At 47.4% G+C, this 72,089-nt stretch overlaps 1 protein-coding gene and 1 long non-coding RNA gene across 3 annotated transcripts; one reads left to right on the top strand and one right to left on the bottom strand.

Annotated features, from left to right (window-relative positions):
- Positions 1 to 14,466: 14,466 nt before the first annotated feature.
- Positions 14,467 to 25,786, top strand: LOC134935058 (uncharacterized). The gene is made up of 3 exons (XR_010179869.1): positions 14,467 to 14,629; positions 24,976 to 25,161; positions 25,263 to 25,786. It is a non-coding gene; the product is annotated as an uncharacterized LOC134935058 (long non-coding RNA).
- LOC134935056 (melanin-concentrating hormone receptor 1-like) lies at positions 24,804 to 61,349 on the bottom strand. 2 transcript variants are annotated; one of them, XM_063930361.1, is made up of 4 exons: positions 61,275 to 61,349; positions 42,440 to 43,140; positions 25,957 to 26,508; positions 24,804 to 25,159 (listed from the first exon to the last, which is right to left on the bottom strand). In XM_063930361.1, the coding sequence occupies exons 2-4, from the start codon at positions 42,841 to 42,843 to the stop codon at positions 24,943 to 24,945; spliced, it is 1,173 nt and encodes a 390-aa protein (XP_063786431.1). In that variant the 5' UTR covers positions 42,844 to 43,140; positions 61,275 to 61,349; the 3' UTR covers positions 24,804 to 24,942. The 2 variants fall into 2 exon arrangements, with proteins under 2 accessions (XP_063786431.1, XP_063786430.1); XM_063930360.1 differs by lacking the exon at positions 61,275 to 61,349 and adding an exon at positions 43,732 to 44,033.
- Between the last annotated feature and the right edge of the window lie 10,740 nt (positions 61,350 to 72,089).

Below are 72,089 nucleotides of genomic sequence, written 5' to 3'. Positions count from 1 at the left end.
CAGTTTAGAAAATGTGCCCGGAGGGGCCGGTCACAGCTAGGGGAGCTCTCCAGAGTTTCTCTAGTAAAGTTTATTTTAGAGTTTATTATTTTACAGGGAGGCTGCTGGCAACAGCCTCCCTGCTTCGTGGGAATAAGGAGGGGAGTAGTGTCTGCCCTGCGGGGTCTGAGCCACTATCTCTGCTGACAGGGCACTGAGCTCCTAAGGGGATAGATTGCTCCCCGCCACAGGAAATCGCTCACCTCAGCAGCATGCCGCCACCCCCTTATACCCCTTTCACATCACACAAATAACCCGGTATCGACACGGCATATTGCCGTGTCGAAACGGGTCAGTGTGCGATGTGAAAGCTCCTTTGCTGAATTAGCGGGTCGCCTGAGCCGGTAATTCAACCCGGTAAAAAAGAAGGGTTATTACCGGGTTGAATACCGGGTCAGGTGCAATGTGAATGGGAGCCGTTCCGATGCGACACGGCTCCCATTCACAGCATAGGGAGAGGCGGCGCAGGAGATGAGCTCATTTCCCAGCGCCGCTTCCACCCCACGCCCCTGCTGCTGCTGCGCCCCCCGCTGCTATGGCAACTGATCCGGTATATTGCTGGGTCGGAAAGGCAGCAAAGGAGCGCAAATGCCGGATCCCACCCGGTAAGGACACGTTTCTCTTACCGGGTGGGATCCGGCATTTGCGATCTGAAAGCAGCATTACAGAGCTGAAGATCAGTAGCAAGTGAGTCACCGACCCCCCTAGAAACCGGGGGGCCGGTGTGAAGATGGCGGCATCAGGGTAGGCCGGAGGCTCAGCGGTACACAGTGCGGCACTGTGAGGGGTGCCCTGAGCCATCGCCTACACCCTACACTGGTCACACAGCCTGTCGGGATCTCAGCCAGCATAAATCCTCAGGATTGGCTCCAATCTCTGTGTCTCTCTTGCCATTCTTGGGGGTGAAACTCTGTCTGTCTCCCCCTGCGTGTGTGGAGTGTCTGTGGTCTCCATTAAGCCAGGGACTCTGTGTCATATGCTGCAGAGGATATGTCCTCTCAGGATGATCCCATTCCATGTAATCAGGATTGCACTGGTTTAGCACAGATTCCAGCAAGTGAGCCTGAGTGGTTATCCTCTTTAAAATCTGTGATTTCTCAAATTTCAAATAGGGTTGCACAAATCAGGCTCTACAGAACTCTATGGCAGTCTGGCCCAGTTCTGGTACATCAGGGCCCCCCACTGTATATTCACATAAATGTGCTCTTGCACAGATCATGCAGGATGATACAGATACCGATTCTGATGCTACAGACGGCGACGGGGATGTGTTGCGGGGGGCAGCATCTCTTGCAGAAGGGGTGCAGTTGATGATAGATACTATTAGGGATGTGTTGAATATTGCTGATACAACACCCGAGCAGGTTGAGGAGGCTTACTTCACTGAAAATAAGAAAGCCTCGCTAACCTTCCCTGAGTCAAAGGAATTAAATGCTATCTTTGAAAAGGCTTGGGAATACCCGGATAAAAAATTCCAGATATCTAAAAGGGTTCTGGTAGCGTTTCCTTTCCCGGTAGAGGATAGGAAAAAAATGGGAAAACCCGCCTATTGTTGACGCATCAGTATCCAGTCAGACCAGACTCTCAAAAAAGGTGGTTTTACCTGTTCCAGGATCTACCGCCTTGAAAGAGCCGGATGATCGTAAAATTGCTAATATGCTCAAATCCATGTACACGGCTTCTGGGGAAATACTACGTCCCACTATTGCCAGTGCTTGGATTGCCAAAGCTATAGTAAAGTGGTCAGGCACATTACTTGAGGACTTGGATACTATGGAAAAATGTGATGTTGAATTTTTTTTTATGTAACATTCAGGATTTGGCAGGATTTCTGGTAGAATCCATGAAACACCTGGGTTCCATGGCTGCGGGAATTTCTTCCATGTCTGTATCAGCTCGTCGAGGACTATAGTTGCGCCAGTGGTCTGCCGACACGGAATCCAGGAGAAGTGTGGAGAACCTACCCTACACAGGTCAGGCTCTCTTTGGAGAAGCGTTAAATGCGTGGATTTCCACGTCTGCGGCTGGTAAGTCACCTTTTCTTCCCTCAGCTACACCTGCTCCGAAGAAACCCTTTTCTTCAGCTACACCACAGCCCTTTTCGGTCTACCAAGCCCAGAAAGCCCAAGCCTTCCAACACCTTCTTTCGGGGAGGTCGGCCCAAGTCCAAGAAACCTGCGGCTGCAGGTTCCCAGGAACAGAAACCTGCTTCGGGTACACCAAAGTCATCTGCATGACTATGGACAGCACACCCCGGAGGTGAGGCCGGTGGGAGTGAGACTCAGGCATTTCAGTCATGTCTGGGTGTCATCCGGCCTGGACCCCTAGGTGCAATATATTGTGTCTCAGGGGTACAGGCTGGAATTTCAAAATCTCCCTCCTCACCGATTTTTCAAATCCGGCTTGCCAGCTCTGCTGGCGGACAGGACTGTCCTGCAAGAAGCCGTCCAGAAGTTGGTGGAGGCAGAGGTCATTGTGCCAGTACCACCTCATATGCAAAACAAAGGTTACTATTCAAACCTTTTTGTGGTACCGAAACTGGATGGTTCAGTCAGGCCCATTCTGAACTTAAAATCACTAAACCCCTTTCTTAGGGAGTTCAGGTTCAAAATGGAGTCTCTAAGGGCAATGATATCAGGTCTGGAGGAGGGGGAATTCCTGGTATCCCAGGATATCAAGGATGCGTACCTCCACATTCCGATTTAGCTGCCGCTTCAAGCTTATCTTCGATTCACACTGTTGGACTGTCATTTTCAGTTCCAGTCCCTGCCATTCGGCCTCTCCACAGCACCGAGGGTATTCACCAAGATGATGGTGGAAATTATGATTCTCCTCCGTAGACAGGGGGTGAACATAATTCCATACCTGGACAATCTGCTGATAAAAGCATTGTCCAAGGAGTAGCTGTTACGGTCCATAGCTCTCATGACCCAGCTTCTTAGGGAACATGGCTGGATCCTGAATCTTCCAAAATCACATTTGGAACCAACCAGGAGGTTGTCCTTTCTGGGAATGATCCTCGACACAGGAGTGCAGAGGGTGTTTCTTCCAGAGGAAAAAGCGTTGGTGATACAAACAATGGTCCGGGATGTCCTGAAGCCAACCCGGGTGTCGGTTCAATAGTGCATTCACCTTCTGGGAAAGATGGTGGCCTCTTACGAGGCCCTGCAGTACGGGAGGTTTCATGCTCGGTCCTTCCAACTGGATCTCCTGGACAAGTGGTTGGGATCCCATCTACACATGCACCAGAGAATAAGTCTGTCACTAAAGGCCAGGATTTCACTCCTCTGGTGGCTGCAACTGCCTCACCTTCTGGAGGGCCGTAGGTTCGGAATTCAGGACTGGATCCTTCTAACCATGGATGCAAGTCTCCGGGGCTGGGGTGCAGTCACTCAAGGGGAAACCTTCCAAGGAAGGTGGTCAAATCTGGAAGCTGGCCTGCCGATAAACATTCTAAACATAGCCGTCTACAATGGTCTTCTTCAAGCGGCCCATCTTCTGAGAAATCGGGCCGTTCAGGTGCAGTCGGACAATGTGACAACGGTGGCTTACATATACCGACAGGGCGGAATGAAGAGCAGAGCTGCAATGTCAACGGTAACAATCACCCTCTGGGCAGAAAAACATGCATTGGTGCTGTCAGCAATCTTCATTCCGGGAGTAGACAACTGGGAAGCGGACTTCCTCAGCAGACACGATTTCCATCCAGGGGAGTGGGGTCTCCATCTGGAGGTATTCAAGGAGATAACAGATCTTTGGGGCGTACCCCAGATCAACATGATGGCCTCTCGTCTCAACAAGAAGCTTCGGCGGTATTGTTCCAGGTCGAGGGACCTGCAAGCAGTGGCGGTGGACGCCCAAGTGACTCCATGGGGGTTCCAGTCAGTGTACGTGTTTCCTCCACTTCCACTCATCCCAAGAGTTCTAAAGCTCATAAGGAGAACAAGGGTTCAAGCGATCCTCATTGCTCCAGACTGGCCAAGAAAGGCTTGGTACGCGGATCTTCTGGATCTACTGCTAGAAGAGCCGAGGCCTCTTCCTCTTTGGGAGGACCTGCTGTTTGACGGCATGGAGGTTAAACGCCACATCTTAGCTCGGAGGGGCATTCCGAAAAAGGTTATTCCTACCCTGATACAGGCTAGGAAAAGAGTAACGTCTAAACATTACCATCAAATTTGGAAAAAATATGTATCTTGGTGTGAGTCCAAGAATTTTCTTGCGGTGGAGTTTCAACTGGGACGGTTTCTCCTCTTCCTACAAGCCAGTGTGGATATGGGCCTGAGGTTGGGATCTGTGAAGGTCCAGATTTCGTCACTATCCATTTTCTTCCAGAAACAGTGGGCTGCCCTCCCTGAGGTTCAGACCTTTTTGAAGGGAGTTCTGCATATCCTACCTCCCTTTGTACAACCTACGGCGCGTTGGGACCTTAACGTGGTGTTGCAGTTCCTCCAGTCGGATTGGTTTGGACCTCTACAGGAGGTAGAGCTCAAATTTCTTACATGGAAGGCGGTCACTTTGTTGGCCTTAGCTTCTGCTAGATGTGTGTCCGAGCTGGGGGCTTTATCCTGTAAAAACCCTTACTTGATCTTCCACTAAGATAGAGCTGAGCTCCGGACTCGTCAGCAGTTTCTTCCGAAGGTTGTGTTGGCATTTCATATCAACCAACCTATTGAGGCCCACTCTACTCGTAAGGTGGGGTCTTCCTGGGCGGCGGCCCGGGGTGTCTTGGCAGTGCAACTTGCCGAGCTGCAACTTGGTCTGGGTCAAACACGTTGGCAAAGTTTTACAAGTTCGATACTTTGGCCTCTGATAATCTGAAGTTCAGTCAGTCAGTTCTGCTGGAGCCTCCGCGCTCTCCCTCCCATTCTGGGAGTTTTGGTACATCCCCATGGTACTAATGTGGACCCCAGCATCCTCTAGGACGTAAGAGAAAAAAGGATTTTGGTACCTATCGGTAAATCCTTTTCTCGTAGTCCGTAGAGGATGCTGGGCGCCTGCCCAGCGCTTCGTTTTCCTGCAAATGTTATTTGGATCAGTACAACTTCGTTTTAGTTGAGTACTGCATTGTTACTTGGTAAGTAATGTTTCAGCTGTTGTGGAGTGGTTCAAGCTAGTCGACTTGACGTGCCTTGTATGTGTGAGCTGGTATGAATCTCACCACTATCTGTGTATAATCCTTTTCTCGAAGTATGTTGTCTCCTCGGGCACAGTTTCTAGACTGAGTCTGGTAGGAGGGGCATAGAGGGAGGAGCCAGCCCACACTCTTAAACTCTTAAAGTGCCAATGGCTCCTGGTGGACCTGTCTATACCCCATGGTACTAATGTGGACCCCAGCATCCTCTACGGACTACGAGAAAAGGATTTACCGGTAGGTACCAAAATCCTATTTTTGCTTGATGGGCTCTCACTGACACTGAAACCAGGTATGCACAAATTGAGAGAGAACTGTTGGCACTGGTGATCACCTGTAACCGTTTCCATGACTTAATCTATGGCCGTCCTGTCACGGTGGAAACCGACCAGCAGCCTCTCTTCACCATACTGAAGAAGCCCATCCACTCTGCTTCTTCCTGTATTCAGGGCATGATGCTCAAGCTGCCTTTTACTGTATGAGAGATGAGCTCACCGTGTCTGATGGTGTCATCCTGCGGAGTCATCGCTTCGTGATTCCGGCTGCCCTTTAGAAGTTCTACACCCAACAGATGCACCAGGGCCATGCCGGCCTGGAGGCTACCAAGCATAGGGCCCGTGAAACCACGTTCTGGACCTCCATTTATGGTGAAATTGACCGTGCTGTCTCATTTTGTGCACCCTGCAATGCCTTGTGTCCACACCTGCTACGGGAAACCCATGCTGCTCCATGACATTCCTGATCTTCCGTGGTCCATTCTTGCGGCTGATCTATTCGAATGGAGGGAGAAGGAGTACCTGGTACTGGTTGACTCCTATTCAGGATGGTTTGAGATAAACTACTTGCCCAGCACCACAAGTCAAATGGTCATTGCAAAGCTGAAGCGAAACTTTGCAGCACATGTTACCCACAGCAGCTGATCATTGATAATGCCATGCAATTCAACAGTAGAGAGTTCAAGAACTTTGCGAATACATGGGACTTAAAGCACATCACTAGTAGTCCACATTACCCACAGTCAAATGGATTGGCAGAGCGTGCAGTCCGCTCTGCAAAGCACTTAATGGAGAAGTGTGCACGAGATGGATCAGACATATACTTGGCACTGATAAACTTGAGAAACTCGCCCCAAGATGGACTTCCATCCCCTGCACAATGCCTATTACAGGCTTTTTCAACCAGTGTGCCGTGGCACACTAGTGTGCCGCGACCAGTTGCAAGGTGTGCCGCGGAGCCAGAGCAGCTCCTGCACCTTCAGATTGAACTGTTGACCCGGGCTCTTCTTAGAGGATCAGTCGTGCTCTGGGTATTACCTATGCCTTGGCCCACCCGCCTGCATACACATCTTCCAATTCCCGCATTTATACACGGCTTTCCTTGCCAACCTACATCCACACCTGCCCGACCGTCCACTGCTCAGTATTCGCAGCAATCCACTATGAACAACCCCCGCCACTGAGGAACAAGCAGGAGGACAGCTGACCGGTAGGGGCTAATATTTGTTATTTTATTTCTCCTGTGGGGAACAATAGGATTTATGTTGGGAGAATAAGGATTTATGGATTTATGGGGGGAACAATGTGAATAATTCATGTGGGGAGCAATGTGATTGTTTTTTTTCTGTGTAGGCCAATATATGTGTGGATTTTTTTTTTACTGTGATGGCCAATGTGTGTTTTTTGTTTTTTTTCTGTGGGGAACTGATGGTGTGCCTTGGCAATTTTAAAATATATTTTGGGGTGCCGCGAGTAAAAAAAGGTTGAAAATCACTGGCCTATTAGCACGGCGCACCCGCAAAGGCATCCCAATGGAAAAGTAGCTCCTGCAACCCAGAGTAGAGCCACAGGTATGGGAGAACATCAGCAAGCGCAGAATGGCTGCCAAAACTTCTTATGACAGATCAGCACACCGCCTGCCACCACTGTCTCCAGGACAGCCTGTCCGCATGCAAACCGAGTAAGGATTAGACAGAATGGCAGTGGTTCAGCATCCTGCAGGTCTTCCAAATAGCTACGTGGTACAGTCTGATAATACCCTCTATGAACGCAACCGCCGCCATCTGTTAAGTGTACCCGAAGGAATCTCCACACAGCCTGACTCATCAGTTTCTACCACAGCTGCAATCAATGTCAGTGATGATTCGCATTGCATGGACAGTCCTTCCTCAGAGACCACTTCTGAAGTAATAGAGCCCTCTTGTGTCACAGTGGTCATGCCCATGGGTTCCCAGTGTACCATTACCAGATCGGGCCGTGTGTCCAAACCCAACCCAAAGTTCCAAGACTTTATTGTATAATGTCTTTTCTTTTGTTCACGCCTAACATTGTTACATTGTTGCATATGTTTCATCTATGTTCTGCATCTTTCCAGTTTGAAAGAGGGGATGTAAATGCATGCTGTGCATCATGGGAGATGATGTCATGCTGAGGTGACTCACTTCCTGGTTGTCTCCTGTTACTTCCACTGTGTGCTGGCTCATGCTGAGTAAAGATCTGTATTACATTCATGCTGCAAGTGTCGTCCTGATTTTGTTGTTACACATCTACAGTACAGGCAGCACCCATGGCTGGACTTGGAGGGAAACTCTGACAAGACCCAAACACCAAGAAGTGAGCACAATGAGAAATAAACACTGAAAGAATGGAAGACAGCGCTGTTAAGTATTATATACAGAAGCAGAAGCCGCTGATGTTGGATCAGCGCTAGCGGACCTGGGAGCGATGTGTGGACACAGCATGCACGGACCTCTGCGCCAACCAGGAAAGACATCGCATAAATAAGAAAGTACTTTTACAAGTCCGGAGTGTGACAGTCAGGTTTAGATTATGGCACTCTTATGTTTTATGGACAGCAGGTGGCGCTGTGGTTAATCTGGATCTGTGGCAGATTGAACATGTGGCTTAGGCTGTTAAAGAGGCACTGAGGCCGAAATAGGATAACTGCATACTTACCAACTTTCTTCTGTAGTAAAGAGCGACATGCGCGGCGCGCTCCCGAGAAGGAGGCCTGACCTATGAAAAGGAGTGTGGCTTTGCGGGAGGACCTGCGATCGCGAGCCACGCCCCCATTTTCATCACTGGGGGCATGCCCAGCGCTCCATGAGCTGCTGGCATGCCCTCTCTCCTCCTGTCTACCCTGAATAGACGCTGTGCACATGCGCACAGCGTCTATAAGCAGAGCAGCGAGTGCAGGGACCTCCCAACTGCCCCCTTCACCGCGAGACACTGCGGCCCGCGGGTAGGACAGCGGGACAGTCCGCAAAAAAATGGTCTGTCCCGCGAAAATCGGGACAGTTGGGAGGTATGTAACTGGGCATGTATGGAATGTTATTTTGTGGGAGGCAAGCAAAGGCTGACAACCTGGTAAGGCATGCCAGATCTTTTAAAGTGCTATCCAGGCCAGGATTAAAACTAATTAGCTGTTGGGGAAGCGTGTGACCTGTAGCATATTGGTGAGCCATGTGCAATAGGAAGGGGATATGCGTGCCTTTTTGATGCCGATGGGGTGCATCTAGGTGAGTTAGGGTTCTTTATCTGGGCATCTGGAATGGTGCTTAGGAGAGTGCTTCATTTTTAGTCTTATGTTAGAGTTCTACTTGAATTAGGATGATAGGAGTATCACAATTCAGTATTCACATTCTGAAAAACAGTATGCAGTTACAATATCAACATTGAGAGTGTCGAAAGTCTGTCAACAGTACATTTTAGTGCTTTAGGTTTAGGCGACAATAGTGAAACAATGCTGTCAACATTCTAATTGATAACATGCACAATGTTGACATAATGAACATGTTGACATCAAGAGACCATATCGACATTTCAGTATGTTGACCTGTTGCATATTGACATGGGGGAGATGTACTAAAAAGAAATACATTTCACGGTGATAAAGTACCACCCAATCAGCTCCTAACTGCCATGTTACAGGCTGTGTTTAAAAATTTATGGGAGCTGTTTGGTTGATACTTTATCACCGTGAAATTGATCACTTTTCAAGGCTTAGTACATCTGGCCCATAATGTCCAATCGACATTTTTTCTGTCAACATTCTGGTGTCGACATAACATGCCACACCCATGAAAAACAGTTGATCCAAGGGCAAGTTACCAGGAGGGTGACAGTTGTGGTACTGTATGACTGATCTCACCATCATAAAACCTGAGCAGATGATGAGCAGATCATGATGGTGATTATGTGGAGTTCTCTGAAGCCTTCATACTCTTGCAGCAGGGAGACACAGAAAGCTTATAGAATGGAACCTAGATGTTTATGTATATTAATAACTTATCATTAAGGACAGAATGATGCAGGGGTGTTTAGAGATTGAGATGCTCAAGTATAACAATAATAGTATTCTATTTGCTCTTTTATTCATTTGTGTAATCGATAGAAGCTATGGCTAATTTGCATTTACGCCTCTAAGTGTCGGCGTAATTTCTTATTGAATTGCAGGTATGTCATCAGGTGAATGGTCAAGGTTGCTGCACAGTAGCTTAGTACTCCGTCTATTTTAATACATTTTGAATTTTACATTTAATTATGTGTGCATTCATTTTTAACTGTACAAATGAATGATTATGGATTGGGGCATGTAAATTACTTTAAACCACAAGCAACAATACCAAATAGCAGCACTTGGCAGTAAATGGAATGAATATAAAAATTTAAATAAACAAATATAGGTGGAATCTTAAATGCACGTGGAGATGAATAGACTGAAGGTAAAAAGAACAAAATTGTTTAATAAAACAAGTAACAATACAAGCATTGTACTGTAAATAAATGCAGAATTAAAAACAACAACCAGAATCGCCTTGGGGCTGCTACAGTAATAATGTCCGTTCCTTATTTTTATGGACTGCAGATAGGTGAGTAGAAAAAAGTTAATAAAGGGCTGATGGCACAGTCCTATTATACCGTTACCACAATGGTTGCCGCTGGAGATAGGAATCCCCTGAATGAAGTCCCTTTAAGTGGATGGAATTGCTGGGGTCCTATGTCTTCACCAGGCTGCGGTGTCCTCAATGCTGAGTGGATGGATGTACAATGCCGCCAGCTAGCACATTTTTTCACCAATTTAATCTGCACAATCATGTGAAAATCCAATAAAGGTCCGGATACAGCGTGAGCAGCTTTACAAAAGATGATGGGCGATCTGGAATGGCACCTGGCGCGTTTCGCTGCAGTATCTGGAGCTTTTTCAAAGGTGAATTACTTTGCCGGAGATGTACAGAGAGTACAGTAGTGGCGGCCATTTTGTGCTCTGATATTTTATGACCACCACATCAGAGCCGTGAAGTGGCTGGTGGCTTAATCATATATTTGCAAATATATGTAACTGAGGAATACATATGTTATACCAGCTGTCGAGATGCCATATGTCAGTATCCTGGTAGCGCCAGCCGGCATACTGTCAGCAAGTGCTGCGAGTTCCCTTGTGGGCTCGCTACGCATGGAGCCCAATCACAGGTTATATTACCACTTGGGTGGTGGCGTGGACCCCCCACCCGAGCAGAAAAACGGGGCTGCGGTCGGAATTCCGACCGCTGGCATTGAGCCGCTTGGCGGGATTCCTGCCAAACATGTGGTATATTAACCGCATACTGTAACTGAGATCTCTCCATTTCTACTATCATACAGGATGTAAATCTCATTACTGGTTCATTATAGGGTTGCATTGTGGTTTTTTTTTTATGTCTAGATTAGCCCCTCCCTTGCAAGCATCTGTAATGGACTGACAAATTAATTTGAGCAACTTGCCATATTTGTGTATCACTGTTCTGAGAGGCATGTATGGGATCAGTAGTTGGAGGGCATGCTGGTCCTTATAGTGCCATTTGGAAGATCTTGGGGTGCCTCCAGGTCAGCTTTCAGTTTAGAAATATAGAAATGTATGTGCTATTATCATGTAGCTATACACAAATGTATGACCCAAAGTGGGTACTATTATCATGTAGTTTTAGGACCATAATATCAGCGACGCCGTGAAGTGGCTGGTGGCTTAATCATATATTTGCCAATATACTGTATGTAACAGTATATTCCTACTAAAATATAGGATTAAGGGCCTAATTCAGAGCAGATCACTGCAATGGCAGCGATCGCAGCCTGAAGCCCTTTCGGTTGTGCACACACGCAGTGGTTGCACTGTGCGTGCGCACACAGTGAGATATAAAATCATCTCACTGCTGCGATCGTCTCTGCCTGATTGTCGCCATTGGGGGGCGTGGTCTGGACAACGCAGGCGTGTCTGCACCGTTGCTGGGGCAGGCCGCGGCTGCTGCATGATGTTACACGCAGCCGCAGCGTCCAAGAACAGTGCAGCTAAGCTGCTGCCGCAGGGAGCTACTTGCCGTGCGCGAAAGCATCGTTGCCGTGCGATGCTTTCGCACCTCTGCAGTGGGGTAGGGCCTGACATGCGGGGCGGACTAGCCCTGTGCTGGGCGTCCCACTGAATGTCAGAGAATTTGATCGTAGATGTGCTAAATTTAGCACATCTACGATCATCTAGGATCAGGTTGAATCATTTACTGGTCCATTATAATGTGCTGGAAGAATTCTTTGTTTTTTTCTTGGCAATATTAAATAAGAATGCAGCCTTTCAGTTGAGTAGAATACAGTGACAACAATGGGGCAGCCATTTTCTGTTCTGATGCTAATAAATTCCATATGATAAAGCCGTGACATTACTGAAACACCTCCACATAGTAGCTCATTTTCTCTTTCCTGTAAGTTTAATAATACATTTCAGAATATGTAATAATAACTAACCACCTGGTTCTGTTGAGTGTTCAAACATTGTTTCCCTTTATCTCAACTATTTAAATTCATGGAAAGCTGTACAGGGGGGGGGGGGGGGGGGGGGTACACACAGAGGGGTGGTCTTCAGTATGCCGGCTGTCGGGATACCGACAACTATTCTCCCTCGTGGGGGTGCACGACCCCCCTGGAGGGAGAATAAAATAGCGTGGCGCAAGGGGCTCCTTTGTGCTCGCCACACTGTCGGTATGCCGGCGGTCGGGCTCCCGGCGCCTGTATGCTGATCGCCGGGAGCCCGGCCGCCGGCATACCATACTACACCCCACACAGAGAGATCAATGCTTAATTTCTAAGCATAGATCGCTACTTGATTGCTTAGAATTTAAGCACGGATCTCTGTGTATGCCCTATAACGACAGTGATGCGCGGCCCTGTGCGGTGCTATCGCCGGTTCTAGATTGGCACAATCTAATTACATTGCTCACTTCACCGCTGGGTGAAATGAGCGCCCCCCCCCCCCCTCACTCAGCACACATCGTGCTGTGTGCTGAGCGGTGGGAGAGATGTGTGCTGACCGTTCTGTGATAGATCGCTCAGCACACATGTGTACCCCCCTTACAACAACTGTATACAGTATGCTCCTCTTTAGTTACACATATCTCACTCATATTACCATAAACCTGTATTATAGACCCAGATTTATCAAGCCTTGGAGAGTGATGAATTGCACGGTGATAATGTACCAACCAATCAGCTCCCAACTGTCATGTTTCAAACACATCCTGTAACATGCTAGTTAGGAGTTGATTGGTTGGTACTTTATCACTGTGCTATTTATCACTCTCCAAGGCTTGATAAATCTGGGCCATAGTCCATTGAGAGATAATGCATTGTTTTAAAATAATTGTTCAATGTTAGTTTCCTTTTTCTCCCCCAAAGAGAACTTTATTTTGAATGGGGCCAATATGGCAGCTCCCACAAAGACTTAAGGGGGATACACATGGAGAGTTCCGTGCTTAATTAAGCACGGACCTCTTGTGTGTAGGGTGTCGCTATCGCCGGCTCTAGATTGGCATGCATGCATGCATGCCAAATCTAGTGAGATTGCTCATTCCACTGCTGGGTGAAATGAGCGGCCCCCAGCTCAGCACACATCACGCTGTGTGCTGAGCGGGGGAAGAGGGAGAGATGAGCGGTCTGTGCTAGATTGCTCAGCACACATCTCTGGGAGAAATCTCCCTTGTGTACGGGGCTTTAGGCTGGGTACACACTTTAGGATGTTGGGCTGATGCACCATCACAAACGATATATCGTAAGTGCATGCACACTGCTCGCATGCACACTGTTCGCATCCACCCACATCCAAGGGCAAGTAGGGTTGTCACATATCTTCTGCTCTCAAGTGCAGAACAAAAGATATGTGACGTTGTATACGACCCGCGGGAGTGCGCGTCATATACAATATCACCCGTACACACTGTCCGATGTGACTGATATATCGTATGAGCCAGCAGCTCGTACAATATATCAGGTGCACATCGCATACCTCCCAACTGTCCCGATTTTCGCGAGACAGTAACGTTTTTTCGAAACTGTCCTGCTGTCTCACCCGCGGGCCACAGTGTCCCGCGGTGGGGTGGGGGGGGGGGCAGTTGGGAGGCTCTGTCTCTCGCTGCCCTGCTTAGCAGAGCAGCGGTGAATAGACGCTGTGCGCATGCGCACAGAGTCTATTCACTGGAGTCAGAGGGAGAGGGGGCATGCCAGCGGCTCACAGAGGGGGCGTGGCTCGCGATTGCGGGTTCTCCTGTGAAGCCACACCCCTTTCCATAGACCACACCCCTTTTTCAGGAGCGCACGTGGTTTCGCCGCGCATGTGTCCCTCCTCCACACAGCACAAAGTTGGGAGGTATGCACATCGGACAGTGTGTACCCAGTCTTACAGTAAACAAATAAGCACAGAAGTCATGCTCACTATACACCCAGGAAGACGTTCACCTTATTTACGGGTTAAGGGTAAATGCAGCATAATAGTACAAGGGTACTCCTGGATAAAAATGTACTGCCACAGTACTCTTCTCGTTATCAATTTTTCAGAGCTACTACAGCAGAACATAATTATGGAAAAAGTGCTTTATATGTTTAAATAAAACATTATTTCCATAACAAATAGCATTCTTCTTTCTTTCTTTCTTTCTTTCTTTCTTTCTTTCTTTCTTTCTTTCTCATCATTATTACTATATTGAAATTTTTTGTTTATCTTTTTTTATTATTTTTTTTTCTCATATAAACTGGAATTGGGAGCCCACATTCAGGCTTCAACTGAGCATGGTTTATGCATGTACAGAGACTTCTAGGTCTGGCTAGCTGCTAGCACCCCTCCTCCTCCTAACTAACAGCAAATTGCAGCAATAACTAATTTAATTGCGCCAGTGAAACCATGTTTGTTATCACCTTATATTAGTAATGAATCCCTTTGTACATGCACCAGTCATTTTAGGCGTTGTGTGATCTCATTGGATAACACCATCCCTCTCTTATTAAAAGGTCAAGCAGGCTCCAAGATTTGATTTGACACCTGTATTCTATATTATTTTTTCCCCAGTCCTGCTGTATACACAATAACCTGCAGCCCTATGTCTCCCTGCAGAGTACAAGCTTGTGTCGCAGAGACCATCATCTGAATCACAGCGACAAAGAATGGGTGAGGCCAACTTGGATTAAAAGTTTATTGTTATTTTAATATGGTGAAGTATAGACATGATAGATTTTCAAGCAAATTATCATCTTCATTTCCATTTATAAGTGTGATAGCTGCTTTATGAGTACTGGGCATCCTATGCTGCCCCACCTCAGCACCGCACCCTCCTCCCACTTCTTATATCCTATATAATTGGCCAGATCTGTCACTCTGTGACTGTGTGTATAACGCTGGGAGTGGCCAGGTGCTCTCATTGGGTTAGCAGCAGGTCTATCACACCCAGTCCACAGCTAATTGGTCGAGAAATGCCCTCACACACAGGTTACATCCAATGGGAGGCTCTGCCCTTTGACTGCTGTGTGTTCCCAGAGCAGGATTAACAATGCAGCTCCAGATCCACACCCCAAAATAGTCCCACGAGTACAGTGGCGTGGCCACACCCCTTTTCCTATACTTTCAATGGAAGTTTGGAGAGTCAAAATCAGTACAGACCATAAAAAAAGGTCCTGTACCTGCCAAAAAGGTCCAGCTGGAGGGTATGCCACTGGATCTGCAGCAAGTCTCTGTGCTGTAGATAGGGGGAAGAAAAACCCTTTTACTGCAGCGTCCTAACGGGATCATTCTGACCTGCAGTTCATCGCAGCGATCAGGTCAGAACTGCACCGCAGTGCGCCGGCGCATGGCTGTCATGCCTAGCAATCGCCTCTGCCTGAGGCAGAGGTGGTCGCTGGGCGGGAGGGGGCGGCACGGTGGTGTTTGGCCGCCATTTTGTGAGCACGTTGCGGCCAAAGTAGGCGTGGCCGGACCATGAGGGGTTGGCCCGCAGCGGCTGCGTGACGTCACACGCAGCTGCTGCGACCAGGGCAGCGACGAGTAACTCCCGGCCAGCCGCAGGAGCTGCACTGCCTGGGAGTTACTCTTCAAGTACAAAAGCATTGCCGCTGTGTGATGCTTATGTACCCGGGGGGCAGCCCGACATGCGGGGACGGGCTAGCCCCCGGCATGTCAGTGTAAGTGATCGTAGCTGTGCTAAATTTAGCACAGCTACGATCAGTTCGGAATGACCCCCTATGTCCTGCTACCAGACCGCCTGCCCCCTCCGGCATCAACAATCCCCACTCCCTAGCCACGGCGCAGGTGGAACAAAAGCTGCTGTGGCCTCTGACATAGATGTGTATGAAAGCGGCGCAGTGGAAGGTTTTCATAGTCCTCCCTGCGCCGCATACTCTCTGAGCCCCAGAGCCTCCTCCATCTCACAGAAGTGTCTCCCCGCCACAGCCGCGCCCAGATCCCCAGACGCGCCCCGAGATGTCTAATGTAATGGATAGAGTGGGTGATATCGTGGAGGGTAATGTCTGGACGCTGAATCGCTGTAAAAGGTGACAGTGCTGTGCAGTGCAGTGGGTGTGCAGTGTCACTGACACTGCACAGCACTCTCACCTTTTACATTGATTTAGCGAGTCGGTCAGTTCTGCCAGCCAGTCACTATTGTTAGGGCCGGTGTCCCAACGTGCCGCATCACAGGGAAGCAGACGCACTAAATAAACTACAGCTCCCAGCAGCCCTTAGCGCCGATGCATTCCGTTGCTAAGGCCTGCTGGGAGCTGTCGTTTATTGAGTGCATCTTCTTCCCTGTAATGCGGCGCGTTGGGACACCAGCGCTAACAATAGTGATTGGCTGCTGTGCGAGTCTCTGGGTGAGCCACTGCCAAAGGGAGGACAGCAGCCTAGCTGCTTCCAGGAGGAGAAGCAGGAGAAGCATTACCTGCCCCTCCCCCACTCGCAGTACCTCCGGGCCCCATCCGCAGCACCCGCACACCCCCATGGTGGCTTCGGACCCCCTCCCCCACCCGCAGCACCCTCCCCCACCCACCGCACCTCCCCCTTCCCCACCCGCTGCACCGCCACACCCGCGATGGCTCCGGACCCCCAACTGCGGCATCCGCCCCTCCCCCACCACCACACCAGACTCTCCCCCACCCCCGCAACCAACCCTCCCCCACCTGTACCACCCCCGGACCCCCTCCCCCATCCACATCTCCCCCGCACCGCCACTCCCCCAACCACAGCACCTACTAACTAGGTGATTCATCAGGCCGTGCATGCGCTATTCACGATGTTGCAAGGGACTATGACCCCTTAACCATCGCACGCCCTTTGTCCGTGCAATATTTAACCACTCACACAATTATGATTGGATGTAATACTCCATATAATACAAATATTGCACGCCACAAGGGTATGCAAGGGTTAAGGGGGCATAGCCCCTTACGACGGTGTGAAGAGCACCCGTAGGGCGCGATGAATCACCTAGTCTACTGTAAAGAGAAGGCAGGAAGGCATCTTCTCTTCTTGGGAGTGTGGTGCCAGGCAGTGACATCATAGACCAGATAAGCTGTCAGCGGCTGGGGCACGGTGGAGGGATGCCACATTAACTATAAAGGCACAATGTTTGTCACTATGTCACTCATCCAGTGTTTTAGACTCTCCCACCACCCTGGTGCAATGTGCAGCCGCCAAGGTCATCCCAGTGGTAGCAGTGGCCCAGTGAGGGGATGGTATGGCAGCAGTGGCATTTCTAGAGAGGGGACCTGTGTGCAGACTCCGTGTGTGGGCCTCCTCCTCTCCTGTAGCCGTCACCGCCGCTGCTAGCGCTCTCAGCGCTGAGACTCATGCGCAGGACTCAGAAAAATGGCCGTCGCTAGCAGCGGCGGTTACGGCTACAAGAGAGGAGGGTGCCCACACAGAGTCGCCGATGGATGCCGGAAAGGTAAGTATAGAAGAAATGGGTGTAGTGTGTGCGGTGTGGGCCCCCTCTGCACCCAGGGGCCCGTGTGCACCGCACACAGTGCACCCATTATAGATACGCCAGTGTACGGCAGGTATTTGTTACATGAATCAATAAGTACGTTTCCTGGCTGTTGCACATGCATTCAGACTTTCTTTACTAACATAAGTTTTTCAGGTTTTTTATTTCACAGAAGGGATGTCACCCCATTGGCTCTATTTTGCTAGATACAATCTATTGCAGAGTATATTTAGCGCCTTGTTGTACTTGCAGTCAAGGAAGTGCGGTGAGGTAAATGGTTGAGGAGGCACTGGCTAGTACCAGAGCCAGATTTACACACAATATATGAGCCCAATGGTTCACGTGGGCATTATACACAGGTGCAGCAGTATATACTGCTGGTAATTTGTTGAGTTTTGATCAGAGATGTGCGGACAAGATAGGAGGGGAGGCACTGCCTCACCTGTCATAGGGGTCTATTCATGAAGCTGTGATAAGTGTGGAGAAGTGAGCCAGTGGAGAAGTTGCTCGTGGCAAGCAATCAGCATTAAAGTAACATTTATCATTTGCATACTATACAACTGTACGCAGCAGCTGATTGGTTGCCATGGGCAACTTCTCCACAGGCTCACTTCTCCACTCTTTTCACTGCTTCATGAATAGACTCCAGAGACTTTTTACTCCAGAGATTTGACTATAAAAATTATTAGAATAATACAAAGAACATATTTTTAATATATTGTATTTTTCATATACTTTATATATAGTCAATACTCATCTTCAGTATTTCAGTGAGTCGATTGCAGTGTAAAGTGTATACACGTGTACACATTCATACAATCCTCAGGTTAACACTCCTGGTCAGCCTGCAGTGTGCTTGATGAGCAATGACCCCCTGTGACCTCCTGTGAGGCTGAGGCAGCAGCAAAAAGAGAGGGGGGGGGGGGGGGATTGCGGCTCCTCTATGGGGATCAGGAGGTTTCATGTGCAGCACATGAGACACAACCTTACAGTTCTGACCGTTGCAGAGCGTTACAAGCCATTTATCGGCTAATGCTCCTGCATAAGCACAGCGTACACACATTTACAATGGATGGGCCGAGGATTGTATAGATGTGTACCCACATTAAGAGGTAGATTTACTAAAGCTTCTAAAACAGAGAAGAGGAGGTATAGCAACCAATCAGATTCTTTCTATCATTTTCTAGAATGTAATAGAGAAATGACAAACAGAACCTGATTGGTTGCTATGGGCAAGTCCAACGCTTGCCTGTTTTAGGAGCCTTAGCAAATCTAACAGTAAGGGAAACATGTTTCAAACATTCTAAAGAGAGAAGCTGCCCATAGCAACCAACGAGCTTCTAGCTGCCATTTTATAGAATTTACTTGAGTCTGAGTTGCTATGAGTAACTGGTACGGGTATGTTAATGTATGTGTAATCTCTCTCAAATAATATCTCTATGATGAGTGTTGATTTCATCTGTCATCAGTTATATTCGGCAAGTTGGTATGTCTTCCCTGCTGCGTTGTTACAGTGTAATGTGTGTCTGACAGCAGATGCCGTTGTAATGTGGTCGCAGTTTCCTGCTACAGGTGTCTGAAATGTGCTAGATTTGCATTTGTTTGACCTTGCCAGTTGTACAGGTATTTTATTTAAATGAGATCAAGACAGGCTGATGCTTCACTGATACCAGCACCTAGTCCATACCTCCCAACATGACCCATTCCAGGAGGGACAAAATGCTCTCTACCTGGACTTCCCTCTTCATTTATGATTGCAATCACCTGTGTTGAAACACCTTTTTTTTATTATTATTATTATTATTATTATCCTTTATTTATATGGCGCCACAAGGGTTCCGCAGCGCCCAATTACAGAATACATAAACAAAAAATCAAACAGGAAAACAGTAACTTACAGTTGATGACAGTATAGGACAAGTACAGGGTAAATAAACTTAGTTACATCAGCAGATGACACTGGAATAAGTATCAGGTGGCAGAAGACTGCTGGATGTGGTGCAGTTGAAGGTTATTAAATTAAGAAAGAATAAGCACATGAGGGAAGAGGGCCCTGCTCGTGAGAGCTTACATTCTAAAGGGGAGGGGTAGACAGACAGGGGTGACACAGATTGGGTACATAGAGTGTAGAACAGAGGGTTAGGATGAGATTTGGCTGGGTTTGGTGAAGAAGTGGGTCTTGAGAGATCGTTTGAAGTTTTGTAGAGAGGTGGAGAGTCTTAGGGGGAGAGGTTGGGAATTCCAAAGAAGTGGTGCAGCACGTGAAAAATCTTGGAGGTAGGAGTGGGAGGAAGTAATCCGTAGGCAGGAGAGTCGGCGTGCATTAGCAGAGCGAAGAGGACGGGTGGGAGTGTAAAGCGAGATAAGATCAGTGATGTAGATGGGAGAGGAGTGGGTGAGGGCTTTGTAAGCGAGTGTGAGAAGTTTGAAATGGATTCTGAAAGGGAAGGGAAGCCAGTGAAGGTCTAGTAAGAGAGGAGAGGTGGACGTAGTGCGTTTGGTGAGGAAGATGAGCCGGGCAGCAGCATTGAGGATAGATTGGAGTGGAGAGAGGTATTTGTCAGGAATGCCAGTCAGGAGCAGATTACAGTAGTCCAGTCTTGAGATGACCAGTGAGTGGATAAGAGTCTTAGTAGCATCCTGGGTCAGAAAGGGTCTGATCCTGGAAATATTTTTTAGATGAAAACGGCAGGTTTGTGAGAGGTGCTGAATGTGTGGTTTGAAGGAGAGGGAGGAGTCAAGGATTACTCCAAGACAGCGCACTTGTGGGCTAGAGGAGATAGTAGTGCCATCAATAGATAATGAGATTGTAGGAGGTGAGGTAATGCGGGAGGGAGGAAAGATGATCAGCTCTGTCTTAGACATGTTAAGTCTAAGAAAACGCTGGGACATCCAGGAAGAGGTAGCAGAGAGACAGCTGGAGATGCGAGTGAGGAGAGCAGGGGAGAGGTCTGGAGAGGAAATATAGATTTGGGTGTCATCAGCATAGAGATGATATTGAAAACCAAAAGAACTAATGAGCTTACCTAGTGAGGACGTATAGAGAGAGAAGAGAAGAGGACCAAGGACAGAACCTTGGGGTACCCCTACAGTTAGTGGAAGTGAGGGGGAGGTGGAGTCATGAGAAGAGACAGAGAATGAACAGTCAGAGAGGTAGGAAGACAGCCAAGAGAGGGCAGTGTCACGCAGACCAATGGAGTGAAGAATTTGCAGTAGGAGAGGATGGTCCACAGTGTCAAAAGCAGCAGAGAGATCAAGTAGAATAAGTATAGAGTAGTGTCCCTTAGATTTAGCAGCATGGAGGTCATTGCATACTTTTGTAAGGGCAGTTTCAGTGGAGTGTAGAGGACGGAAGCCAGACTGGAATGGGTCAAGCAGTGAGTGTGAGGAAAGAAAGGAAGTAAGGCGGTTGTAGACAATACGCTCAAGGACTTTGGAGGCAAAAGGGAGGAGAGAGATGGGTCGGTAGTTGGAGAGAGTGTTTGGATCAAGTGTAGGTTTTTTAAGAATAGGAGAGATGAGTGCATGCTTGAAGGCAGAGGGGACAGTGCCTGATGAGAGGGACAGATTGAGAAGGTGGGAAAGATGGGAACAAGCAGAAGGAGAGAGGTAGCGGAGGAGGCGGGAGGGGATAGGGTCAAGTGGGGATGTGGTGAGGGGACAGGAACGAATGAGGGCCATGACTTCCTCTCCAGATGCATGGGAGAAAGATGTCAGAGTAGGTGCGAGGGATGGGGAGGGATGGTGAGGGATGGGAGAAAGCTGGTTACTGGTGGTCTGGTGTGATGTGATGTCCTGACGTATGGAGTCAATTTTGGATGTGAAGTAAGTGGCAAAGTCAAGAGCAGAGAGTGAGGAAGGGAGACGAGGTGGAGGTGGGCAGAGGAGTGAGTTGAGAGTGGCAAAGAGGCGCCGGGGGTTGGAAGACTGGGAGGAGATGAGGTTCATGAAGTAAGACTGTTTTGCAAGAGAAAGGGCAGCACTGAAGGATGAGAGCATAAGTTTGAAATGGAGGAAATCTGCCTTAGAGCGTGATTTCCTCCAGTGTCGCTCAGCAGTACGTGAGCATTTTTGCAGATATCTGGTGCATTTGGTGTGCCAGGGTTGAGGTGTTAATTTGCGAGGGTGAATAGTGGTTGGTGGAGCAACAGAGTCAAGAGCAGAAGTAAGGGATGCATTGTATGTGGAAGTGGCTTGTTCAGGGCATGAGAGAGAGAGAATAGGAGAGAGAAGTGAGTCAAACAGGGAGGAAAGGAATGTGGTGTCAATAGCTTCAATGTTACGCTTAGTGATGATAGCCTTGGGAGGTAGAGATGGGGAAGTCGAGAGTGATAGGTTAAAGGAGAGCAGGTGGTGGTCAGAGAGGGGAAATGGGGAGTTGGAAAAATCAGAAATATCACAGCGGTGAGTGAAGACCAGATCCAGTGAGCTCCCATTCACATGGGAGGGTGAGGAGGTCCACTGGGAGAGACCAAGTGAAGAGGTGAGGTTAAGGAGTTTAGAGGCAGGGGATTGTGTGGGGATGTCAATAGGGATGTTGAAATCGCCTAGGATAATGGAGGGAATGTCAGAAGAGAGGAAGTGAGGAAGCCAGGAAGCAAAGTTGTCGATGAATTTTGAAGCAGTACCAGGAGGCCGGTAAATGACAGCTACTCTAAGATGGACTGGTTGGAAGAGGCGTATGGCATGGACCTCAAATGTAGAGAATGTAAGGGATGGTTCTGGTGGTATGAGTTGGTAGGAGTAACTAGAAGGTAAAAGGACCCCAACACCACCCCCATGGCGACCCCCAGGTCGGGGTGTGTGTGTGAATGTGAGGCCCCCAGCGGAAAGAGCAGCAGGAGAAGTAGTGTCAGAGGGCGTAATCCAAGTTTCAGTAATGGCTAGTAGGTGTAGGGAGTTGGAAATGAAAAGGACATGAGTGGGGACCAGTTTGTTACAAACAGATCTGGCATTCCAGAGGCATTTATCAATTAAATCGTTCAACACAGGTGACACCAATCATATATTAAGAGCGAAGTCCAGGTAGAGAGCATTTTCCCTCCTGGAATGGGTCATGTTGGGAGGCATGACCTAGTCACAGAGACAGATGTTGTCCGACTGCTCCCAGGAAAGTGAAAACTGAGCACAAAGGTCTCTAGGTAAACGTGGGTCTGTGGCTTTGATGCAGTTGTGTCTGCATAGTAGATATGTTGCATCTAAGCTGGTGTCACATTTGTATTTTAGAAATAGCACATTTTAACTACAGCTCACATTAGCAATTTCTAGTACTCTCTTATGTGATTATTCTCTACCTGATAGAGGAAAGGGATTCCTTGGTGCTTCAATGGCTTTTTGCCACTTATGTGTGACAAGGAAAACATTTTACATTCATTTCTGTTGACCTGTATTTCAGCATTTTCTCCCATCTGCTAGGTGAAAATGATACATGCAGGATTTGTGAGCGTTACTAAACATCTGGTGTGCCAGTAAAGAGAAGATCCCTTAAGTTGGGTACACACTGGGCAATATATTGTCCGTTCAATTGAATGGATGATATATCGCAAACGGGTCAGCGGGTGTGTACACCCGATATGCGTCTAAACTGACATATTGTGTCATTCCTGTAGCACAGCTGATACCAACATATCGATCAAAGGGACGATATATAGTGAGCGAATCGGTGGGTGTGTATACCTGATATGTCTCGGCTATGCTGCATGGACAATGTGATATGCCTGTGAATGACGTAGTTCACAGGCATATCGGGTGTTCACACCTGCCAACCCGCTCGCGATTGTTAGGGTCTCCTGCCCTGTGCTGCCACGTCGTCATGGCAACCGGGAGACAAGTGCTAGCGGAGTAACCTGAGCGCAGCTGATACTCCGGTTCGGGTCTTTTGCTGTGCAGTGGTTACAGGTTCTGTGCACGGCAGGGGATCCGGTGCTGGTTTTTGTGCTCACAGTCTGTGAGGTCTGAGTGGGGCGTGGACAGCACCTGCAATATAAACACTCTTCTCAGGTTAAGCAGATGCTGCTGAATATTTGTTGGTTAGTTAGTTCCTGAAAGTTAGCCAGTACTGTGTAGCTTTGTATTTTTTGTTGCTTACTACAAATAGGCCTGGGGATTTGGTACTACACTCTGCCAATCCAGACCTAGCAGTAAGACTGGAGTCAGTCGTTTAACTTGCTGGGGTTCTTTTGCTACTCTGTGAACTTAGCAAGTTTGCGGCTGTATTCTCAGACTTGCCTGCCTAAATCCTTTCTCACTGTGCAAGGTTTTCAGGTGTCAGTTTAGTGGCAGTAAACTGAACCTGTGCACTGCAAGTGAGAATTAGGATTGTGGAGACTTTCCTTGTGTCTATCATTCCATCTCTGACCAAGGAGTTTACTGCCACACCTGTTGGTAACCCTTTAGGGTTTTGCTGTTGCCCTTAGCAACAGCATTTCGGGTTCTCTACGTATTAAAACACAACATCTTGCTTTTTCCATCTGAGCATTCCTAATACTAGGGAGACACCCAGTTTCTTAGCCTCTGGGCTTCTCTGTTCACTTTGTGTTTATTTTGTTACCCTATCACCTTCTGTGTACGTAATGTCATATTCCCCAGTCTGTCTGTGAGTTCATTTGTTTTGCATCCCTATCTGTTCAGACACCAGTACATTCCTGCAGGCACTGGTGTGCATAACAGTTCAGACACCAGTACATTCCTGCAGGGACTGGTGTGTATAACAGCGATATATCGTCCGTTCGATCGATTTATCGTCCAGTGTGCGAACAGTTTAAGGGATCTTCTCTTTGCCGGCACATCGGCTGTTTCCACAGTTGGTAATCCCAGCAAGGCTGTGTGTACAGGCCGCTGACCGCCCTTAGACCGCCAGCAGGGACTGATGTCACAACTGTGCAGCCAAATTCAACTGCTTGCCCATCTGTGATGTCAGGACTAACCTATAAGGAGCCAAACGGTAAGAGGGTAAGAGTATATACGTACTTACCTGAATCAGCTGCTTGGTCAGCCCGACAGCGGTTTGGCAGATAGATCTGCCAGGTGTGTAGACAGCATTAGACTTGTGGTATGAATTAACAGCAAATATCTGCACTGCTTTAAAAGGCTGGTGTGATAGCAGCCTAAGCAAAGAAAGTGAACAATTCTGCCTGTACAGAATTTCTGTAGGCGACTGAATACTGAATTGGAAGATTCTGTAATGGGGCTAAAGTAAACTCTATCTGTATATGTTACATTGTATATATATATATATATATATATATATACAGTATATATAATATATGTGTGCGTGTGTGTATATATAAATATATATACATATATTTATATATATATATATTTTTTAAATAAATGTAAACATTGTAGGTAACATTTATGAAACGGATGCACAAGTAAATTTCTTTATTCTATAGCAACTAATCAGATAAATTGTTATCATTTTCTAAACTGGAATAGGAAAAAATGACCGTATCTGATTGGTTGATATGGTTTACAATAACTTCAGCAACACCTATTTTTGCGGATATCACAAAACGCTGCTCTCATCTCTCACTCCAAGGCAGATCCTGGTGTTTTCAGTGATAGAACACGGAGAGGTCTCCAAATGAATAGTCCTTCTTCGGTGCTGAGGAGCACAAATCCCATCAATTGGAGGGCTGTTAATGGCAGAGCTTGGGCCATGGTGGGGTAAGGCTGAAATTGGCCAAAATCCAGCCCAGCGACGGAAGAAAAAACGGCAACAACTGTAAATATAAAAGAGATCGTTAACTTGGCTTAGAAGTGGACTAAGAAATCTGACTCTTGATTTTAGAACTAATGCCTGTCTATTGTTTTTCTCTATCTCAGTGGTGGGAGGAATTGGTTGGACTGTTTTCCGCCTGCAGCATACACCCTTGCCCTCACTGCACAAGACAGAGATTGGACAGTAAGCATTGAAACGCTGAAAAGGTATAAAACTAGTATTTGCTGATTATTCCCGAGTGCCGCTGCCTAGAGTTTATATAAATAAATATATATATATATATATATATATATATATATACATCAAACAACGTCCCGGCACTCAGGTGGACCATGTAGTTACTTGCTGGGGTGCCCTCCTGGTGACTGCATGTCACTCTATATACAGCAGCTGTTTGGCCCTGAGGACAGGGTTCATCCCCGAAACATGTCGGCTTGAATGGTTAACACTGCATTAAGTATCCTGTCCAAGTCTGATGGCTGATGAGTGCCGCCGCCATCCACCGTATATAAATATATATATATATTATATCTGTTTGCAGCCTTGACGGCCCCAACTGTTTACTTGCCCTTTTTACGTCAATAAAATACAGATTGTACTATAAATAAATAAATAAATATATATATATATGCACACAATAAAACACAAGCTGACTTGGTTGTCAGCCCTTTGCTGTGCCTATAGATATTTTTTGTCTTTTTGTCTCTGTGTGTTTGGCCAGCCCTGATCTGGGAGTTCCATATAAGCGACTTATAAACAGTATGAAAGTGCAGAAATAGCAGGCTCAGATGTGCTCACCGTGCATGCGGCAGCCGCTCCCGGAAGCCCTCGGTACAGCAGATGACCAGCAGGGGGCTGACACAGCTGTGAGCATATCCCATGCAGATAGCAGCTTGATTGAGGTAGAAAGTAGAGCTTGAAGGAGGCCCAGTGGAGAACAGATTTACAAGCTGCACTGCATGGAAAGGAGCCCAGCAGAACAGAAAAGCAGCGACGATAGCCAGAGCCATTCGGGTGACCCTGCGGCTACGCTGAGATGGAGCCCTTTGGACTCTCCTCATAACCCGAGAAAGGTGGTGGAGGGTGAGGGAGTACAGCACTACAATAACTGACAGAGGCAGGAGGAATGTCAGGAGACTGTGCATCAGCGTGTACCAATAGAGGGATGGGGGCGCTCCAGGAAGATCCAGTACACACAGAGCCACACCTTCTCCCCATCGTACTCCGGAGTACAGAAGTGCAGGGGTACTGAGGAGGAGCGAGCATAGCCACACACACCCTGTCACTATCCATGTACATCGCACACTCCGTCGTTGGCCCATGGTGGAGGAGTGCACGACTGCCACATATCTGCCAAGAGACAAAGGAAAGCATACAGTATCATTAGATGCCTGTCCCAGTCACAGAACCAGGTCATGCAGTCAGTTGTTTAAACAACTTAATATTAAAATGTTAATTATCGCATTCTTGCAGAGTTTTTACAACCTGGCAATGTCTGTCAGAGCAGAGGTGCTGTGAATTGTGTTATTGCCCACCCTACTGTATAACGCCCTCCCTACTGTATAATGCCCTCCCTACTGTATAATGCCCTCCCTACTGTATAGCACCATCCCTACTGTATAATGCCCTCTCTCCTGTATAACACCATCCCTACTGTATAATGCCCTCTCTCCTGTATAACACTCTCTCTCCTGTATAACACCATACCTACTGTATAATGCCCTCTCTCCTGTATAACACCCACTCTCCTGTATAACACCCTACATACTTTATAATGCCCTACCTACTGTATAACGCCCTCCCTCCTGTATAACACCCTCCCTACTTTATAATGCCTTCCCTGCCGTATAGTGCCCTCCCTACTGTATAACGCCCTACCTATTTTATAATGCCCTCTCTACTTTATAATGCTCTCCCTACTTTATAATGCCCTTCTTACCGTATAATGCCCTCCCTACTGTATAATGCCCTCCCTACTTTCTAACTCCCTTCCTACCATATAATGCCCTTCCTTTTGTATAATGCCCTCCCTACTGTATAATTCCATGCAGTGCTGTAACTAGGTATTTTAGAGCTGTGTGCAAGAAACGGCATTGGCGCACCCCACCTCCTCTATGCAAGACAGGTGCAGTGTGCGCCTCAGGTGCTTGAAAAATATATAGGGGTGTGGCTTCACGGGAAGGGGCGTGGCCACAAAATAATACCAATTCATACTACGGTGCACAGTAGTCTCCATTATTCAAATTACGCTGCAGAGTAGCGTCACTACACCAGGTAGAGCCCCTTTTACACATTATGGCAGACAGTGTCCCCCTTTTTACACATTGCGGCAGACAGCGTCCCCCTTTTTACACATTACGGCAGACAGCGTCCCCCTTTTTACACAGTACGGCAGGCAGCGTCCCCCTTTTTACACAGTACGGCAGACAGCGTCCCCCTTTTTACACATTATGGCAGATAGTCACCCTTTTTACACATTACGGCAGACTGTGTCCCCATTTTTACACATTACGGCAGACTGCGTCCCCTTTTTACACATTATGGCAGACAGTCCCCCTTTTTACACATTGCGGCAGACAGCGTCCCCCTTTTTACACATTGCTGCTGACAGCGTCCCCCTTTTTACACATTATGGCAGACTGCGTCCACCTTTTTACACATTGCGGCAGACAGCATCTCCCTTTTTACACATTACAGCAGACAGCGTCCCCCTTTTTACACATTGCGGCAGACAGCGTCCCCCTTTTTACACATTACGGCAGACTGCGTCTCCCTTTTTACACAGAATAGAAAGAGAGAGAGAGGACTTACCATCTCTCCGCGCTGGCAGTCAGGCTCCTCGGTGCTGGCAGATGATCAGATCCCGGGCAGCCACAGGGGAGAAGGAGGAGGAGGGAGTGGGACTGGAGCCGCAGCAGCGCTATGTAATTGCCGGTGGTGCCGCTGCAGCCGTCCCCTCTAATTCCACATTGGCTTCCCGACGCCGCTGTGAATGCTGGGAAGCGCATCCCAGCATTCACAGCAGCGCTGGGCAGCCAATGTGGAAGGAGAGAGGACTGCTGCAGCGGCGCCACCACCAAATACATAGCGCTGCTGTGGCTCCAGTCCCCCTCCCTCCTCCTCCTTCTCATCTGCCTCCGGCGCTGCTGCTCTCCTCCCCTGCCTCCGGACCGGCTACTCCAGCGTGGCGCACACAGCAGAGGCAGCTTGTAATGAGTCAATTTGACTCATTACAAGCCGCTGGCCGTTGCGCCCTCAGGGCAACTGCGCTGTGTGCCAGGCACACCTGGCACACACGTAGTTACGGCGCTGATTCCACGACTTGTCACAAATCTCATCATTGTGCCACTGGACCACTCACTTCTCCAGGAAGTGGGCAGAGACGAGAGGCTGGTCTACTTTCTTGGAGGTCCAGGAAAATACCACAAAATTAGGGCATCTTCCAGACATTCTGGGAGAGCAGACAGCTCGCAAGAGCAGGGCCTTCTCCCGTCACATGCCTTTCCTTCTCTTACTTACACTGTCTTATACTCAATACTCCCTTTGATGACACCTAACCCCTGGTTTCCTGTATATACCTTGTACTTGTCCTATATTGTCTCAAACTGTGCTGTTTTTTTCTCCTTCATCATGTGGGAGACGCTGCGCACTTACTAAGGGGTTAGAGTGTGTGGTATGGATCTTGGCAGAGATTCTATTAAAAGAGAGTCCTCCCCCCTCCAACCCCTCCCATCTACAGTCTCTCCACAGATCCAGCCCCAGTTTTAGTTTTGTGCCTTGGAGGACAGGCACAGTTTTCCTTTGCTGCTAGTTTTTAGACAGGTTTTAGTTTCATATTGGTTTTCAAGTATGCTTAGTCCTTGTACACAGGCGACAAGCATGTTGTGAGTGAGTATAGATAGATAGATAGACAGATAGATAAGTGGCTGTGCGCCTTGTTTCTCAATAACCCTGCCTCCAGAAAGTCACCATGCCAGCGGCCTCTGGGGCTTTCTGTCACCAGACACAGCACTGAGGAGGTGACTATTACAGGTAGGACAGACAACCTGCTCTTGCAGCGTTTGGTCATGTCCCTTCACTAATTTTCTCCCTCAGAGTCTCTGGACCAATCAGGAGTCTTCGCTTCAGATCAATATTCTGGAATTGAGAGCGATAAGATATGCACTACTCCAGGTGCAGCTTCTGGCCCAAGGTCATCCCGTACGCATTCCAATAGACAACGCCACCACAGTGGCATACATCAACAAGCAGGGTGGAACTTGGAGTTGGAGAGCCATGAGAGAGGTATCATATATCCTCATCTGGGCAGTGTCCTAGATTCCAGCCATTTCTGCAGTCCACATTCCGGAAGTGGAAATTTGGGAAGCGGATTTACTCAGCCGCCACACGATTCATCCAGGCGAATGGGAACTTCATCAGGACGTGTTCCTCTCGCTAGTGTCTCGGTGGGGAAATCCCGACATCGCCCTCATGGCATTCTGTCTCAACAAGAAACTGCATCAGTCCGGGTCTCGATCGCAAGATCCTCAGGCTTCGTTGGTCGATGCCATGACAGCTCCTTGGAGGTTTCGGCTGGGTTATGTGTTTCCCCCAATCCCCCGATCTCGCGGCTACTTCAACGAATTAAATCAGAGGGTCTTCCAGTCATTCTCATCCTGCCAGATTGGCCTCAGCGCCAATGGTACACTCTTCTACGCAGCATGGTGACTGAGGAGCCTTATCATCTACCACTGCATCCGGATCTTCTTCTTCAAGGACCTTGTCACCACCACGATTTACCTCAACTGGCTTTGATGGCATGGTTCTTGAATCCCGCATCTTAAGATCAAAGGGTTTCTCTCGTGATGCAGCGAAGACGATGCTCCAGGCTAGGAAGCCAGTCACGTTGCAAATTTATCACAGTGTGTATCTACATAGCTTGGTGTGAACAACGGAAAGTTGCTCCTGGAATTCTTCGTGTGTCGCGTCTTTTGTCTTTCCTTCAGGACAACGTGACGAAGGGACTTCGCCTTTCATCACTTAAGGGTCAGGTTTCGGCCTTGTCCGTTCTATTTCAGAAGAGATTGGCTACTTTCCCAGAAGTCCAGACATTTCTCTATGGTGTTTTGAGGATTCAACCTCCTTATGTTCCCCAGTTCCTCCACGGAACTTAAATTTGGTTTTTACTGCTCTCCAGAAGCCTCCCTTTGAACATCTGGACTCGGTTGAGTTATGTTTTCTCACTCTAAAAAGGTAGTTTTCCTTTTGGCTATTGCTTCAGCTTGGCAAGTTTCCGAGTTGGCAGCACTTTCTTGCAGGCCACCCTAGTTAGTGTTACATGAGGATCGGGTGGTTTTGCATACTAAGCTCTCGTTTCTGCCAAAGGTGGTTTCTAACGACATTGTTCTTCCTGCCTTTGGTTCCAATTTAGCTGCTGAAGATCGACACAGCGTTATTGGATGTAGTTCGGGCTTTATGCATTTATCTTTCCCAGATGGAAGCTATTAGTTCTGGTTGATGCTCCTAAGCGGGGTTGGCCGGCCTCCAAGAATATGGTGGCTCGTTGGGTCACGTCCACTATTTGTCAGGCTTATGTTTAATCTACTGTTCCAGTTTCTGTTCCACTATGGGCTCACATCGACTTGAGCTGTTGGTGCTTCCTGAGCAGTTAGCGGGGGTGCTTCTGTTGGGCAACTCTGCAGAGTGGCAACCTGGTCGTCCGTGCATACCTTCACAAAGTTCTACCGTTTCCATTCGTTTGGTATGGAGACTGCCTCTGTTGGGCAAACTATTTTGTAGGCAGCTTTGCCGACCATTTCTCCCTCCTCTTGTTAGCTTGCTTTGGAATATCCCCTTAGTAAGTGCGCAGCGTCCCCCAGATTGATGAAGGAGAAAATAGGATTTTAATTAACTAACGGTAAATCCTTTTCTCGTAGTCAGTAGAGGATACTGGGGTGCACATTAGTACCATTAGGAGCCATGGGCACTTTAAGAAATCAACAGTGTGCACTGGCTCCTCCCTCTATGCCCCTCCTACCAGACTCAGTCTAGAAACTGTGCCCGAGGAGATGGACATATCTTGAGAAAAGGATTCAGAAAGGATAGTGGTGAGATTCGAACCAGCACACACAAACAAGATGAAAATCATGTTAACCCAACATGAACAGGAACAGCAACAGCTGAACCAACAACAATACTTAACCAAGTAACCATGCAGGAAACACGAAGCACTGGGCGGGCGCCCAGTTTCCTCTACGGACTACAAGAAAGGATTTACCGGTAGGTAATTCAAATCCTATTTTCTCTTACGTCCTAGAGGATACTGGGGTCCACATTAGTACCATGGGGATGTACCAAAGCTCCCAAACCGGGTGGGAGAGTGCTGAGGTTCCAGCAAAACTGATTGACCAAACTGAAGGTCCTCAGAGGCCAAAGTATCGAACTTGTAGAACTTAGTAAACGTGTTCGAACCAGACCAAGTTGGCGCTCGGCAGAGCTGTAAGGCTGAGACACCCCGGGCAGCTACCCAGAAAGAACCCACCGACCGAGTAGAGTGGGCATGAACAGATTTAGGCACCAGCAAACCTGCTGTAGAGTAAGCATGCTGGATAGTTAGCGTGCTCCAGCAAGCAATAGACTACTTCGAAGTAGGACACCCAATTTTCTTGGGCTCATAAAGCACAAACAGCGAGTCGGATTTTCTGTGACAAGCTGTCCGTTTGACATAGATCTTTAAAGCCCGCACAACATCAAGGGACTTTGAAGTAGTAGAGGTGTCAGTAAGCATCGGTACCACAATAGGCTGGTTGATATGAAACTCAGACACCACTATTGGAAGAAACTGCTGACGAGTTCTGAGTTCAGCTCTATTTTCTTCAAAAATCAAATAGGGGCTCTTGTGAGACAACGCCCCCAATTCTGACACACGTCTTGCTGAAGCCAAGGCCAACAGTGTGATGGTCTTCCACGTAAGAAACTTTACATCAACCTCTTGTAAAGGCTCAAACCATTCAGATTGTAGAAACTGCAACACCACGTTGTGATCCCAAGGTACCGTGGGAGGTACAAAATGCGGCCGGATATGCAGAACACCTTTCAAGAATGTCTGAACCTCCGAAAGGGAAGCCAACTGTTTCTGGAAGAAAATGGATAAGGCCGAAATCTGGACTTTTACGGATCCTAGGCGTAGGCCCACGTCCACATCCAACTGCAGAAAAAGCAGAAAATGACCCATCTGAAATTCCACCGCAGGAAATTTCCTGATTTCACACCAAGAGACGTATTTTCTCCAAATCCGGTGGTAATGATTAGATGTTACTCCTTTTCTTGCTTCGATCAAGGTAGGAATTACCCTGTCCGGAATCCCTTTCCGGGCTAGAATTAGACGCTCAACTTCCATGCTGTCAAACATAGCTGCGGCAAGTCTTGATAGATGAATGGCCCCTGTTGCAGAAGATCCTCCCGAAGAGGTAGAGGCCACGGATCCTCCAGAAGCATTTCCAGTAGATCCGCATACCAAGCCCTTCTTGGCCAATCTGGAGCAATGAGAATTGCTTGAACCCTTTCCTTTTTTATCCTTTTGAGAATTCTTGGGATCAGTGGAAGTGGGGGAAAGACATACATCATCTGATAGACCCACGGAGTCACTAGAGCGTCCACCACCACTGCCTGTGGGTCTCTTGACCTGGAGCAATACCGCTGGAGCTTCTTGTGGATACGAGAGGCCATCATGTCGATCTGAGGAGTCCCCCACTGACGAGTTAAGCACCTGAACACCTCCGGGTGAAGGCCCCACTCTCCTGAGTGGAGGTCGTGTCTGCTTAGGAAGCCTGCTTTCAAGTTGTCCATGCCCGGAATGAAGACGCGGACAGCACCACCGCGTGTCTCTCTGCCCAGAGGAGGATCCTTGTCACCTCTGACATTGCTGCTCTGCTCTTCGTTCCGCCCTGTCGGTTTATGTACGTCAGCGCCGTCACATCATCCAACTGAATCTGGATGGCTCGATTGTGAAGAAGAGGTGATGCCTGCAGAAGGCCGTTGTATATGGCCCTTAGTTCCAGAGCGTTGATTGGAAGAATGGCTTCCTGACTTGACCATTTTCCTTGGAAGTGTTTCCCCTTGGTGACTGCTCCCCAACCTCTGAGGCTTGCGTCTGTGGTTAGCAGAATCCAATTTTGAATCCCGAACCTTCGGCCCTCCATCAGGTGAGAAGTCTGTAGCCACCACAGAAGAGAAATCCTGGCTTTTGGTGACAGATGTATCCTCTGGTGCATGTGTAGATGCGAGCCGGACCATTTGTCCAGCAGAAACAGCTGGAAGGACCTTGCGTGAAACATTCCGTACTGCAGTGCCTCATAAGAAGCTACCATCTTTCCCAGGAGGCGAATGCACAGATGTACCGATATCCGGGGCGGCTTTCTGGATGTCCCTTACCATTGATTGAATGACCAATGCCTTTTCTAGAGGAAGGAATACCTTCTGTACCTCCGCATCCAGTATCATCCCCAGGAACGGAAGCCTCCATGTTGGTTCCAGGTGAGATTTTGGCAGATTTAGAATCCACACGTGATCCTGGATTATTCGTGTGGAGAGGGAAATGCTATGTAACAACCTCTCCCTGGACGGCGCTTTTATCAGTCGTTCGTCCATGTACGGTATTATGTTCACTCTCTGCTTGCGAAGGAGAAACATAATTTCCAACATTACCTTGGTAAACTCCCTCGGAGCCGTGGATAGCCCAAAGGGCAGGGCCTGGAACTGGTAGTGACAGTCCCGTAACGCAAACCTTAGATAAGCCTGATGAGGTGGACAAATCGGAATATGAAGGTATGCATCCTTGATAATCAGAGACACCAGGAATTCTCCCTCTTCCAGACCTAAGATCACCACCCTCAGCGACTACATTTTACATTTGAACACCTGAAAATACGGGTTCTGTGACTTGAGGTTTAAAATGGGCCTCACCAAACCATCTGGTTTCGGTGGCACAAACAGGTTAGAATAGAAACCCTTGTTTTGTAGATGAAGAGGAACTGGAACAATGACCTGAGTCTGTACCAGTTTTTGAATTGCACTTTGTAAGGTCATACTTGCTTCTGGTGAAACTGGTAAGCCGGATCTAAAGAATCTGTGAGGTGGAATTTCCTGAAACTCCAGTCTGTAGCCCTGGATGATAAGATCTTTTACCCATGGATCCAGGCATGATGTGGTCCATACGTGACTGAAATATCGTAACCGGGCTCCCACCTGCCTGTTGACCAGGCAGTGCTGTGCACCGTCATGCTGAAGGCTTTGCGGAAGCAGAACTGAAGGTCTGATCCTGTGAGACTGTATTTGCAGGCTTTCTGGGCTTACCTCTATTTATTTTGAATGCAATAGAAGCACCTTTGGCCTTACCTTTAAATTTTGCTGTCCAAAAGGACTGCAAAGTAGGTGCAGAGTAGGATTTTCTAGCCGGGGGTGCTACGGAAGGAAGGTATGTAGACTTACCCGCCGTAGCCTTGGATAGCCACGTATCCAGTTCATCTCCAAAAAGGGCTTCACCTGTGAAAGGAAGGATTTCCACGCCTTTCCAGGAATCTGCATCCGCAGTCCAATGGCGTAGCTACAAGCCCCTGCATGCTGACACTGCCATGCTAGTTGAGCAATCCAATCTCATTTATTGCCTCCCCCATAAAGTTAGCAGAATCCTGTATATGCTGTAGGAGTAAAATAATCCCCCCCCCCCCCCTGGACAAGGTATCTAATCCATCAATTAGATTACCAGACCATTTTGCAATGGCCCTAGTGATGCGTGCACAAGCTATAATGGGTCTTTGGGCCACCCTCGCCACTGTGTACAGAGACTTGAGAGTGGTCTCAATCTTGCGGTCTGCAGCATCCTTCAACGAAGCTGCCCCAGGTAAAACTATTTTACGTGACAGCTTGGAAACCGAAGCATCCACTATCGGTGGGTTTTCCCATTTTTTTTTTCTGCCATCCTGAGGGAACGGAAAAGATGTAATTAACCTTTTTGGAATCTGAAAGTTCCTGTCAGGATTAACCCAAGTTGCTTCAAATAAGGGAATTTAATTCCTTAGAAGCAGGAAAAGTAGCAGAGGATTTCTTTTTCACATTAAAAAAGGATTCCTCCTCATCCTCTGACACCTTGTCAGGAATGTGTAAGACCTCTCTAATAGCTTCAATCAGGGCCTGTATTTCCTGGGCTAAAGCTGCATCTCCCCCCTCCCGAGTCCACCTCACCCTCCTCTGGGTCTGATACATCATCATCGGTGTCAGCTTGCATGATTTAGGCAGAGTACGCTTCTGTGGACAAATAGCAGGGGTCTGAGACGCCGGGATAACCACTGAATCTCTATTCATCAGGTCATCTACAGATTGCCTTAAATATTGCGTCTCCTTTTCATTTGGGGACAATTTGTTTGAAATATTTGAAATCATACCCTTTAATGAATCTATCCATACAGGTTCAGATCCACTAGCTTGAGAATATGTGCTACCCTGAGTACATGGCAGTGATCCCCCCGGTTGAGAAAAGCACTCCTTGAGTGCATGATACACACTCCTTTGACATAATAATATAAAAGAACACACACACACACACACACACACACACACACACACAGTGAGGAATAGGTTAAAAGCACAGTTAACCCACACAGAGCCCTTCTAGGGAGACACAGAATATTGGAGCCAGCCACACTGCGCCCCTATAGCTAAAGTATGTACTTAGCCAGGTCACAAACTGAGTAATCGGGGTAAAGGAAAAGGGTGGATATCTTCTGCACAAGTCAAAATGTATTAGCTTTCCTTTGGATGTAGTAAATACCCCATTAATACATGTATTATGGTTTGATTCACAACCTTATGTTGGGGGTGCTGCCATAGACAATATGATTGAAGGCAAAGTTAAGATAGTGAAGATTGTCTCTTTGTTGGCACACTGTATAAGGGCCCTCATTCCGAGTTGTTCGCTCGCAAGGCGAATGTAGCAGAGTTACACACGCTAAGCCTACGCCTACTGGGAGTGTATCTTAGCTTCTTAAAAGTGCGACCGATGTATTCGCAATATTGCGATCACAAACCTCGTAGCAGTTTTAGAGTAGCTTCAGACTTACTCTGCCTGTGCGATCAGTTCAGTGCTTGTCGTTCCTGGTTGACGTCACAAACACACCCAGCGTTCGCCCAGGCACTCCCACCGTTTCTCCGGCCACTCCTGCGTTTTTTCCGGAAACGGTAGCGTTTTCAGCCACACGCCCCTAAAACGCCGTGCTTCCGCCCAGTAACACCCATTTCCTGTCAATCACATTACGATCGCCGGAGCGATGAAAAAGCCGTGAGTAAAATTACTTTCTTCATAGCAAAGTTACTTGGCGCAGTCGCAGTGCGAACATTGCGCATGCGCAATAAGCGGATTTTCACTGCGATGCGATGAAAAATACCGAGCGAACAACTCGGAATGAGGGCCAAGATACAGAAGATTGTCTCTTTGTTGGTACACTGTATAAGATAGAGAAGATTGTCTCTTTGTTGGCACACTGTATAAGATAGAGGAGATTGTTTCTTTGTTGGTACACTGTATAAGATAGAGAAGATTGTCTCTTTGTTGGTACACTGTATAAGATAGAGAAGATTGTCTCTTTGTTGGCGCACAACAAAGAGACAATTTTCTCTATCTTATCATTGCTCACAAACTGAGTACCCTTAATAGGGCTCAGTACACCAGTTTTTTGCTCCCCCCCTTTTGCTATGACCCCCTGGTACCGCTGAGGTGCTCTGGAGTCCATGTGGAGGAGCTGCACTTTCCTGTCAGGCTGCCTGTTGTAAGCTGTAGAAGGGAAAATGGCGCTGGTGAGCTGCTGGATCCACTCATAGTGAAGGCTCCGCCCTCTTAAAGGCGCGCAGCCTTCCCGCTTTTTATACTGGCTGAGGTGACAGAATAGGGTTTACAGTGGGTTAAAACCCCTGTAATATGTGCCAGTAGTGGGTAATAACATTGGCTCCAGCCGCCCCTCACTGCGGTCACACAGTGCCCCTGAAGCCTGGAGCGCAGCGTGTTTATGTACTGAGCACTGCAGATCTCTTGTGGTGCCATATAAATAAAAGATAATAACAACAAAAATAATAATAATAATAATAATAATAAGTCTGAAATACAGTAATTTAATATTTTTGCCATTCATTAGTTAAAAAAAGTGTTTTTTAACTGTTGTTACATTACAGTGATCCCAGCACTATCTGATATATAGGATTCTCAGTGTTCACACTGTGTTGGCATTATGGAGGTCATTCCGAGTTGATCGCTCGCAAGGCGAATTTAGCAGAGTTGCTCACGCTAAGCCGCCGCCTACTGGGAGTGAATCTTAGCATCTTAAAATTGCGAGCGATGTATTCGCAATATTGCGATTACAAACTACTTAGCAGTTTCTGAGTAGCTTCACACTTACTCGGCATCTGCGATCAGTTCAGTGCTTGTCGTTCCTGGTTTGACGTCATAAACACACCCAGCGTTCGCCCAGACACTCCCCCGTTTCTCCGGCCACTCCTGCGTTTTTTCCGGAAACGGTAGCGTTTTTCCCACACGCCCATAAAACGCCGTGTTTCCGCCCAGTAACACCCGTTTCCTGTCAATCACACTACGATCGCCGGAGCGAAGAAAAAGCCGTGAGTAAAAATACTATCTTCATAGCAAAATTACTTGGCGCAGTCGGAGTGCGAATATTGCGCATGCGTACTAAGCGGAATTTCACTGCGATGCGATGAAAATTACCGAGCGAACAACTCGGAATGAGGGCCTATGTTAATGTTATTATCCCCCTGCAGAATATCCGCTCGCCTTATGCAGATGGCCCGCCTGATGTTCTGTCATCATCATTATTAGTATTGGCACTTAAATCCAATCTGTACTGGATGCATCAGAAACAGGCGTCCCACCTCCATCCGCACTCTCATCCTACATGCCCACAATGCTTTCATGACACTATCGCGGGACACATCTGTTCTGTGCACTCACATGGTTGCTGCCCAGAAGTGTGCACAACACAGAGTGATCCGTCAATGCATAGATTGGCCCACCTGCTCTTTCAGTCTGTGTCTACATAGTGCAGCGCATGCGCAGTCTACAGTTGTTTTCTACGCCGCAGGCACAGTTTGTAGATAGTATACCCGCCGAATCCATCTGCATTTGGACATGCGCAAGACTCAGTGCTTTGCTGCTGTAATAAACTTCCCAGTATTCATTCCCCCCAGTGATATGACGGTCCCCTTTTTCATGGTTTAACTCTGAGCCATACAGAATGCTGACTGTCCCAGGACATGGGGCCTAATTCATGTTTGTCGCAATGGGAGTTTAACACGCAATGGAGCGATTATCGGCAGACTGCGCATGTGCCGCGATCGCAGTGTGCATGCACGAAAGTGCTGCTTCACTCTCGCTTGCAGTGATTATTTTATGAAAAAATGATTGACAGGAAGTGACCGTTTGGAGACATTAATGGAGAGTTTACGAGGAGTGGTTGGGAAAATGCAGACGTGTCTTGGCGGTTTTCAGGGCGTGTATCTGCTGATGGCTGTGTGATTGTACATGCTAAGACATGGCGTCTGAGTCGCTACTAGTGTGTCCAGTCTGCGTAGCCATGGAACAACCCTTAGCCCTGATGTTCCCTATTGTTGCATGTAGACTGAGAATGTGTACGCAGCTGTGATTGAGTTTGCAATGGCTCCGGTGTGCATCTCTTTTCATTGCTGGGCAGAAGCAGCACTTGCTAACGTTAGCAGTTCTGTAGCCTAGAATTGCATTTGTGTACAAACATGAATTAGGCCCCATTGTGTTGCACTTTTATCAATAGCTGCTACACACAGCAGATCTGCACTTCCACATACTTTCTACATGTTTGGCAAACTGTAAGGGGGGTATCCAATTACCCGCAATAGTGCCGCGGACGCAAAAAATAGGTGTTTTTTGCATTTTTTTTTAAATTACCCTACCCAATTAGGTCCTCCATTAAAACACCCATTTTTTGTGCGAAAATACATAGGTCCCACGAAAAGCCATTGACCTGTGTATTTTCAGGACACTTATCGCAGGTCTAGGGGGCACTTATTGCGGATCATGATATGCATGCCTGAGGCACGCAAAGCATAATCCCCGGTAAGTGTCGGCATCACGGGGAGGAGCGCACCGCATAGGGGCTAATCAGATAGCCAATTACCCGCAGCAAATGACCACTTTTAAAAGGGATAAATGAATATTATACTAAAATATTAGTTTTTAAAAATAAATAAATGATGCGTACAGTGTGTAGCACAGCCTTAGCTGAAATTCAAATGTTATTGCGTGTCAGGTGATTCTCATTATTTTATCAGTCCTCAAGATGATTTTGTAAGAACCCCAGAATAATCTAGCTATTCTTGGGTGTTGTTTCATAAACATACTGTATGTCATTAGCTTTTTCATTTGTAAAAGAACAAATATACTGTAGGCAACATTGCAGAGTATACATTTTGTAGTGGGTGTGAACTTGGTAGGCTGGGGGTCGTGACTGCATCATAATAATCGTGACCACACCACTGATCAGTATTCTTACTAGAAAACAGCTATTTATTGTGCCACACACACAGAGGAGGCACCTGCCTCATCTGTGTATGATGCTGCATTACCTCCCAAACACCTGATCACAGGCTGAAATCAGGAACGTCCAGTAGTAATTGGGACTATCCTGTCAATATTGGGACTGTTTTGCTGAAATCTGGATAGTTGGGACTCGAGTATGATAGCTGTACTTTATGATTAGAGCCCATTTGTAGTGAGTGCAGGATTAAGCCTTATGGCTTACCTCCATCCTAAAAGGAGTAAATGTACAGCTTGATAAGCCATGTTGTCATGTGAGGGGACTGCATGCTGATAGAATACTGTCTGCTTTTGCATGTAGCGGATTTGCACACAGCTGTGTCTGTATGCAGCGGATGTGCAGGAATACTGTGTACTAATGCCAAAGTAATCACATTGTATACATAGACACCTCCTGGCGGCTTCTGTGATCTGCGTCCGAAGATCCAGCATCGGATCACTTTGTGTGAACATCAGTCATCTGAGTAACCTCAGGCTACTCAAGATGGCCGGTGTTTTCACACAGACGGGGCCAGAGAAGGTGCAGCAAAAGATGCAGCCATTGGCTTGGCACCCAGAAGACAGGTGGCGACACAACCGCCGTACCTTCCCTGCAGCGTAACAGGTGCAGCATGTCAGTCATGCTGAGGCTTAGGGGACGCTGCAGACAGAGTCTCAAAACATGGCAGATGTATGCAAACCATCAGGCTTTATGTTTACACTGCGATTTATGGTTGATCTAAGACAACACCCACTCCCAACTCTAATCTGTCTATAAATTTACATTGCAGTGCCGCATGGCTTTACCAAGGTACAAAATGGCATCTTCTAGCTCGCTTAACAACTAAATTAGCACTTTATCTTTAACCCTAGTTATCCCATGTCAGGTATGAAGCGCCAACTGATCGGTGCTTCTATCCTTTTTACAATAACTGTGATAATTACATTCACAGAGAAACTGCCAGGCATTAGGCATTTGCAATCCACTCAAGTCCTGTTCCGCCTATCAAATAGAAAGCTTTTCTTTTTCAAGTGTTTGTTCTGTTTCATTTGAACACACTGTTCATCTACCACCTTTGTATTTCATGAGAAAAGGCTTGGTTATATGAGCCGCTCTAAAATAAAGGTGTCTCTGTTTTTAATAATGAACACGTACAATATATGGCAGCCATACTTACACCAGTTGCATCTGTACGGTTATAAAAAAGAGTGCAAATAAGCAAATCTACGCTTTCCCTTTAAAATTTGGACCTGAGAATTCATGACCGTCACCAATAAAATGCTATTGATGCTGTTTCCCCCCCCTCATTGTTTGATGCAGTTATGTAAATCACCCCGTTATTAAATACTCCCCCTCCTTTGTTCCTCCAGTTTCTCAGAGCAACTCAGAGTCTCACTGTCTCTCCTAAATACCTTATATTAAAGAAGGTTGTCTCCTTCTCTCCACATAAAGGGCATCATCTCCTCCTTCTTTTCCAAGTAATGTGTAAAGCCACTAGGTCCCCAATTTCAAGTACGTCATGACTCAGTCGGAACTACAGCCTTCAGATGGTCTATTGCTCACAAGAGGTCTATTTCTGGAGTTAATTCTATGCAACAAGAACATATGTGCAGGCACTAAAGATACCTACAGCTCACGTCTCTTAGAGAATAGTCTGACACTGTATAGTCTTTGGAAAATAGCACCCTACTGTACCTTCCAAGTATCAAGATTACATTTATATACAGTATGCAAGAACAGATTTATACAGTATATGCTATGCTTTGTCCTCCACCCAGCATCAATAAATGAAGATACTCTGGGTCCATTCCCTTCAGTCTTAAGATGGGTAACGTACCTATACAGTCGTCGGCCCAATCACCAGATATTGGAAGATCAGCCAAACAATTGTATAGGTGTGGATGCAGGAGTGTCAGCCGATAAACAGCCTAAAATGCGCCTGCAACTGTTGGATCGGGAGGTCACACCTTAAGTGCTGGTTAATATTTTACAAGCCAACCTCTCAATCCTATAGAATGCTGTACATATTAAGCCACTGTATTTCTAGCTCGGTGTATATGAGGTCACAGGGGGTCAAGCTGGGTACACACTACTCTGCTGATAGGGAGCATCTAACCCTATCATCCGAGTGATTGTAAAGATGTGCACCCAGAATCTCAAATATGCAAAAAGCATAATCCACCCTCCCCGCCCCCCCCCCTTTTCAAACTTTTGGACAGAAAGAACAAGACACTCTAAGGGGTATATTTAATAAAGTGCGGTTTTATATAAGTGGATATGTAGTCCATAGCAACCAATCAGATTCTACTTGTCATTTTATCTAGCACCTTCTAGAAGCTAGAATCGGATTGGTTATATACACCCGTAACATTCCTGGTTTGAAGTATATCCATGCTTGAGCACAGAGGGTCATTCAAAAAAGACTGTGGTACCAATTAAGTCACTTTTGCTCAAGCATGCATATCCTGAACGCCTGGACTCTTAGTGAGTCTTGATGACCGAGTCTGAGAAGCACTGCCTCCCAGCAGATCTAAATGAATCTTGTTTCTCAGAAATTGTCAGCTTCTGCCAGTGTAGGATGCCTCAGCACTGACATGAGTGGACAGTTTGCAGCAGACACCCTGCACTACAAGTGGTTGCTGACTCTCAGCCTTCATATCTGGTCAATCACCCGTGAACTCCCGGACTGTTACCTGTCAACGCAGAGAGCAGTGATAATGCCTACACCAGTGATCTGGTTGTTGAGGTCCAGGGCAGTCACAGCACGGCACAGTATATCACCAAAGACCCAACCTCTATCATGGAGCAGCTGATGGATAAGGAGGGGCATCCCAAGTAAGGAAAGGAGGTCAGCCAAGGCCAGGTTCACCACGTACAGGTCAGACACCAAGGTTTGTCGGCAGCTCAGTAGCACCACTAGGACCAGTCCATTGCACAAGACACCACAACCACAGATCATCCCATATAATATTCCCCACCCGGGACCACGTAGCGACACCACACCTGAGGCAGGGGGCAGAGATGTAGGCATCCAAGGTAGGGAAGGTGTCATGCTGCCAAAAAGGGGTATTTGTGAAAAATGGGAAGCTAAGAGCATGTAGGAGATGATGTAAGTTTTTGTTTCCTTCACATATTTTAGATTGTCAGCTTCTCTTCTCTTGATAATTTACAGTCTATCCCATGTGAGCGTTCCCTGTGTTTGGTTTTTCTTTTAGCTTCAAATTGAAAGCCCCCTTTAGCCGTGGTGCTATAAAGATACATACATACAGAGAGACCCCCTCATTCTCACAATCCTTCTCTGTCTGCTGTCCACTGTGTCCTGTTATATGTGGGGATAGATTTAGCCTCCCCTCTCTTTTCTTCAGCTTCTCATTGTCCCTTCAGTGTACCAGACCTAAAGCAGAAATATAAGGGTCAGATAGACAGTAATCACCTCCCTCCCACGCAGAGACATGACACCTGTATGAGTCCCCTTCTGTTCCCACAGAAATGTCAGCCATACGCGAGCTTCCGAATAACGTTACACATACTGTATACAGCACATCCATCCTGCTTTCATTACCAGTACACCCCTACCTGATTATGTACACAAATACACTCTGCTGTGACAATGTACAGTATAACACTACACAACATGACCTATACAATACAGCAGCTCCAGACACTGTAGTGGCACTGCATTAACCCAGCATGTGATTCACTCACTACCGAACATTTCATTCTGCATAATATACGCACTGACACACACACTTGTATACGGTGTGTGTGTGTGTGTGTGTGTGTGTGTGTGTGTGTGTGTGTGTGTGTGTGTCTCACACTCTATTGACACGTAGCTCAGTGGGTACAAAAGGCATGTATACCACAGTAATACATTTATACATTGGTCCTTATTGCAAGTGCAACACAATCCATACATAACTTGTGATGTATGCGCCATACACACCAAATTTACAAATCCAAATACATTTCTGTGCCTGTGACTTACCTCCCACAGCTGTGCCTGTGAGCGTATGAGTGTCTGCGTGTAAGTATGTAACACAGACACTGGATCCCTGCTCCAATCACCTGTGGCTTGATTGGAAGTATCGGGTAAATAGGAAGGAAAGGAGGGAATAGGTAAGGAATGTACATCGTAATCTACTTATAGCTACCCCTCTGTGCTTCCCTCCCCCTCTACTAATAAACCCATCTTTCCTTCCTGCTTTTTCTTGCATTCAGTTTGTGTATTGTCTCTCCTCCCCCTGCTTTCTACTTGACTATTCTCTCCCTCCGCTCGCCCATTTGCCCTCTCTTTAGCTCCCTGTTTCTGCCCTCTCCTTTCATCCCACCTCTTTCATTCCGCAGTATCTATTATTCCTCTCTGTCACCTTTTCTGACTCTCCATTTCATGTCACTTGCATTGCCTATCCTCTTTTATAACGCTTCTGGTTCTCGGTGCTTACAGTTGTCTCTATCCTGTTTTCCATTCTCTCTCCTAGCACTTGCATTCTCTCATACCTCTTATCTCTCATTTTCGTCTATTGCCCATCTCATGCTTTCTTCTTCACTCTATTGTCTGTCTTTAATATGCCTGCCTTTCTAGCTCAATATAGTTGTTTATGCCGTATTTTTGTTCCGTTACATCTTATTCATTTGACTTTCTCATGTTATTCCTTCTGTACCATTAACTATAACTCCTTTTATTCCCTCCATTCATTATTTGTTTACTTACACTTTTATTTTATTTTCCTTCCATATTTTACTCCCATTCATCCTTTTTCATTCTGTTAATCCCCTCTGTGCTCCTCTCTGTCTTTCTCTACCTCTGTCCTAGCTCCATATATTTTCTTTATTTTCTCCCTGTCTCTCTTTCTCTCTCTCCTCATACCTCTTTCCATTCCATCCCAATATCATTTATGCCACCTTATCTGACTATCATTCATTTCCTGTCCATTTCCAATCACTATCCTCTCCAGTTATCTTTCTTAGTACACCTTCCACCTTCCCTCTATTTCAACCCCCTTAATTGTATCTCTTTATTGTCACTCTTCAGTTTCCCTACTTTTTTCTTCCCTCTTTCTTTTCCTTTCCATTATTCCTTGTCTTCCATTCTCTCCCTTTCTCTCACTATGTTCCGTTCTCTCCATTTATCTTTCTTTAATCCCTTTCTATTGGGATGTAGTCAGGTGACCGTTGGTCGGGATCCCGTCGGTCAGCATACCGACGCCGGGGGCCCAGGGCTATTTCCACTCCTGGGTGTCCACAACACCCATAGAGTGGGAATAGAACCCGTGGCGAGCGCAGTGAGCCACCGAGCCTGTGGCGGCGAGCGCAGCAAGCGCGAAGGGGCTTCATTGCGCCCCCCTCCCTTCCCTGCCGGCCAGGATCCTGGCGTCGGTATGCTGACCGCCGGGATTCCAACCCTAACCTGTTCTATCCCTCTTTCTCTCAATCGGGTAAATGTAAGAACAGTCGCTATAGGGGGGAAGCGGTACAGCGCACTGAGCCCTTGTCCATATCAGCGCTGCTATCTGTAAGATAGCAGGCCAATATGCGTGGGCAATGTATGCTAACCATCCCGACACCTGGAGCTGCTGATTTCGACAGCTACATGGTGTCGATGGCTATAGACCACAGCAGGGTCAGAGCTGTCCCTGGCTGTGGCGGGTGCCGGCTCTGGATCGCGCTGGGGATCTCACGTGAGTAACAAGATCCCGCACATGCACAGAGGAGCCGGCCGGGCAGGGAGACACAGCGCATGAGCGCTGAGCTGATGCGCTGTGCGCTCAGGGGGACATAGCCAGAGGGGGGAGCGAAATTCAGCAGACAAGTTAGTACATTTTGTCGATGAGGCGAAGCAGGAAGTGTTATAGCGGCACGATGCCTGCCGCTATAATACATTTACCCCTCTATTCCTTATTTTCCGTTATCTCCCTATTTTTCTCTTTATACAAATTCTTTTATGAATGTAAATTATTAAGTCTTATGCTTCAAGCAAAACAATCATGGAAAAAATGGTTGCCCTTTTAACTGATCAAAAATGTGTGATCACGAGTAACTGATCACTCTTTTTTACAGTGATTTGTTTCAGACCTCTACAATGGATTCATGGATGTAAGTCACAAAAGAGACCGGGCTTCCAGGGGTGATATGGATGGCCTTATCAATTTCTGCTTTAAATTCTCTGCAATATATGCTTCCATAGCATTCATGAGTGTACAGAGACTATAAAGTAGTCAGGATTTTTATTACCAGGAACAAGATCTATGGCACAGATATAAAGTAGAAGTCCTCAGAAACATCCATGTAATCCTTGTACTGCTGTGCAACTGATTGGATGCAGTATTTACCACAATAGTTAGCTTTAATGGATCAGATAATCATGTACCTAAACTCTAGGCTTGGATATCCAAAAATCAAAGAATATATGGGTGAATCAGTTAACAGGAAAAACATGGATTCGAAACAAAGTGATTTAATATTAAGAGCAGGGTTGGACTGGCCCAGAAGGGAAACCCCCGGTGGGCCCCACTGCCTGGGATCTCACCTACTCTACTAGGGATCAGGTTCAAGACCGTGCACTTATTATACATTATACATATGTTACCTTATACTGCACAGGACTATGGTGTATTTTCTACAGTGCATTGCTGTTATTAATCTGATATATTATTATGTATGCGCTAGCAGTATTTACTATACATATATATATATATATATATTTATTTATTTATTAAGGGGCCAGACCATGCACTCTTTTATGGATAGCCAAACCTCTGTGAGAGAGTCCACAGCACTAAACATGGGTCCTCACCACTGCATTCCCCCCGTGGGCCCTTTATGCCCCAGCCCGACACTGATTAAGAGTATCAGTAATGGTGCTTTGCACAGGCTTGTCCAACGTGTAGAAAGAAAAACCCCATCTCTTGAGCTACGGATATATCCAAGTAGCTCTTTGCTGCTTCACTGTCCATAAAAGTAAGAATATCGGTAATACAATAAACTATCAAGTAGCTGGATGGCACATTTACTCTTGAGGAGATATAAAGACACAATTGTTGAGCAAGTCTTCCCGTCTTTTTTTGAGAAGTGAGACAGGGAAATTCCAGTCTGAATGGACTTATTTCTGTCTTCATTTTTGAAAAAGAATGAAGAGTGAATCTTTCTCATACATAAAGACTTTAATAAGGTAAGTACTGGATACCGGACCAAAGCATCCTTAATTTGTTCCAATCGGCCCAGTCTCAATCGACTGCAAGGAGGTGATTTGTTACATTTGCAAGCAGAAGCCCGGTGATCAAATTCAGTACAATGGGGCTAAATCAGACCTGGTCGCTGCAACGGCAGCGATCGTATGCTGAAGCCCTATGCCTTGTGCGCACGTGCAGCAGCCGCACTGTACGCGCGCACACAGTGAGATGCGAAAGCCTAAAATCCCAACAGGGGCTATCAACTAAACTAACCCTAAATCTCTTCAGCATCCTGACACCAAGCTGCCGGCCGCAGGATGCCGGCTAAGGGAGGGGCGAGTGCAATGAAGCCCCTTGTGGGATTGCTGCATTTGCCATGCTGCGGGCTTGGTGGCTCGCTGCGCTCACCACAGGTTCTATTCAGACTCTATGGCTGTCATGGACACCCACGAGTGGAAATAGTCCCTGTTGGTCGGCATGCTGACCATCGGGATAGTGAGAGGGCGGGATGTAGGTAGAGGTATTTTGACCTGCGGTCTTCTGACATAACTACATCCCAAAGTAATATACCTGCAGTAGCGGCTCTTGCCACGGGCAAGCAGGTTTTTTACCTGGGGCGCCGCTACTCCGAGGGCGCCGCCGCGGCAAGAGACGCTACTCCTGACCCCCTCTCCCCGACTGCAGCAGGCGCCGTGGGCTGTGTGGGCGCCCGCTGCAGCCGGTGTCACTGACTGACGCTAGAGGTCATAATTGACCCCTAGTGTTAGTATGGCGCTGCTATGGGAGAGATGTCATGACGTCTCTCCCATAGAAAGGAGCAGCGGTCCAGAAGCAGGAGCGGGGCTGGTAAGTATTGTTATTTTGTTTTGTTTCTCTTGTTTGCAAGCGGCGCTGCTACAGGGGGCACAACTACAGGGGGCACATACTGGGGGCACTACTACAGAGGGCACTGCTACGGGGGAAAAGCTACTGGGGGCACTACAACAGGGGCACAGCTACTGGGGGCAAATCTACAGGGGGCACAACTACTGGGGCACTACTACAGGGGGCACTGCTACAGGGGGAACAGCTACTGGGGGCAAATCAACTGGGGGCACTACTACAGGGGGCACAGCTACTGGGGGAAAATCTACTGGGGGCACAGCTACTGGGGGCAAATCTACTGGGGCCACAGCTGCTGGGGGCACATCTACTGGGGGCACATCTGCTGGGGGCACAACTACTGGGAGAACAGCTACAGGGGGGCACAAGGGGGCAACTGTGGCCATGCCCCTTCCCTATGATGAAGCCATGCCCCTATTTTTGACCACGCACCTTCGGCGCGCACCAGCTCTATTTTACCGGGGGGGGGGGGGGGAGCGCCACAGGAAACTTTCACCCTGGGCGCCACAAGGTCTAGAACCGGCCCTGTATATCTGCATTGTCTTGCTTGCATATGGTACATTCATTGGCGTACCTTATTTATTATTATTTATTTATTTACAGTTTCTTATATAGCGCAGCATATTCCATTGCGCTTTACAATTGGAAACAACAGTGTTAAGCCAAACTGGGTAAAACAGACAGACAAAGAAGTAGGATGGCCCTGCTCGCAAGCTTACAATCTATAGGAAAATAGGGAGTATACACATAGGGCCTAATTCAGACCTGATCGCTAGGGTGCATTTTTTGCATCCCTGCGATCAGGTAGTCACCGCCTATAGGGGGAGGGGGAAATCGCTGTGCAGGGGTGCGATCGCATGTGCAGGAGAGCTGCACAAACAGAAGTTTGTGCAGTCTCTGCACAGCCCAGGACTTCCTCTTCCAGTGCGATGATTGGGGCCGGAGCTGACGTCATAAACCCTCCCTTCAAACGCTTGGTCCCTCCTGCGTTTCTCTGGACACTACTTAAAAATGGTCAGTTCCCACCCACAAACGGCCTCTGTTAGTCACCTTGCGATCACCCGTTCGATCGCTTTTCTCGCACCATCCCGTCGCTGCGGACTGACGCGCCTGCGCATGGCGGTGCATACGCATGCGCAGTTCAGACCTGATTGCAGGCGGTACGAAAACGCAGCTAAGTGATCAGGTCTGAATTAGGCCCATAGATAGGCTCTATCTATAGCATAGCAGTCCTTCCACATTGCAAAGACAGTCCTGATGGGATGTAATTAGATATGAATGCTTCTGAAGGTCATGTGGGCGCTTCAGGAATTTAATAGGCTTGCCTGAAGAGGTGAGTTTTCAGGGGACGCTTGAAAGTTTGAAGGCTAGAGGAGAGTCTTATCGTGCATGGGAGGACATTCCAGAGGGTGGGTGCTGCCCAAGGAAAGTCCTGCAATTGTTAATAGGAGCGAGTGATCCGTGCAGATGAGAGACGCAGATCTTGTGCAGAGCGGAATGGTTGAGTTGGGAGATATTTTGAGATAAGTGAAGAGATGTATGATGGTGCAGTTTGGTTAATAGCTTTATATGTGAGTTTCAGTATTTTAAATTGAATACGGTAGAATACCGGTAACTAATGGAGGGACTGACAGAGTGGATCCACAGACGACGAACGTCTTGCTAGGAAGATTAGCCTCGCAGCTGCATTCAAAATGGATTGTAATTGGTGAGAGTCTTTTTTTGGGAAGACCAGTAAGAAGACTATTGCAATAATCAATGCGGGAGATAATGAGAGCATGTATCAGAGTTTTTGCAGTGTCTTATATAAGATATGGTCGTATTTTGGATATATTTTTAGATGCATGTAACATGATTTACAGACAGATTGAATGTGTGGCACAAATGACAGTTCAGAGTCAAGGATGACACCTAGGCAGCGAGCTTGTGGGGTAGGGTAGATTGTCAGGTTGTCAATAGTTATGGAGATATCAGGTTGGTAACTACTCTTGGCTGGTGGGAATATAATTAATTCTGTTTTGGAAATGTTGAGTTTGAGGTGGCGAGATGACATCCAAGATGAAATGAAAGGCATTCAGTGACACAAGCCAATACAGATGGTTACAAATCTGGGGAGGATAGGTAGATCTGAGTATCATCAATGTACAAATGATACTGAAATCCGAAGGAGCTGATTAGTTTACCCAGGGATGAGGTATATTGAGAAAAGCTGAGAACCTAAGACTGAGCCTTGCGGTACTCCAACTGATAGAGGTAGCGAAGAGGAGGTGGAATCAGAGAAGCGAACACTGAAAGAGCGATTAGAAAGGTAGGATGAGAACCAAGAAAGGGTGGAGTCCTGAAGACCTAGGGATTGTAGTGTTTGTATGAGAAGAGAATGGTCAACAGTGTCAAAGGCAGCAGAGAGATCTAGAAGAATAAGAAGTGAGTAATGGCCTTTAGAATTGGCATTGACTAGATCATTCACTACTTTAGTCAGTGCCGTCTCTGTGGAGTGTTGAGCACGAAAGCCTGACTGAAGTGGGTCCAATAAGTTGTGGGAGTTAAGAAAGTGTGTGAGGCGAGTGTAGGCGAGTCTCTGTAGTAGCTTGGAGGGGCATTTGAGCTGAGAGATGGGACGGTAGTTAGAGAGAGAGTTTGAGTCAGAATTGTGGGCTTTTATTTTTCAGAATGGGAGTAATCACTGCATGCTTGCACAGAGAAGGAAAGATACCAGTAGAGAGAGAGAGAGATTAGATTTGTTTCATTTAAACAAAAAAATCTGTTGCATTGTGTATGTCAGTGTTTACAAGTAATCATAATTAATTATTTATATATATATAATATATGTGTGTATAAATAATTTTTATTTTTAAAGTCGTCCCTAAAGAGATAGAGAGGACATTGAGAGGGTGAAACCGATTCATTGGGGTAAGAGATGGCCCCCACTATGGCTGGGGTAATGTAAAGTATTGGCTGTAGGTTGGCAGAGACCATGTGATATTCTTTTTACAGAAGTGGACACACTGGGGGTCATTCCGAATTGTTCGCTTGCTAGCAGATTTTAGCAGCATTGCACACGCTAGGCCGCCGCCCTCTGGGAGTGTATCTTAGCATAGCAGAATTGCGAACGAAAGATTAGCAGAATTGCGAATAAATAATTCTTAGCAGTTTCTGAGTAGCTCGAGACTTACTCCTACACTGCGATCAGCTCAGCCCGTTTCGTTCCTGGTTTGACGTCACAAACACGCCCTGCGTTCGGCCAGCCACTACCCCGTTTCTCCAGACACTCCCGCGTTTTTCCCTGACACTCCTGCGTTTTTTAGCCAACGCCGGGAAAACGCTGAGTTGCCGCCCAGAAATGCCCCTTTCCTGTCAATCATTTACCGAACACCAGTGCGACTGAAAGGCGCCGCAGAAGCCACAGCAAAACAGCTAAGTTTTTAGTAAAATAACTAAGCGCATACGCTCTGCGTACCATGCGCATGCGCAGTAAGCGACTAATCGCAGTATAGCGAAAATCGGCAACGAGCCAACAACTCGGAATGACCCCCACTGTACGTTAACCCTGCTAACAGCCCTACTAAATGCCCTACTTTGCCTTGGTCACGTCTCCAGCTTTTTTGGTCTTATACATAAGAGGCCACATTTACAATTTTTATCCAGGACTACTTTAAATTCCATTTCAGATTATGATAACAGCATATTTCAAAAACAAAAAACATGCAGGAAGAATTTGTATTGTCAGGAGTAAATAAGTCACATATACAAGATTTAAAAACTAGAATAGAACGCACAGCAATACCCACCCCACAATGATCATTTTGCTCATGTGTATTGCTACAGTATATACTAAACAATATCGCTAAACATTTAAATTAATGAATGATTAGCGCAATTTTGTTTGTCCTCGCTCATTCATTCAAGGTAGCACATAGGGGGGCTTATTTATCAATTATTATTTGCGGCATATCCCCCGCCATGTCTGACAGCAGTCGCTTCTCTATGCAGGATACAAAGTTGTCAGATTTACCAAGGTACGGAGATGAACCCTGACAGCCGACGCCATATAAAGATGGCGTTATCTGCCGTAGCCTATGGGCTAGACTTTGCATAACTTGCCAGGAGAGGGTTCCTTCAGGACCCTCCCCACCAATGGCCACTGCACATGGGTGGTCAGTGTTCTTTAATACATTTGGGCAGTAAATAATTCCTTATTGGCGTGAATAGCAGAAAATAAGAATTTACTTACCGATAATTCTATTTCTCGTAGTCCGTAGTGGATGCTGGGACTCCGTCAGGACCATGGGGAATAGCGGCTCCGCAGGAGACAGGGCACAAAAGTAAAAGCTTTAGGATCAGGTGGTGTGCACTGGCTCCTCCCCCTATGACCCTCCTCCAAGCCTCAGTTAGGATACTGTGCCCGGACGAGCGTACACAATAAGGAAGGATTTTGAATCCCGGGTAAGACTCATACCAGCCACACCAATCACACTGTACAACCTGTGATCTGAACCCAGTTAACAGCATGATAACAGCGGAGCCTCTGAAAAGATGGCTCACAACAATAATAACCCGATTTTTGTAACAATAACTATGTACAAGTACTGCAGACAATCCGCACTTGGGATGGGCGCCCAGCATCCACTACGGACTACGAGAAATAGAATTATCGGTAAGTAAATTCTTATTTTCTCTGACGTCCTAGTGGATGCTGGGACCTTGTCAGGACCATGGGGATTATACCAAAGCTCCCAAACGGGCGGGAGAGTGCGGATGACTCTGCAGCACCGAATGAGAGAACTCCAGGTCCTCCTCAGCCAGGGTATCAAATTTGTAGAATTTTGCAAACGTGTTTGCTCCTGACCAAGTAGCACTAGCAGCTCGGCAAAGTTGTAAAGCCGAGACCCCTCGGGCAGCCGCCCAAGATGAGCCCACCTTCCTTGTGAAATGGGCATTTACATATTTTGGCTGTGGCAGGCCTGCCACAGAATGTGCAAGCTGAATTGTACTACACATCCAACTAGCAATCGTCTGCTTAGAAGCAAGAGCACCCAGTTTGTTGGGTGCATACAGGATAACAGCAAGTCAGTTTTCCTGACTCCAGCCGTCCTGGAAACCTATATTTTCAGGGCCCTGACAACATCTAGCAACTTGGAGTCCTCCAAGTCCCTAATAGCCGCAGGTACCACAATAAACTGGTTCAGGTGAAACGCTGACACCACCTTAGGGAGAAACTGGGGACGAGTCCGCAGCTCTGCCCTGTCCGAATGGACAATCAGATATGGGCTTTTGTGAGACAAAGCCACCAATTCTGAACTCGCCTGGCCGAGGCCAGGGCCAACCGCATGGTCACTTTTCATGTGAGATATTTCAAATCCACAGATTTGAGCGGTTTAAAATGTGATTTGAGGAATCCCAGAACTACGTTGAGATCCCACAGTGCCACTGGAGGCACAAAAGGGGGTTGTATATGCAGTACTCCCTTGACAAACTTCTGGACTTCAGGAAGTGAAGCCAATTCTTTCTGGAAGAAAATTGACAGGGCCGAAATTTGAACCTTAATGGACCCCAATTTGAGGCCCATAGACACTCCTGTTTGCAGGAAATGCAGGAATCGACCGAGTTGAAATTTCTTCGTGGGGCCTTCCTGGCCTCACACCACGCAACATATTTTCGCCACATGTGGTGATAATGTTGTGCGGTCACCTCCTTCCTGGCTTTGACCAGGGTAGGAATGACCTCTTCCGGAATGCCTTTTTCCTTTAGGATCCGGCGTTCCACCGCCATGCCGTCAAACGCAGCCGCGGTAAGTCTTGGAACAGACATGGTACTTGCTGAAGCAAGTCCCTTCTTAGCGGCAGAGGCCATGAGTCCTCTGTGAGCATTTCTTGAAGTTCCGGGTACCAAGTCCTTCTTGGGCAATCCGGAGCCACGAGTATAGTTCTTAATCCTCTACGTCTTATAATTCTCAGTACCTTGGGTATGAGAAGCAGAGGAGGGAACACATACACCGACTGGTACACCCACTGTGTTACCAGAACGTCCACAGCTATTGCCTGAGGGTCTCTTGACCTGGCGCAATACCTGTCCAGTTTTTTGTTCAGGCGGGACGCCATCATGTCCACCTTTGGTCTTTCCCAACGGTTCACAATCATGTGGAAGACTTCCCGATGAAGTCCCCACTCTCCCGGGTGGAGGTCGTGCCTGCTGAGGAAGTCTGCTTCCCAGTTGTCCACTCCCGGAATGAACACTGCTGACAGTGCTATCCCATGATTTTCCGCCCAGCGAAGAATCTTTGCAGTTTCTGCCATTTCCCTCCTGCTTCTTGTGCCGCCCAGTCTGTTTACGTGGGCGACTGCCGTGATGTTGTCCCACTGGATCAATACCGGCTGACCTTGAAGCAGAGGTCTTGCTAAGCTTAGAGCATTGTTTTATGTGGAGAGAAGTCTCCAGACTTGATCACACTCCCTGGAAATTTTTTTTTTTTTTTTTCCTGTGTGACTGCTTCCCAGCCTCTCCGGCTGGCATCCGTGGTCACCAGGACCCAGTCCTGAATGCCGAATCTGCGGCCCTTTAGTAGATGAGCACTCTGCAGCCACCGCAGAAGAAACACCCTTGTCCTTGGAGACAGGGTTATCCGCTGATGCATCTGAAGATGTGATCCGGACCATTTTTCCAGCAGATCCCACTGAAAAGTTCTTGCGTGAAATCTGCCGAATGGAATCGCTTCGTAAGAAGCCACCATTTTTCCCAGGACCCTTGTGCAATGATGCACTGACACTTTTCCTGGTTTTAGGAGGTTCCTGACTAGCTCGGATAACTCCCTTGCTTTCTTCTCCGGGAGAAACACCTTTTTCTGGACTGTGTTCAGAATCATCCCTAGGAACAGCAAATTGTCGTCGGAAACAGCTGCGGTTTTGGAATATTTAGAATCCACCCATGCTGTCGTAGAACTACTTGAGATAGTGCTACTCCGACCTCCAACTGTTCTCTGGACCTTGCCCTTATCAGGATATCGTCCATTTTCTTTGAAGAAGAATCATCATTTCGGCCATTACCTTGGTAAAGACCCGGGGTGCCGTGGACAATCCAACCAGCATCGTCTGAAACTGATAGTGACAGTTCTGTACCACGAACCTGAGGTACCCTTGGTGAGAAGGGCAAATTGGGACATGGAGGAAGCATCCCTGATGTCCCGGGACACCATATAGTCCCCTTCTTCCTGGTTCGCTATCACTGCTCTGAGTGACTCCATCTTGATTTGAACCTTTGTATGTAAGTGTTCAAATATTTCAGATTTAGAATAGGTCTCACCGAGCCGTCTGGCTTCAGTACCACAATATAGTGTGGAATAATACCCCTTTCCTTGTTGTAGGAGGAGTACTTTGATTATCACCTGCTGGGAATACAGCTTGTGAATTGTTTCCAATACTGCCTCCCTGTCGGAGGGAGACGTTGGTAAAGCAGACTTCAGGAACCTGCGAGGGGGAGACGTCTCGAATTTCCAATCAGTACCCTTGGGATACTACTTGTAGGATCCAGGGGTCCTGTACGGCCCCAGCGTCATGCTGAGGACTTGGCAGAAGCGGTGGAGGGCTTCTGTTCTTGGGAATGGGCTGCCTGCTGCAGTCTTCTTCCCTTTCCTCTATCCCTGGGCAGATATGACTGGCCTTTTGCCCGCTTGCCCTTATGGGGACGAAAAGACTGAGGCTGAAAAGACGGTGTCTTTTTCTGCTTAGATGTGACTTGGGGTAAAAAAGGTGGATTTTCCAGCTGTTGCCGTGGCCACCAGGTCCGATGGACCGACCCCAAATAACTCCTCCCCTTTATACGGCAATACTTCCATGTGCCGTTTGGAATCTGCATCACCTGACCACTGTCGTGTCCATAAACATCTTCTGGCAGATATGGACATCGCACTTATTCTTGATGCCAGAGTGCAAATATGTGCTCTATAGTCAATAAAATACTGTCCCTGTCAAGGGTATCAATATTTTCAGTCAGGGAATCCGACCAAGCCACCCCAGCGCTGCACATCCAGGCTGAGGCGATAGCTGGTCGCAGTATAACACCAGTATGTGTGTATATACTTTTTAGGATATTTTCCAGCCTCCTATCAGCTGGCTCCTTGAGGGCGGCCGTATCTGGAGACGGTAACGCCACTTGTTTTGATAAGCGTGTGAGCGCCTTATCCACCCTAAGGGGTGTTTCCCAACGCGCCCTAACTTCTGGCGGGAAAGGGTATACCGCCAATAATTTTCTATCGGGGGAAACCCACGCATCATCACACACTTCATTTAATTTATCTGATTCAGGAAAAACTACATGTAGTTTTTTCACACCCACATAATACCCTTTTTTGTGGTACTTGTAGTATCAGAAATATGTAACACCTCCTTCATTGCCCTTAACATGTAACGTGTGGCCCTAAAGGAAAATACGTTTGTTTCTTCACCGTCGACACTGGAGTCAGTGTCCGTGTCTGTGTCTATGTCGACCGACTGAGGTAAATGGGCGTTTTAAAGCCCCTGACGGTGTTTGAGACGCCTGGACAGGTACTAATTTGTTTGCCGGCCGTCTCATGTCGTCAACCGACCTTGAAGCGTGTTGACATTATCACGTAATTCCTTAAATAAGCCATCCATTCCGGTGTCGACTCCCTAGAGAGTGACATCACCATTACAGGCAATTGCTCCGCCTCCTCACCAACATCGTCCTCATACATGTCGACACACACGTACCGACACACAGCACACACACAGGGAATGCTCTGATAGAGGACAGGACCCCACTAGCCCTTTGGGGAGACAGAGGGAGAGTTTGCCAGCACACACCAAAACGCTATAATTATACAGGGACAACCTTTATATAAGTGTTTTCCCTTATAGCATCTTAATATATAATCATATCGCCAAATAAGTGCCCCCCCTCTCTGTTTTAACCCTGTTTCTGTAGTGCAGTGCAGGGGAGAGCCTGGGAGCCTTCCCACCAGCAGTTCTGTGAGGGAAAATGGCGCTGTGTGCTGAGGAGATAGGCCCCGCCCCCTATTCCGGCGGGCTCTTCTCCCGGTTTTTCTGAGACCTGGCAGGGGTGAAATACATCCATATAGCCTCAGGGACTATATGTGATGTATTCTTTTTAGCCAGAAAAGGTATTAACATTGCTGCCCAGGGCGCCCCCCCCAGCGCCCTGTACCCTCAGTGACCGTTGGTGTGAAGTGTGCTGAGAGCAATGGCGCACAGCTGCAGTGCTGTGCGCTACCTCATGAAGACTGAAAAGCCTTCAGCCGCCGGTTTCTGGACCTCTTCTTACTTCGGCATCTGCAAGGGGGTCGGCGGCGCGGCTCCGGTGACCCATCCAGGCTGTACCTGTGATCGTCCCTCTGGAGCTAGTGTCCAGTAGCCTAAGAAGCAAATCCATCCTGCACGCAGGTGAGTTCACTTCTTCTCCCCTAAGTCTTCTCGGCCGGGCACAAAAACCTAACTGAGGCTTGGAGGAGGGTCATAGGGGGAGGAGCCAGTGCACACCACCTGATCCTAAAGCTTTTACTTTTGTGCCCTGTCTCCTGCGGAGCCGCTATTCCCCATGGTCCTGACGGAGTCCCAGCATCCACTAGGACGTCAGAGAAATAGGAAATTACAATTATTGGGTCTAAAACCCAATAATTGATTAATATGCCCCACAGAGTGCCAGAAACATTGTGCAGGGTGCAGGGGGTAGGGAACAGGTGGAAGTGGACTATGCCCATCTGAATGACTAAAAGTCCAGGTGAAATGGTCACACCAGTGGTGAAAGATGACGGCTTTGAGGAACAATGGAGGAGATGTATTATAGCGACACGTATTGTGCTGCTTTAGCATTTATTGCTTTGCCTCATTACCTAGGTGAAGCATGAATGTACACTGGTGAGATGTATTGGGGGAGTGAAAACTCCCCCCTCCGGAATATCCTGCTAGAGCGCACAGTGCATCAGCTTAGTGCTGCTGCACTGTGTCTTTCCTCCCAGCCGCTTCACTGGGCAATGCGCGAGATCTCGCTATTATCGCAAAATCTCCTATGCAGCCCGCAGCCGCCGAGGCCAGGGACAGAGCTTTCCCTGCTGTGGTGAATGGCCCCACGACACCTGCAACTGTCGATATCGATTGCTGCAGGTGTCAGAACGGTCAGTGCCACTGACTGATCATACATTGCCCGACATATCGGCGTGCTATCTTGTCATGTAGCGCATACTGCCATACATGAGTCATACATGGGAGAGAAGCTGTATCAGTGCCATAACATGTTTTACTTATCTATCTATTAAACCATCTGCTTACTTTGCAGTTGTTGGGTTGGCTGGTCGACAGATAGTGCAGCCGTTTCTTCAATTAACAATAAATCATCAAAAGGACAAACCATAGAAACAGAGTACCAAAACAAACATGAGGTATATACAAAAAAAATAAAGTGAGCTAGAAAACCGCATATAGCACTGACGATCTACCGAAAGGTCAGAGGAAAGTCTGAGAACGTACCAGCCAGTAATAGTGGACATCAAGGAACGTATAACCAAGTTAATTGCCTTGCATGGAGAAGGAAGGGCCATTTACACATTTTATTGGCCCTGGCTACTATAATATGTACAGAGCTTAGCAACCATTGAGTTCTAAACATTGTAACATTGATTGTGGACAATGTATGACGTTATGGGATTGATTCAAGTGTCTCACCCCCACAAGTTTATGCAAGTAGGAGTGACTATGTATATGGGCCCTCATTCCGAGTTGATCGCTCGCAAGGCGAATTTAGCAGAGTTGCTCACGCTAAGCCTACGCCTACTGGGAGTGTATCTTAGCTTCTTAAAATTGCGACCGATGTATTCGCAATATTGCGATTACAAACTACTTAGCAGTTTCAGAGTAGCTTCAGACTTACTCGGCATCTGCGTTCAGTTCAGTGCTTGTCGTTCCTGGTTTGACGTCATAAACACACCCAGTGTTCGCCCAGACACTCCCCCGTTTCTCCGGCCACTCCTGCGTTTTTTCCGGAAACGGTAGCGTTTTTATCCACACGCCCCGAAAACGCTGTGTTTCCGCCCAGTAACACCCATTTCCTGTCAATCACACTACGTTCGCCAGAGCGAAGAAAAAGCCGTGAGTAAAAATACTATCTTCATTGTAAAATTACTTGGCGCAGTCGCAGTGCGAATATTGCGCATGCGTACTAAGCGGAATTTCACTGCGATGCGAAGAAAATTACCGAGCGATCAACTCGGAATGAGGGCCATGGTGCACTTATGGTAGCTGATTTCTGCTTGCGGGATGCATACAAAAATCTGTTGTCTGGGTGAGATCAGGCCGTGAGGGGGGCAAGTTGATTAGTTGTTGCTGGAGTTTCCATGCTGTTACATCGGCACCTCGCACCCCTCATCAAAACCTGATACAACATACCTCCAGCTGTGGTGATCAATATGGAACTCTGCTGCTGGCTCTGCAAGTGTATGCATGATGTTATCCTCACTGTGTAAATGCACCGGCTTTCCTTACACTTCTCTGCCAGCGGTCATTCCCCGAGCACACACATCTAATGTCAGAATGAACTGGGATCAGCTATATGACCTAATATATGTGATCATGCAAGGGTGCAGTTCCCATCTGCACTGACTACTATGCTGTTATTCCCAGCTCATCATCCTGTATTAGTGGCTGAGGATGCAGTCAGTAATCTCTGGCAGTCTCAGATTCCCATACACTGACATGCTAGGCATCCCACAGCTTCTGCCCAGGATATGAAACAATATACTGTATGTAAGAACATTGCTAACAAAAATACAAATCTAGGGCCCGATTCAGAGCTAAAATGAGCACATCTACGATCAGAATCTCTGTCATGCAGTGGGGACACCCTGCACAGGGCTAGTATGCCCCGCATGTCATGCCCTCCCCCCTCCAGAGGTGCAAAAGCATCACACTGCGGCGATACTTTCGCACCCGGCGAGTAGCTCCCTGCCTGCGCAGCTTAGCTACTGTGGCAGGTGGCTACCCGCCATGTTATGGGTCGCAGCGGCTGCGTGTGATGTCACGTAGCCGCCACGGCTCGCCCCAGCAATGGTGCGGACACGCCTGTGTTGTTCGGACCGTGGCCCACCCAACGGCGTTCTAACGTCACTGGCACGCCCCCGCCCCGCCTCTGCCTGTCAATCAGGCAGAGGCGATCGCATCTCACTGTTTGCAGGTGCAGTGCGGCGGCCGCACGTGTGCACTACACTAAGGGCTTCAGGCTGCGATCGCTGCTGTTGCAGCCATTGGGTCTGAATTAGCCCCCTAGTCCCAACAGCAGAGCCCCATAAGTAATGTGTATTACCCATCACACCAGTAGGAGTCATTGGTATGTACGATGGAGTCAATAGCATGTAAAATGGACAAGTGCAAGCTGTTGACCAAAGATAAATGAGCTAAAAAGTGAAGGCCATACCATTTACCTCGACGTGATCAGTAAGTGTGTCTGCACTGGGAGGGGATTTCTCCATTTACTTAGTTGAACATTCACAGCGTGATATACCTACCATTCTCTGCTTCCTCGGTTGACTCATCTGTGTCATCTTCACATTCATACTAGTTGTCATTGGTATTATCCCCTAACGTTTATACCGCTTTCTTCTTTTTATGATGGCCGTGTGACATCCAGAAACACTCTATCTTTGCTATTTTTGCTGGGTCAAAATACTTTTAAAATTGAACCAAAAAGTGAGCAAATGTGAACTGTACTGTACTATGTATATAAAGGGGCCCATACATCAGGCACCTATCGGGCAATTCCGTGTTCTGTCGATGGCTGGCTTGGGGATCAATCTCGATTGACTGATTCCAACCCAAAAATGAGACAGAATAGACTGCTCCTCCCCTAAACCCAACCCCCTGCCAGTTTTTCTTTGGTGCCAACAGACCTGGGCACGTTTTTGGAACTGCAGCTGTAGCTAGTTAATTTTTACTTTCAGATTTATTTTAGTTTAAGCATTTGGTAACTTCTTTGTGTAGTCAGCAGCTCAGCAGCACTCACACTGGTCACTCCATCAAGTCTCTGCACCAGTGGCCAGAGCACTGGTAACTGGGCCAGTGACACCAGCTGGTCCCTGGAGAGCACAGCAAACCCCCCCCCCCCCCCCACGACTGGGGAGGCTGTGGAAGGGATGGCTCAGTGGTGGCCTGGTTTTCTCCGCTCCCTGGCTAGACCACCAGCGACAGTCTTTGCAACAGAACACCATTAACAAAGTTCCTGGGGGGTTAGCCATGGGGGGAGCCTTTTCCTGTTCTCTCCTCACAAACCCTTACAGTGCACTTCCTTTTATAAGGCAGCTCACAAAAGGTCCTGCACTCTCCTCCTTGGCAACCATTTTACATTATGCTGCCAGTTAAAAATAACTGCCACAGTTCAGATATAACTGACACAGTGCATTAATACCCCTGTCCCCCGCTGCCATGTTTATATGGCAAAGTCTATGCCTCACAGGACTTACAGTTATTTCTCGTCCAGAAGTACTAAGCCTTAGGGATGGCCATCGACCATCGATGATTAAAAATTATTGATGGTCTATGACCGATGGTAACTACTTTTACCATCGATGGGGGAGAACCAGATGGTTTTCCGCCATCGATGATAAAGAGCTATCAAATATTTCTTTTATTTTTTCTCTAGGGTGTCAGGGACACAGAGCATAGCTCCACCCCTGGACACCCATGAAGCCACACCCCGGGCTCCGATTGCCCCGCGTCTAACTCAATACTAAAGTAGTGGGGACTATCGATGGTTCCCTCACAGATAATTGCCCACCATCGAGGTTATCCACCGATGGCCATCCCTACTAAGCCTTGAAAAGTGATAAATTGCATGGAGATAAAGTACCAGACAACCAGCTCCTGTCATTTTTCAAACACAGCCTGTGACATGGCAGTTAGGAGCTGATTGGCTGGTACTTTATCACCATGAAATTGATCACTTTCAAGGCTTAGTACATCTCCCACTAAGGGGGACATTTACTAAGCAGTGATAAGAGCGGAGAAGTGAGCCAGTGGAGAAGTGCCCATGGCAAACAGTCAGCACTGAAGTAACATCTATAATTTGCATACTATAAAATTATACAGAGCTGCTGATTGGTTGCCATGGGCAACTTCTCCACTGGCTCACTTCTCCACTCTTATCACTGCTTAGTAAATGTCCCCCTAAGTCCCATATCAAAGTTGTCATGGAGAGTGCAGATCCTCCTATAGACTATACCTCGTAGACTGGTGCCTGGTTATGATGCCTATGTCTATTCGGGTGCAGCATAGGGACACTGACTAAGGTTTTTCTGTGCAGAGTAACCTGTTATTTCTCTGTGCAAGGTGTTGCCCTACGTATCATACACTTTCATTATGTTGACTGTACATATGTTCATATACATACGTAATGGGAATTGTCTGAAAGAGATATAACAGCCTGTGGGGGAGATGTACTAAGTCTTGGAGAGAGATAAAGTGGAGACAGATAAAGTACCAGCCAATCAGCTTCTGTCATTTTTCAAACCCAGCCTGTAACATGGCAGTTAGAAGATGATTGCCTGGTACCTTATCTTTCTGGACTTTATCACTCTCCAAAGCTTAGTACCTAGTAGTATCTCCCCCTATGTAACATATTCATCTTAACTGAACTGAACTGAGATATAAAGGGAGGCCCACCTTAATAAATCCCTTTTAATCGTGTGGAGCAAGGGAGTATAATTAGCCTGGTACACTTGATCATATGTTTTTATGATATTTATACCCAAATTTATAAAGAACTTTGGGCACCAAATATATCCAAAGTTAAGCTCCAAGAGTTTCTTTGTGGTAGAGGGAATAATAAATGCTAATGCCTGAGACTTAGGGGGTAATTCAGAGTTGATCAATGCAAATTTGTTAGCAGTTGGCCAAAACCATGGGGGTCATTCCGACCCGAACGCTCGCTGCAGTTTCTCGCAGCGCAGTGATCGTGTCGGAACTGCGCTGCTGCCGCAGTGCGCCGGCGCATGGCAGCCATCATTGCCTAGCGATCGCCTCTGAGGGGCTTGGTCCGGCCAACTCAGGCGAGGCCGGACCGTTAGGGGTGGCGGTCCGCGGCGGCTGTGTGACGTCTGTACGCAGCCGCTGCAGGTCGGGGAGCGACGAGTAGCTCCCGTCCAGCACGCTAAAGCTGCGCTGGTCGGGAGCTACTCTTGAAGTGCAAAGGCATCGCCGCTGTGCGATTAACCTGTGCTGGGCGTCCCCCCTCATGTAAGTGTGAATGATCGTAGCTGTGCTAAATTTAGCACAGCTACGATCAACTCTGAATGATCCCCCATGTGCACTGCAGGGGGGGGGGGGGGGGCAGATGTAACATGTGCAGAGAGAGTTAGATTTGGGTGGGGTGTGTTCAAACTGAAATCTAAATTGCAGTGTAAAAATTAAGCAGCCAGTATTTACCCTGCACAGAAACAATATAATCCCCCCAAATCTAAAGGTCCATACACACAGAGCGATATAGCTGAGCGATTATGACTATATAGTCAAAATCACTCACAATGTTAGTGCATATCGCTCTGTGTGTACACAGCCAGCGATAGCAATGCGCGTCCCCCCAGGTAGCTATCGCTGCTAAAAATAGACTGTGCAGGCAAGTCAATTGTGGCTAGGTCGCTGGAAAAGAAAAACCATCCCCTTGCTTAAATGAGTTAGCCAAATTCGCCCATAGCGAAAATCGCTAGTACACTTAGGGGGTCATTCCAAGTTGATCGCACGTAGCAACTTTTTGCTGCTCGTGCGATCAACTAGACGCCGCCTATGGGGGAGTGTATTTTAGCATAGCAGAGCTGCGATAACTTGTACAGCCCTGCTATGCTAAAATACAAAGTTTTGTGTAAAAGAAAACTAGCCCTGCAGTTACTTACCCTGTGCGATGGATCCAGCGATGAAGATCCCGGAATTGATGTCAGACATCCGCCCTCCAAACGCCTGGACACGCCTGCATTCGGATCTCCACGCTCGGAAAGCGGTGAGTTGATGCTCCGCTTTCTTCGTATGCGGCGTCGCTGCCCGGCAACGGCCATTGGCAGGCAACGACGCGCCTGCACAATGCAGCCACCGCGCATGCGCAGTTCCGACCCGTTCGCACCGCTGCGATGAACTGCAGCGTGCGAGCAGGTCGGAATGACCTCCTTAGTCAAAATCGCTGGTAAAATTTGTCAAAATCTCCTACTGCCAGTTCAAGGGAAAATGCTCAGACAAAATCTCCGGACCATGGTGGTCATTCCGAGTTGATCGCTCGTTATTTTTTTTTTTGGCAATGTAGCGATTAGTCGCTAATGCGCATGCGCAATGTCCGCAGTGCGACTGCGCCAAGTAAATTTGCTATTAAGTTAGGAATTTTACTCACGGCATTACGAGGTTTTTTCTTCGTTCTGGTGATCGTAGTGGGATTGACAGGAAGTGGGTTTTTCGGGGGCGGAAACTGGCCGTTTTATGGGTGTGTGCGAAAAAACGCGGGAGTGTCTGAAGAAACGGGGGAGTGTCTGGGTGAACGCTGGGTGTGTTTGTGACGTCAAACCAGGAACGAAACTGACTGAACTGATCGCAGTGGCAGAGTAAATCTCGAGCTACTCCGAAACTGCTAAGAACTGTCTATTCGCAAATCTGCTAATCTTTCGTTCGCAAATCTACTATGCTAAGATTCACTCCCAGTAGGCGGCGGCTTAGCGTGTGCAAAGCTGCTAAAAGCAGCTTGCTGTTATGCACACCAGTGCCAGCAGGAATGTACTGGTGTCTGAACGGAGAGGGATGCAAAACAAATGAACTCACAGACAGACTGGGGAATATGATATTACATACACAGAAGGTGATAGGGTAACAAAATAAACACAAAGTGAACAGAGAAGCCCAAAGGCTAAAAAACTGGGTGTCTCCCTAGTATTAGGAATGCTCAGATGGAAAGAAGCGAGATGTTGTGATTTAATACGTAGAGAACCCGAAATGCTGTTGCTAAGGGCAACAGCAAAACCCTAAAGGGTTACCAACGGGTGTGGCAGTAAACTCCTTGGTCAGAGATGGAATAATAGACACAAGGAGAGTCTCCACAATCCTAGTTCTCACTTGCAGTGCACTGGTTCAGCTTACTGCCACTAAACTGACACCTGAACACCTTGCACAGTGAGAAAGGATTTTGGCAGGCAAGTCTGAGAATACAGCCGCAAACTTGCTAGGTTCACAGAGTAGCAAAATAACCCCAGCAGGTTAAACGACTGACTCCAGTCTTACTGCTAGGTCTGGATTGGCAGAGTGTAATACCAAATCCCAAGGCCTAATTGCAGTAAGCAACAAACAAATACAAAGTTTACACAGTACTAGCTAGCTTTCAGGAACTGACTAACCAACAAAGATTCAGCAGCATCTGCCTAACCTGAGAAGAGGGTTTATATAGCAGGTGCTGTCCACGCCCCACTCAGACCTCACAGACTGTGAGCACAAAAACCAGCACCGGATCCCCTGCCGTGCACAGAGCCTGTAACCACTACACAGCAAAAGACCCGAACCGGAGTATCAGCTACGCTCAGGTTACTCCGCTAGCACTTGTCTCCCGGTTGCCATGACGGCGTGGCAGCACAGAGCAGGAGACCCTAACACTTGCGAGCAAACAACTCGGAATGAGAGCCCATAACTCTCTCTGCAAATGTTATATCTGACCCCCCTGCAGTGCACATGGTTTTGCCCAACTGCTAACAAATTTGCTGCTGCGATCAACTCTGAATTAGCCCCCTAGTGCTGTTTACTTTATGCCAAGTGTATTTTCTCTTTGCAAAAGTGCAAACGCTTGTGCAGCAGAGCGCCTGCAAAATCTTTTTGTGCAAAACAGACCAGCCCTGTAGTTACTCTTCGTGTACGTTGATTCTAACGATGGAGGGTCGGCTTTGGATGTCACACACCCGCCCAGCCACGCCTGCGTTTTTTCTGCCACGCCTGTGTTTTTCTAAGCACTCCCTGAAAACGGTCAGTTCACACCCAGAAATGCCTCCTTCATGTCAATCTTCCTGCGACCGGCCATGCGACAGGAATGTTCGTTAGACACTGTGCAAACCCATGATGCTCATTGTACCTGTATGACGCGCCTGCGCATTGCGGTGCATACGCATGTGGTGAAATGCTGATTTTTAGCCTGATCGCTGCGCTGCAAACAACGGCAACTAGCGATCAACTCGGAATGACCCCCATGATTCTTTTGGTGAAGTTCCACTGACAACCATACATAGCTGCCAGGTCTGGTTTCATGGTTTGTACACTGTGACCTCCTCTAATGCATGCATGTGTTGCAAGGGGTCGGGTATGAAATGCCGGCGGCTGGGGTGCTGGCTGTCCCATGACCGACCGCGGCATCCTGTCTGAGAGTCCAGACACCGGAAGGGAGTAAGTATTTTACCCCTCTCCCTACTCTACCCTAACCCTCTGGGGGTGTCGGCTAGGGCTAACCCTCCGGAGGTGTCTGCTACGGCTATCCCCCCTAGTGCCTAATCCAAACCCCCTCTAGTGCCTAAACCTAACCCTCTGCCCCCCGGGCCTTAATCCTAACCCCCACCCCGATACTCACCTTCAGGATGTCAGCTGTCGGTATCAGTATCCAGAGTATATCCTGCCTGTGTTTTTTACACTGCACACGTTCAGGAAAAAGCATACACAAGTACAGGTGATGCTGATGAGCTCACATTTTATTTGCATCTCAATTTGTGACTGTAGGTGCGGAGCTGGTCTTTAATAGGGCATATTCATACAAGCAATGTACAGCATACTTGCCTACCTGACCCTCTCCATGAGGGAGAAAATGCTCTGTTCCTGGACTTTCCTGGTAATGTATGATTGTCATCACCTGTGGTGAGCTAGGTAATTGATAAGAAAGAAGTTTCACCACAGGTGATGGCAATCATACATTACCAGGAAAGTCCAGGAACAGAGCATTTTCTCCCTCATGGAGAGGGTCAGGTAGGCAAGTATGATGTACAGAGAGAGAGTGTTGCATATGGAAATATACGAGCATTTAGTCCCATGCTCTCAATCAGGAGCATTTATAATCAACTTGTGTTCAACTCTGTATCAGCTTCTAATTGTTTGGGTTGTTTTGCAAAATGTACAGAAATGTGGGGCACTACAGTGTGAGTGTAAAGACCCTTATAGACAATTATTTACAAGTGCAGTTTTTGCCTTGTGGTGGGACCCTACAAGGTGCAGCAGCTTTTCTCCACCTCAGCCCATCATGGTTTTGTATGTCCCAATCCCATACCTCCCAACATGACCCTTTCCAGGAGGGACAAAATACTCTGTTTCTGGACTTCTCTCTTAATGTATGATTGCCATCACCTGTGTTGAACAGGTAATGGATAAGAAAGGTGTTTCAGCACAGGTGATGGCAATCTTAAATCAAGAGGGAAGTCCAGGCACAGAGTATTTTGTCCCTCCTGGAAAGGGTCATGTTGGGAGGTATGCAATCCTCATCTATATCATGTTCCTGGTCTTCTACTTCTTCATAAGTATGTTCTGACACACTGGGGTGAATCCTATTGCCACGAGAATGAGCTGCTATTCAGAAGGTGTATAAATGCTAGCCATGGTACCCAAGCTTGTGCCCCTTGTGTTTCCGTCTAGTGCTGGACTCACACATTCCTCCCAACATGACCCTCTCCAGGAGGGACAGAATTCTCTGCTCCTGCACTTCCCTCTTAATTTATGATTGCCATCACCTGTGGTGAAACACCTTTCTTATCCATTACTCTGTTCAACACAGGTGCCAGCAATAACAAATTAAGAGGAAAGTCCAGGAGCAGAGCATTGTGTCCCTGCTGGAGAGGGTCATGTTGGGAGTTATGCTCACACAGTCTATCGGGCTGCAAACAAAAATTTGCGAGACGGCATTACCGTAAGTGCAGCATATATACACCTTCACCTCAGCACCACGCGAACAGTTCACAAACTTGCTTAGTTTTTTCTTTTTCATAAATTTGCAAAAAATCTAAAAAAAATAATAATTATTTCATGTTGTCATTATAGGGTATTGTGTGTAGAATTTTGAGGGAAAAAAATGAATGTATTACATTTTGGAATAAGGCTGTAACATAACAAAATGTGGAAAAAGTGAAGTGCTGTGAATACTTTCCGGATGCACTGTATATATGTGCTGTGATCCCCCCCTGCACTCCTTGGTCGGTGCTGCAGCCACCTCTGGTTGCTACTATTTTCACATGAGGAGGGAGTGGACCCTTTCATTAACGAAAGCATGTAAAAACACAAAACTCTTTTCACAACATTAGTTAGGTTTGTTAAAAAAAAGAAAGAAAAAAAAAAGAAAATTACTAATATCTCTCATACCAATATCCCATGTTGAGGTGTTGATTATTAGATAGACAGTATCTAGATGTACAGTCAAAATGTCTACCCCAAAAGGTAAACATGCAATAGGTCGACAGGGTCAAAAGTTCGTCAGGGTAAAAACGTTGACATGCAAAAGGTCAACAGGGTCAAAAATTCACCATGAAAAAGTTAGTTTTTTGGTGTTAATGTTAACAAATGTCAACATGGACCCCAATTAGTGTAATGTCTACCCTCGCATGGCTTGCTAAACTTGCTATGCTTCGGGCACACTGTTGGAATCTCACTCTATACCCACGTGGATCATAAAGTAAGAAGTTGGTTAAAAAAAACATGAAAAACACATGTTGACCCTTTCCTTTTTGATGTAAACCTTTTGCTTGTGCCGAACTTTTGTCAATGTTGACATAAACTATGTTGACCTTTTTGATGTGTGGACCTATGGCCTGTCGACCAATAGTGGTTGACCTATTGACTGTGGACGTAGACACTGTCGACCATTGACAGGATACCGATAGGGTATGTGCCCACTTTGCCAGCGTATTTCGTGCCCAAACCAGTGTTGGGCAAGGAAAAAACATGTGGGTCATATGCAAGTGATCCCCCTTTGTTGATTTTAGGATTCAGATTTATTGCTCAAGACTCGTTGACGATTGTAAAACTGAAGCTACTTATTCAAAATATTGTGCCCATTTTGCCAGCGTATTTCATGACCAAACCAGCATTGGGCAAGGCAAAATACATGCGGGTCATATGCAATTAACCCGACTCTGTTGATATCAGGTGTCAAATTTGTTGCCCGAGACTCGTTAACCCTTGCAAAACTACAGCTACTTATTCATAATAGAAAATGATGGTGTTAAGGTGCCCACTTTGCAAGTGTATTTCATGCCCAAATCAGTGTTGGGCAAGGTAAAATACATGTGGGTCATATGCAAGTGATCCCCCTCTGTTGATTTTAGGATTCAAATTTGTTGCCCAAGACTCCTTAACCCTTGCAAAAATAGGATTTCAATTACCTAACGGTAAATCTTTTTCTCGTAGTCTGTAGAGGATGCTAGGGTCCACATTAGTACCATTGGGTATAGACGGGTCCACTAGGAGCCATGGGCACTTTAAGAGTTTAATAGTTTGAGCTGGCTCCTCCCTCTATGCCCCTCCTACCAGACCCAGTCTAGAAACTGTGCCCGAGGAGACGGACATACTTCGAGAGAAGGAAATACACAGATAGTGGTGAGATTCACACCAGCTCACACATAACAAGGCAAACCAAGCTAACCTGCTTGAAACAATTCAGCAACAGCTGAACAACAGTACTCAACCAAGTAACAATGCAGTACTTAACCAAGTAACAAGGCAGTACTGAACCAAGTAACAACTGCAGGAAAACAAAGCGCTGGGCGGGCACCCAGCATCCTCTACGTACTACGAGAAAAGAATTTACCAGTAGGTAATTAAAATCCTATTTTCTCTTATGTCCTAGAGGATGCTGGGGTCCACATTAGTACCATGGGGATGTACCAAAGCTCCCAGTACGGGAGGGAGAGCGCTGAGTCTCCTGCAGAACCGATTGACCAAACTTTAGGTCCTCAGAGGCCAAAGTATCGAACTTGTAGAACTTAGCAAACGTGTTCGACCCTGACCAAGTTGCTGCTTGGCAAAGTTGTAAAGCCAAGACCCCGCGGGCAGCCACCCAGGAAGAACCCACCTTATGAGTAGAGTGAGCCTTAACAGATTTTGGACACGGCAAGCCTGCCATAGAATAAGCATGCTGGATAGTAAACCTGATCCAGCAAGAAAACGTCTGCTTATAAGCAGGACACCCAATCTTGTCATAAAGGACAAACAGAGAGTCAGACTTTCTGTGATGAGAAGTTCTCTTCACATAAATCTCCAAAGCCCTCACAACATCCAAGGACTTTGAGGTAATTGAGGAGTCAGTAGTCACTGGCACCACAATAGGTTGGTTGATATGAAAAGTCGACACAACCTTTGGAAGAAACTGCGGATGCGTCCTGAGCTCAGCTCTAACTTCATGGAAAATTAAGTAGGGGCTTTTGCAGGACAAAGCCCCCAATTCAGACACACGCCTAGCAGAAGCTAATGCCAACAGTGTGACCGCCTTCCAAGTGAGAAACTTGACCTCAACCTCCTGTAAAGGCTCGATCCAATCTGATTGCAGGAACTGCAACACCACGTTAAGAACCCAAGGTGCCGTAGGAGGCACAAAGGGAGGCTGGATGTGCAGCACCCCTTTCAAAAAAGTCTAAACTTCAGGGAGGGAAGCCAACTATTTCTGGAAGAAAATGGACAAGGCCGAAATCTGGACTTTTATGGAGCCCAAACGTTGGCCCATATCCACACCTACTTGCAGGAAGAGGAGAAACCGCCCAAGTTGAAACTCCACCGTAGGAAACGTCTTGGATTCACACCAAGACACATACTTTTTCCAAATGCGATGGTAATGTTTAGACGTTACTCCTTTCCGAGCCTGGATCAGGGTAGGAATAACCTTGTTCGGAATGCCTTTCCGAGCTAAGATCTGGTGTTCAACCTCCATGCCGTCAAATGTAGCCGTGGTAAGTCTTGAAAAGCGAACGGCCGCTGTTGCAGAAGGTCCTCCCGAAGAGGAAGAGGCCTTGGATCTTCCAGCAGTAACTCCAGAAGATCCGCGTACCAAGCCCTTCTTGGCCAGTCCGGAGCAATGAGGATCGCTTGAACTCTTGTTCTTTTTATAAGTTTTAGAATCCTTGGGATGAGTGGGAGTGGAGGGGACACATACACCGACTGGAGCCACCAGTGCGTCCACCGCCACTGCCTGTGGGTCTCTCGACCTGGAACAGTACCTGCAAAGCTTCTTGTTGAGGCGGGAGGCCATCATGTCTATGTGATGTATGCCCCAAAGACTTGTCACCTCTGCGAACACCTCTGGGTGGAGTCCCCATGCTTCTGGATGGAGATCATGTCTGCTGAGGAAGTCCGCTTCCCAATTGTCCACTCCTGGAATGAAGATTGCTGACAGCGCCATTGCGTGTCTTTCTGCCCAAAGGATCTTTGTTACCTCTCTCATTGCAGCTCTGCTCTTCGTTCCGCCTTGTCGGTTGATGTAGGCCACTGTCGTTACATTGTCCGGCTGCACCTGAATGGCCTGACCTTGCAGAAGATGTGCCGCTTGTAGAAGGCCGTTGAATACGGCTCTCAGTTCCAGAATGTTTATTGGAAGGATGGATTCCAGACTTTACCACCTTCCTTGGAAGTTTTCCCCAACCTCTAAGACTTACATCCGTGGTTAGAAGGATCCAATTCTGAATCCCGAACCTGCGGCCCTCGAGAAGGTAAGGTATTTGCAGCCACCATAGGAGTGAAATCCTGGCTTTCGGCAAACAGACGTATCCCCTGGTGCATGTGTAGGTGGGATCCCGACCACTTGTCCAGAAGATCCAGTTGGAAGGACCATGCATGAAATCTTCTGTACCATAGAGCCTCGTAGGAGGCAACCATTTTCCCCAGAAGACGAATGCACTGATGAGCCGATACCCAGGTAGGCTTCAAAACATCCTGGACCATTGTTTGTATTGGGTGTAGTATGGCTGACCGGCGGTCTCCTGACTGCCGGTCAGCTTACCGACACCGGGATCCCGGCAGCATGCCGACCATCGGGAAAGTGAGCCGTCTGGCTCGTGGAGGAGGTCATGTGACTGTCGGTCAGCTGACCGGCGGTCACATGAATACCACCCGTTTGTATCACCAACGCTTTCTCCAGTGGTAGAAATACCCTCTGCACTTCCGTGTCGAGGATCATCCATAGGAAAGACAATCTCCTTGTCGGCTCCAAATGTGACTTTGGAAGATTCAGGATCCAACCATGATCCTGGAGCAGTCGAGTTGTGAGAACAATGGACTGCAACAACTTCTCCCTGGACGATGCTTTTATC

The sequence above is a fragment of the Pseudophryne corroboree genome, chromosome 6 (assembly GCF_028390025.1).
Source record: "Pseudophryne corroboree isolate aPseCor3 chromosome 6, aPseCor3.hap2, whole genome shotgun sequence".
In the NCBI taxonomy this organism is placed as follows: domain Eukaryota; kingdom Metazoa; phylum Chordata; class Amphibia; order Anura; family Myobatrachidae; genus Pseudophryne; species Pseudophryne corroboree.
Note: the sequence above shows the minus strand (reverse complement) of the source record. Positions and strands in the feature narration are given on the sequence as shown.

Excerpts from the sequence above, each read along its gene's own strand:
- LOC134935056 (XM_063930361.1), bottom strand. The coding sequence starts at position 42,843 with ATGCTCTTAGCTTCCCATTTTTCACAAATACCCCTTTTTGGCAGCATG. Across the intron at positions 26,509-42,439 it reads ACTGCTCTCTGCGTTGACAG|ATATGTGGCAGTCGTGCACT; the intron begins GTAACAGTCCGG and ends GTCTCTTGGCAG. Across the intron at positions 25,160-25,956 it reads GAGCGGCTGCCGCATGCACG|TTGTTGCCGTTTTTTCTTCC; the intron begins GTGAGCACATCT and ends TTATATTTACAG.